A 70,701-nucleotide genomic window follows, 5' to 3' on the forward strand; every position below is an offset into this window, starting at 1 on the left:
ACAAGAAGAGACTAGCAAGTTCTTTATCTCTTCACAGAACGAGAAAGTCAAACAGTATATCTCTTTAGTGTATGAAGTAAATAACAAAATATGTTTCAGATATTATGTTTAATTCTTTTGGGCACATTTCAGTTTTAGAATTAAAAAACCCAAAACAACAAAAACCTCTCTCTCTTTCTGTCTCTCTCAACACAGAAAAAATCCTGAAGTTTTAACACAGAAGACACCCATTTTTCTGGCATTAGTACTGTAGAATCCAGCTTCAGAGTTATAAACCCAGAAGATGTCTCCAATGACTCATTACTGGAATAAATGTTTCTAATGTTAAAGGTATGCAAATAGAGCTTAATCGGCGAAGGAGGACTCTGCAATTCAATAAATACGGTTGAGAATGTTACTGTGGTTACTGTGGACTCTATTTGCATACAGGCTTATCTTGTTTTTAAAGCAGTAAGAAAAAAAAAAAAAGAGGAGGGAGAGGAAAAATCCTGACTTTCACCACATGTTCTCAAAGCATAAGCTTATAATAAGGCGCCACAGCTCAGGCCCCATTAACCAGCAAAAAAAAAAAAAGAGAGAGAAAGGAAAAAGTACTTAATGAGGAAGAATGCTACACATTAGAAACATTTTCTAGAATGTAGAAGGCAAAAAAGGCACTAGCCTCAGGACACCTTACAGAGAAGATTCCACCATCAAACTTGCTTTTGTCACTCATGTCTGGTGGGTTCGACTGGGGCTGATTCTGTGGCTACTGTGGTCACAGGTGCCCTGCTCAGCCTGTGGACTCATCATTGCGTGGGTCCCTGGCTAGTTCCCCAGGCCAGAGAGAGAGGCTCCATTCCAGCAGAAGGGCAAAGAGGACAAAACAGGAGAGGGGCCCCGTGGCAGAGTCCCAGGCTGTACAGTAAATCACAAATCTTGCCACGTTTGATGCTGGGCATTCAAGCCAGAATCACTCGTCCTCATTCTGCAAGAAAAGCTCAACCTGTCCATCTTTGTCCATCTGTGTGAGCACATGTGAGCCACTTCGTGCTCCGGAAGAAACGCGCTCGCATGCAATTCCTCTTCCATGTGCCGGTGGAAATACTGCAAGGAAGCAGACTGGGCAAAGTTCATACTGACTCAGGAAGAGAATGGATTTCAAGCAGCAGAACGTGGCTGAGTGACTCACACCCACGGTGGAGCAGGGTGGGCCGGGAAGAGCGCATCACAGGTGGCCTGGACGGGTGGCGCCCGAGACAGACCGCCCCGGGTCTTGCGCATCTTCACCTCCAGGGGCGGGTTTACCGCCTTCGACCACGGAGTGCTGGAGAGACGGGTGAAAAACGCCCCAGACTGGAAACAAACACAAACGCTGTGAAGATTCACTTCACAATCGCCCTTAGGGATTTCTGTTTTATACAATTAGACAATCTGGCTTTGGGGGCGTTGTCGAGGCTGTTCTGAGGGTTTACTCGTGGACAGGATGAAGCCGGTGTCGTAGTTTTAGCTGCTGTGCCCCTCCCACCCCAAAGTGTGATTCTGAAGTGGAAAGCGAGAAACAGGAGCAGTGGTAAGAATCTTAGGTCCTGAGACGCAGAGGTGGTGTGCCTGTTTGCGGAGCTTGGTGCCCGCAGATTGTAATGCAGACACATGTATTCCTGGACTTAAAAAATCCACAGTTTGCATTTTGTCCCATTCTAATACCTGCCTCTGATGTCAAATTCAGGACGCACAGGGAGGCACAGGAAAAAGCCTGTCCCCACCCCCACCCCACCCCGCCCCCTTTTACTATGTCCCCTCCTTGGAGGTCACCACTGTGACCAGAGTGAAGATTTTTCGAAGGAGATAATTACCCTGCCGATTTGGTTTTCCTTTACAGTGTAAATACCTCTTTTGTGGCATTTATTCCTGGATAATTTGCTCTGGAATATCTTAACATACGAAGGGAAATAAAAGAGTTTCCGTGGTATGATAGGCTTTACCTATTAGGGTTTTAATTCAACTATCAGTGAGGCCCTTTATTCCGTTTCCCCTGATGTTCTGCCCCATTCTACAGACCAAAAGGCATTGGAGGTGGGGTGCGGGGAGGGGGTGTTCTGTACAGCATTTGCATTTTTAAAATCTTTTTAAGAGAAAGCAAGGCGTGAGATAAGAAGTTAACATTTTGGACATATGAGAAAAATCATCATGGTAAAGGATCAGGGGAAGAAAAGCAGAAGAAAACCAAGTACCGTGCCGTTTTTCAGAAGCTGCCAGGAAACCCTCCAATTTAGGAACCATGGTTGTTTCTGAGGGTCATGTGTTGGGTTTATGGGTGTTTTCTTCCACTTTCAAATTTCCTATCATGAACAGTAAGTCTTTCCAATCATAAACATTCAAAAGTATCTTTTATGTATTCCATGTTGTGTCTAGAATGTATCCTCTAGTATTTTCTCAGTGATACTGTAAAATTTGAGAACTCCTATATTTAAAGTATGGCAGGTGCATGACTTAGTAACAGCATTCTTCTAGCGTCTTGTGGGGTTATCCTGAATAATTCTGATTCATCTCCTGTGGGCTCCGTCTCCTAGTCACATTTGTTCAACGTACATTACAGAGACTTTCACCAGAGATAGCATTTCAGCAGTTATCCCTGCAGTTTGGAAGTTGGTATTTTTAACACTATTCAAGATAGTCTGTATCAGGTCAACAAAGAGAAATTAAACTTGAATACTGAAGATCTGGTCAGCCTTTCTTAAAGAGTTGGTCTTTACACCTGAGAATGGATTACAGACACTCCAGCTCATGTTTCTAGATGCAGGTATAGCATCTCGGCTTGATCAGCTTCATGTTTCATTTATATTGTAATGTTATTTTTCAGTTGTATGCCTGTGTGGGTTTAAAGTAAAAAGGACAAAAATAAGCTTGGGGGGGGGATAATTTTAATTGGTTTCAAATGTTCCAATAAACTCAAACCCATATACTCTTGCTCAAGAATTCCTTTGCCAGGTTATTACAGACTTGCTTGCCACATCTCTTTAGTTTTCTCTTATTTTCTTCATCTTAGGAACCATAGAAGATATCATGCAGGCTGGGTCAAAAAATGTAAATATTTAAAAAAAACTCAAACACTCAAGAGTTAAAAAAAAAAAAAATTAGATCTCTACTCCTAAAAACAACTAACAGTTTAAGAATCAGAAAATAGCAAAACCAATCGTACACCCCCGAGAAAAAAAGAATATCTATTTTTTCACATTATGTTTAATTTTGTTATCTTCAACTGTAGTTCCCACTGCAAACATCCCAATAAACGGCAGTCTGTATGACTAAGGGAATACTCTTGACTTATGATCCGCTGATAGGCAGAGAAATATCAACAGGCCAGGAGGCCTCCTAAGTCACTGTCTGACGGTGGCACTGCAGACGGCCCAGCGGGCTGATGAGGGGCAGTGGTTGTACCGAAAGCATCGCAAGTTTGCGAAGATTATCTCGGCCCATTGAACAACTTCAGGGAGAGACCATTCACACTGGATTCTCCGCGACCAGAACACAGTAGCATATGGGTGAATGGTGGGTGCCCTGTTTCCGAGTAGCAGCTTTGAACCATTACAGGTTGAAATTCCAGGGTTTCTCTGATGAATTTTCAGTGTTGAGCTGCATACTTGAAAACTTAGAAAGACATAACATCTGTGGTAACTTGGAAAAGTGCAGAGAAGGGCAGAAATTGCTTTTTAACACACAGAGATGGAGGGAGACAAAACTTGAGTGTGAATTCGGACGTCATCTTTTTTCACAAGCAGAACTCTCAGATAAAAATAAAATTCCTAAAATGTTTATAAGAACAGTTTTATATCAATTTTGATTTCCTTAAAGGTGAGACAGCTTCTTGGGTTTGGGATTCTCTTACAAAGTACTGTGTTTACAAACATTATTTTCAAGACAAAAAAAAATAATCTATGACACCTTGATGTCTCCAAAAAGACAATATGGGAATTCCCGGGCAGTCCAGTGGTTAAGATTCCATAATGCCACTGCAGGGGGCAGGGGTTCAATCCCTGGTCAGGAAACTAAGATCAAAACCATGCGAGCCATGTGGTGTGGTCAAAAAAAAAGAAGATAGTGTGACAGTCTTGGGCATTTTTCATGCACCCCTCCAGTGTCTTGTGATATAAGGAGGAGAACTAGGTCAGGGATGGAGTCAAAACTGCAGCTCTTACATGATCCAAGAACCAAAAGCCCAAAGTCTTATTTAATTGAAGCCCGTGTCCTTGACTCTCTCAACTCAACTTGATGTCATGGTTATTTGAAGCACATGAATTTTAAAAAATAGTTTTCATCCAGTTTATCATATAGTGTTAGAAGTAATTCATTGCTCTTCGAGGCCAGAAACAAAGGCTTTCATTCTTAAGAGACCCAATCAAAGGTTAGTTTACCCACTAAATAGCCTCAGACATTCTCAAATGCCGAGAGATGCCTTCAGAAGAAATAAAACTCCTAAGTAGGCCTTCTTTGCTCCCTTTTAGACCCCTGAGAAGGCAGATTTGCCATGAAGGCAATCACCTGCTTTATTTTGGATTCTAAGACTGTGAGCTTTTCTTATGTGTCTTCTTATTTACAGCTAAGGTACTTAATTAAAAATGAAATATGAATCTATCAAACTGGTGGGCAAGGAGAAATCTTTGAAAAGATACAGTTTAGGAAAGAGAGGTCTGAAAGAGAAAAATGGAATACGATGTCATAGAGCAGATTTAGGATCCTTCAAAGTGCAAAATAATGTTTTCCAAATAGTTTTTTAAGTGTCTGTCCAATCTGTCAATTACCTGCTTAAGGTTACTTCCCACTTCTTCAAGATCTCTGAAGTTCAGAGTAAATAATTGTTACAACAGTTAAATCCAGTATTTACAAGGAGACCATTTCCTGAGGTTTTGACACTTCAGTTAAGCTTGCAATAGTGTTACCCCTGCCTTTTCAAAGATGATCAAATATATCACATTGGAAAACCCAGTAATCTTGTTTGGAACCCTCTCTCATGCTCTTGCCCCCAGTAAGAGATCTGCCAGAGAACTTTAATACAAATCAGAAACTTAATTTAAGTAAACGGTACTAAAAGAGAAACTTCTGGCTCAGTACTTTGAATCTTTGGACTATTAATAACCAAGAGAACTGTATTTTCAAGCTGGTGTGTTGCTCATCTATTCTGCTCCCAGCTTTGATCTCAGTATTTACAGAGTGTAAAGTCTAGAAACAGAAGGAAACGCATAATACCATCTTGAACCCTCTTCAATCTGCAAAAAAAATTAAGAATACAACAGAATAGACTGATAGAATGGTACAATCAAGTAACAAAACAAAAAAGAGTAAGTACATTAAAGTAAAAGAAATAACACTGTGTTTCCAGACTTTATGGAAATCCTGCCTGTGAACTGGTGGGGTGTGTTGAGCCGTGAGTAGCTTGGTGAAACGGGAAACTCCACTGCAGGAAGTGGTGCTTTTCTGATGCTGCTAATTAAGGAATGTGGAACCCTTCCTTCTGAGTCAGCTTGGCGGCATGTGGAACTCTGGGCTGCTTGCTGCTTACATGACTCTTGCATGAAACTTTGGAAATAAAACCAGAATGTCTTGCCACTTAACGCTTAAGAGGCAGGAGGTGGTGTGTGTGTGTGTAAATGGTTCCTAATCTTAAAAATGGTTCTCTGCAGCTGGCCTTGTTATCAGCTGATCATATTTACAGCATCGTCTCAGATGGTGCAACCCACAGAGAGGAATTGGACGATTTATGAGGTCGCATTTTAAGGTGCCTAGGCTTATCGGAGTATTCTGACGATTCACGACTACTGCGCAGCAATAAAAACATCTCTGTGGGACTGTCAACTCTTTGTAATTTCTTTTTGGTAAAATAAATGTTAATTTGTTTTTTTCCAAAGGTTATACAGGCATATAAGAGAAAAATAATTTGAGAAAAAGAGGAGGTAGGAAAAGTTCATCCACAGCCCGTGATCAAAAATAACCGTTAAAAAAATGTGTAATAGAAAAATTTTCCAAGAAATTTTTTGATGTGGGCCATTTTAAAAGTCTTTAATTTATTGCAATAGTGCTTCGGTGTTCTGTTTTGTTTTTTTGGCCACAAGGCATGTGGGATCTTAGTTCCCCGACTAGGGATTGAACGCGTACCCCCCGCACTGAAAGGCAAAGTCTCAACCTCTGGACTGCCAGGGAAATACCAAGAAATTTTGAAATAAACATAGCAATAGAGAGAATCAGTTCTGCAGTTTCAAGATGTGAACCACATTTGCTTCAGTTCTCTCCTATTTGAAATTTGCTAAAGCATTATAAATTCCAATATATCATGCCATTCTCCTCCTATACTCAATATATGTCTCTAAAAAAGTGTACATTTTTTCCTAGTAACTCAAGATGCCATTATCACAGCGAATCAATGAACAATAAGTCCTCGCTATCACATAATGTACAGTCCATGCTCAAATTTCCCTGATAAGAAAACCAATTTTAACAGTTTTATGTATTCTTATGTGCTATTTGCTTACTAAGAAAAAGACACAGTTTATGAAAAATATGATTTTGCATCTTGATTTTTTCCATTTGGTATTTTAACTATTTCCCAATGGCATTATTTTTCAAAACTTTCTGGTTTCAAAATGGCTATGTGCAAAAGTGGGGCACAATTTGGATGATTAGCTATTCCTGTGTGTTTCCACATGGGCATGGAGAGAGAGTGTGTGTGTATTGCTCCTCTCCTTATAGTAAATCTTGTTGCCATGCATGTCTTTGTTCGTGACACCTTTTCCTTGATGGGGCTGTTGCCTCTGGGTTGATTTCGGGAGTGTTGTTGCTGCATCCACGTGTATGAACGTTTGTAAGACCCTTGACTTGTGCCACCGAGTTGTTCACAAAAGGACTGTACCAAGTTACACTTCCACTTACAAAGGATGAGGGAGCCTCTATTAAAATGTTTAAAGGCAATGCTTTTCAGAGCTCTTATAAATCATAGGCTGGGGCTGACTCCTGTGTCATATGGTCAGAGCCATCTCAAAATAAATAAATACACATTTTCTATAGCCATAAAAAGCTGGCATGCGCAGACTGCCAAACAAGCGCAAACTAACTTTGATTAAACGAGGAAACCGGGCTGCTTGTTGAAAATGTGGTAATGAGATAGTCTCTACCGGCCGGGAAGCCAGCCGTGGAGGGGGAGGGGCGCCCGGCGTTTCTTCCTGCCTGTACCCATCCTGGAGAAGGCAGAAAGGAACAGGTCAGCGATCTTTACGGTTTTTTTTTTTTTTTAAGCTCAGTGTTTTTGTTTCCATATGGCTGAGGGGATGATGCAAAAATACGGTTGAAATCGGGTTGGAAACTAGCAGAAAACTTCTGGTGGCAGGCGCTTCCTGTAAACGCAGCCCCGTGGTACCGGGTAACAGAGGATTAAGGCAGAGCCATTTTAGCCTGGAGTCCAAATTCTACTTTGTTTCCTTGGGGACACGTTGTTCTTATTCCTTGACTTCAGGCACAAGTGCTTGAGAAACTTGTTTATTTCTGTTTGTAGCATTATTTAAAGGACATAGCATAGTAGTTACAAATCGTTATAGAAAATTCAATTGTATTAGTTTGGAGAAATTTATGTGTCAGATTTTTAAATTTAAACAGGGAAGAAAGAAAGGCTATGTCATTACTGTTGTGTTTATGGGGGAGGAAAAAAAAAGAGAAAAGGAACTTGATAAGAAAATAGCAAGATAGTCTTTAAGAGCATCTGAATCTTTCATTCTTTTCTTTTCTTTTCTTTCTTTTTGTAAAAATTCAGAAAAGATGGTCCTTTTTTCCTCATTTACTTTTACACTGTTTTCATCCCACTTGCTGAAGCCACAAGTGGGAACAAAACATAATCTCCTAAAATATTTTTAAGAGGACATGCAGGCTTGGTATTTGTAAAAATATGTCAACAAAATGTGCTAACCACATTTGAAAAAAAAAAGTTGTCAAAGAGGCCAAGGGGATTAGTTCAGTTGAAGGGCTGATTAGGACAGGGAGAAGGATGACTCCTGTCATTCTGGCTGACGTTTACTGAGTTACTTTTAAGGTTTTTAAGGTCCCATTGCCATCAGCTCCTTTAAGCCTTAAAGGTATCCGGAGCACTGGGGACTCATTATTCCCATTTTACAGATGAGACAGGGAGGCTAAGCCATCAGGCTGAGGTCTCTGGGCAGTGCAGTCAGGATGTGGGTCCAGGAAGGCTCTGGGACGGCATTTGATTCAGTTCCGGTTTCTGGGGGAAACTTGCAGTGTTGGTGCTGGGAGCTGCTGAAAGTGAAGTGGTGAAGGCTTTGGGGCGGGATTAACCAGCTCCAGAGGTTTAGGGCAGCTGTGTGATCCCTCGTCTAGACTCAGGGATTTTTTGGCTACTCTGTGCCTCTCTAGGGTGTGGCCCTGGCCCTAATCTCCTCTCCAGCATTTCCCACTGCCCTGCTGGCGGCGTGGCCTGAGAGAGCGCACCTACAGTCTGGAGGCTGCTGTTTGCATCCCTCCCCACTGCCCCTCACCTCCCAGCTTGTCCTTCAGGGGGCCTCCTTGACCTTCCGCTGGGAGAAGATGCCCAGGGGATACTGAGAGACTGTCTCTGAACCCCGGAGAGATCGCCCAGATTAAGGTATCCTTCTGATTTTTCACAGGATTTCACTTGCTTAGTCCATGTTGGGTGGACTAAAGATGATTGAAAGCGACTCAGTTCTGGAGAGAGCAGTCCGGGTCCAAAGCCTTTTCTCTCCCTCACCTGCTATGAATACGCTTGCTTCTCTAACCCGTGGAGAAGCGCCTTAGCAGGGTTCTGCAGTGGCTGAGCTTCTGTGGCCATAGGCCACAGATATCTTTATAATATTCAGTTCAGTCCAGTTCAGTGGCTCAGTCGTGTCCGACTCTTGGAGACCGCATGGACTGTAGCCTGCCAGGATGCTCTGTCCATGGGATTCCCCAGGCAAGGATACTGGAGTGGGTAGCCAGTACCTCCTCCTGGGGGTCTTCCTCACCCAGGGATCCAACCCGTGCCTCCTGCATTGGCCAGCGGGTTCGTTACTGCTGAGCCACCTGGGAAGCCCGCTGTGTGACACATTGTCTCCAAAGCTTTTTACAGGGGAGGATTTGTTCATTTCTCTTAAATACGCTTGTCACTGGGTATTCTCACCTCCATCTGTAAAATGGGGAGAAGAGGCAAAGAAAGTTCAAATGAGGTGACAGGATGCACAGCTGGGTCGTGCAGAGTCTCGGTGTGAACCCAGCTTCATGAGCTCAGCCCTTTAACCACCGTCCACGTGACGGCTCAGTGGCAGGTCTCTACTGTGTGTGAAGGGGGCACTAAGTCGGCCTGGGTGTCCAAATGTGGTGCACACAGTGCACTGGCACCGTAGTAAGTGCTCCGTCAGTGAGCCTTGTTATTATCCTCTGTTCTCCCAAGGCCAAGGTCAACAATTTAGGATAAGAAAGAATGGCATGTGGCAGCGTGGGCTTTGGAATCAAATCGGGCTATAATTTCATTTTATTCTTTTTGAACCTCAAGGAAGTTAAGCTAGTAAGTCAGAAAGCAAACCTCTGCTGGCTCCAGTTTCCTCATCTGGCAAATGAATTTAAATATACTTAATTTATATGTAAACTCATGTATAATTGCATAAATATAGATAGGTTATCAGGAGAACTCAGTAACAGCCTGAATGGGCACATTAGGTGTGGTGTTAAGACTGGCACGTAGCAGGGGCTCAATAAATTGTTTGATTTTTCCTGTCTTCTTATCCTTCTTAAGTCTTCTATTACTATCGTTGTTATCAAAGTCGCCTGAAAATATGAACACACAAATATCTGAGTGCTTTTGGCAAAGGAGACTATCTGCTTGACTATTTTAGGAGTGTTCTTCATTTTTACCATCTCTAATAAGCTTCTTAGTACCCGGTCATCATTCCTCTGCTCAAACCATTCAATGGCTCTCAGGCACATTCAGATAAAATCCTATCTTCTTAAAACCCCAAAGGCCCCAGGCAACTGATATCATCGCCACCAGCGCTCTCATTTTCTGATTTGTCTCTTTCTACTCCTTGAATCACATACCCTTTAAGGTCATTGCAGGGCCGGCCTTTTAGACTCTTTCCTCAGGGGTGCGCATGGCTCCTACTGCCACCCTGTTCAGATCCTTACCCAGAGGCCTGCCCCCATGAAGTCATTCCAGACGCTTTATTTCACACCCCCTCCCCCTCATCTCCTGGCCGCTTCTTCCCTTATTGTTCTCCATGCCACAAGGCACAGGGGGCTGAATTCCCTGCCCAGGAATCAAATCTGCATCCCTGCATTGGGAGTGAAGAGCCTTAACCACCGGCCCGCCAGGGGAGTCCCGGCACTTAATGGAACACGGTAGAACTTCAAATGCTAACTCTGTGACGGTAGGCGTTTTGACTGGTTTGCTTTCCAGCTGCATTCCGAGCACCTGGAACAGTGCCTGGTACACAGTAGGTGCTTAATAAACGTTTGTTGAGCAGGAGAGAAAATGCACGCGTGAATGAAGGAGCCTAGGGAGCATGTTTATTTAGTTAAATAGTACAGCTAAGAGCACGTTCTTTTAATTAAATGTGCAATGTGCTAAGTCGCTTCAGTCATGTCTGACTCTTTGCCACCCTATGGAATCAGGCTCCTCTCTCCATGGGGTTTTCCAGGCAAGAATACTGGGGTGGGTTGCCATTTCCTTTTCCAGGGTTTAATTAAATAGAACAGCTAAATACTGAGCCACTTCCTGTGTGCCAGCAACTGCGACATGGAGGAAACTGGCCTTCCCTTCAAGGGGCCTGCAGTTTACACAGGCGGGCTCAGCCTGGTCCAGCCGGTGTCACAAAGGAGGGGCTGAAGGTGACTGAACAAAGAGGGTGGAGGCCTCTGGAGCGGCCCTGGGGGTGGGCAGGGGCTGTGGGGGCCTTGTGCACACGGGTGGCGCGTGCGTTTGGAGACATTCAGGCTGACAGGCAGGCGGCCGGAGTAGGGAGGCGGGTAAGCAGAGAGCGCTGCCTCTCCTGTTCATGAAACGGCTGTAGGTGGGGGTACTAAACATTTTATCTCCTGGTGTTTTTTTTTTAATTTCTGAGGTTATTCCACACAATTTGGAATTTTTTGTTAGTAGGCATATGTGTATGCTTTACATGAAAAGAGATGAAAATTTTAGCTCTCACCCAAGTGCCCTGGATCCTTGCCCATTTTTGAGAATTAACCAAATTTGGTGTATTTGCATATATATATATTTGTTTTTTTATATATTTGTTTATTGAGATATAAGGATGTGTAACATTGTATTAGTTTCAGGTTGTACAAGATAATGATTTGGTTATTTATGTATATTGAGAAATGATCAGCATGGATATGTCTTATGATGTGTGTGTTCATAAATATATTTACATCACACACACACAAATATGCGTGTGTATATGTATACACATGTGTACATATACATAACGTAATACATATAAATGTACATTGTTAAATAATACTGTATATGTGGATGTGTGTATGTATATGTAAATATATATATAAATATAAACATACGTATTTATATAATACACATAAATATACAATATACATGTATTTCCTTTGGAAAATACATTACTGTGTATATGTTTTTAAAAAAAGTATGGCATTACTTTTTGCAACTTTAAAAAAAAATTTTAATTTTTAATTGAAGAATAGTTGCTGTACAGAATGTTGTTGTTTTCTGTCAAACATCAACATAACTCAGCCACAGGTAGCAGCTTTGTCCTTTGATTCCACCACGTCTTGGCGACCTGGCCGTACTCCTTCATTCTTCCCAGCTGCTATCCGCATTCTTCAGTTCGGATAGGACACAGCGCACGCAGCTGTTTTCCTTTTGATGGACACGGGTTGTTTCCAGTGTTTCACTCTTATAAACAATACTGCAGTGAACATCCTTGGGCATGCTTCTTTATGTAACTGAGGGGTTATTTCTCTAGAGCGGGTATTCTAATTACATGCTTTTCTGCTTATGTATTAATCTGTTTACGATTTCTCCTGTTAAAATGTAAGATCCACAAGGGTAGGAATCCAGTCCGTTTTGTATCTCACTGCTTAAGTACTATCTAGCTAAGTGCCTGGGACCGAGGAGTGCTCCCAAATAAATACTTATGGAATGCATCTGGCCGAAAGGTCGGCTGGGGCCGCGTGTAGTTTTGTTCCCTGAGAGAGGGAACTATGGTTTATTTTGGTAAAACTGGAGATTTTACCGCATCTCCACTGCACAGGGCAGTGGCAGGGGTTATTGGTGGGGCTCAGGAACAGGTAATCTGGGTTAAGAAGACAGGGACAAGAGGATCGGTTATGAGACTGCTACACAGATCAGAATGAGACAAGAACCAAGGACTGTGGAAATAAAAAAGGAAAAGGGTGCATTTGAGAGATTCTGAGATGGTAGGAGTTGTAAGACTTCCGAACTGATCAGCTCTGACAGGCAGTGTAAAAGGGAGGCATGGAAGTTTGAGACTTCATCTTACAAACATATACTGCCTCCCAGCTCTGCGAAAAGCACTCTGCTAATTGCTGCTGGGACGTGATTTGCATGACCTTTCCTCCTTACCTTCAGTACCTTCACAGGAGACTTGCAGACTGTTAGGGGAGCTACGCTGGGGACAAGGGAAGGCCAGGGAGTGACGGCGGTGGGAGGGGAGCAGCCCGGGGCAGCCGGCGAAAGGAGGCCGGTCCAGGACGGGGGCGGGGAAGCTGGCTGGGCGAGGAGGCTTCAACCTTGCCCCAGAGCTGCTCAGGGCTGAACGTTCAGGAGATAAGTGTCAACAGTGTGCATCAGGGTTCATTTTTAGGAGCTTTAGGTTGGTGACAGAGCTGAGGTTTGACATTGGGTTTAAATGGTCCACTGACCTTCATCTGGAAGATGGGGAATCAGGCTGTTAGCTGTGTGACCTCAGACAGCCTGCTCAAGGCTCCTGAGCCTCAGTTTCCTCTTTTTTAAAAGAAAGGCATAAGATAGTTAAGTAATAAGGATTTACTGTATCATACAGGAACTCTGCTCAGTGTTATGTAAAAATAAAATTGTATTTTTATAAATAGAGCATCTATCTGATAATTTAAAAAAAAAGGCAATGGAGAAGAAAAAAGGAAAGGCAGTAATAACTCAAGGGGTGAAGATTGATCAGATTACAGCCGGTGCCAGGTGTGGTGATCAGGGCGGCAGGGCTGAGCCTGAGCTCCTACCCTCAAGGGGAGGAGAATGTGGTCTTGAAGTAAGAGGACTGTAACTTCTTTGCTTTTTGCCATGCTTCTTTTTTTAAGTGGGATGAGATCCTTTGGGAGATAATCTCTCGAGGAAGAAACACTTGAAGTTTGATAGTTCTTTCAGTCTCACTTTTTTTTTTCGGTGGCAGACTAGTGCTCTCAGAACAAAGTCCAAAGTCTTCAGAGGGCCCACTAGGCCTTACCAGAAATTCTGTCTGTCTTCGAGACACTGGGATTTCGGGGCAGGGCCCGGATATGATCAGATCTGACTTTAAAGAAAATATATTTATTTATTTTTTTGGCTGTGCTGGGTCTCGTTACGGTGTGCCAACTCTTTGTTGCACTTTGCGGGATTTAGTTCCCAGACCAGGGATTGAACCTGGGCCCCCTGCCCTGGGAGCCTGGCATCTTGGCCACTGGACCGCCAGGGAAGTCCCCAGATTGGACTTCTGAGTCGTAAGGAGCTTGGGGTTTGGCAGAGATGTGCTTGTCGGCGTCCACTTCCCTGACAGTTGTTCCCCAGCACGCGGGGAGAACGCGCGGCTCACAGCAGGTGTGTGTGCCGTTGGCTGAATACGTGTTACACGTCTGTACTGAAATCAGTGAAGTCAACGTTTCATTGTGTTCCTGGGAGAGCGTAGTGAGACAGTAGGTGGCAAGTGCCTGGCACACAGCACTCGTCCTCAGTTGGCATCTGGCGTTTAGTGAACATCTACTCTGTGCTCGTAGTACATCCGCAGGGTCCCGGGGGGATACCATGAGGTGCTGGGTGAGGCCTCGCTGGTGTCTGCACAGGAAAAGGAGGCCATTGTGATGAAGGACACTGGGGTGAGGGGCAGGGGAGAGAGGCGCTGAGGGGGAGGCCCAGGCGGGGGACCCCACGATGAGGGAGGCCCGGTGTCTGTGGATGAGGACAGAGGCCCTAGGGGTTGTGGGTGCTGAATGTAGGCACCTGGCTCTGCTGCTTATTACCAGCTATTTAATCGCTGGGTGCCCAGGTTCTTTGTCTATACAAATGGGAAAGCACAGGCCCTGCCTTGCAGAATTGTTAGGTGGATTAAATGAGTTACAAAGTGAGAAGCACATGTGAACCCTGTTAACGCTAGCACTTCTCGGCAGGTTGGCCCGTTTCTGGCACGAAGCTTTTTAAGGCTTGGTGGTTTAGTCCACACAGCCCATCCCATGGCAGAGACGTGCAGGAGGCTGTGCTGGCAGTGAGTTTGGACAAGTCCCCATTTTGATGGAGTTAACAGTCTGATTCAGACCAAAAACATAAAAGAAAATAAAATTCATAACCAACCAACTATATAAACCATTTACTACACCAATCATCTCATCCAAACCAGAGAAAAGTGAGTTCAGAGCCTCCGAATGCTCTTCTAGCAAAGTACAGGACCTGTCAGGTTTCAGGTCAAATGGACATGAGTTTAAGCAAACTCCGGGAGATAGTGGAGGCCAGAGGAGCCTGGTGCCACAGTCCATGGGGTCGCAAAGAGTAGGACAGGACTTAGCGACTGAACAACAAAAGGTCATCAAGGGGGCTGAGTTCCAAGAATATTCAGAGTCGAGTCCACACAAAAGCGGAGCCCCCTGCCGAGCTGATACTGAGCAGTCAAGATAAGAGTTATGGTAGCAATCCTTTGCTGTTATAGATTCCCTCTGGTATGATGGAGGGCAACCCAACCATCGAGCTAGGCAGGATGAATAGAGATTAGAAGCCCCCTTGTACATATGAGGAAACAGCCCAGACCCCTGTGAGTGGCCTAAACACTCAAATTTCAGGTCCCTTTTGGCTGGATTTTACTGCAGCTGAGTTCTGCTGTTCGGTTGCTGCGTCCTGTCTCACTCTTTGTGACCCCATGCACTGCAGCATGCCAGGCTCTCCTGTTTTTCACTGTCTCCTGGAGTTTGTTCAAACTCATGTCCATTGAGTAGGTGATGCCATCCAACCATTTCATCTTCTGTCGTCCCCTTCTCCTCCTGCCCTGAATCTTTCCTATCATCAGGGTCTTTTCCAGTGAGTCATCTCTTTGAATCATGTGAGTTCTGTACATTAATTTTATTTCTATATTCATTTGTCTGGAATGCATTTATTGATTGCTGCTGTAGACAGACATCATACTGAGACTTAGATGTCAGCAGAGAACAAATCACAGTGTCATGTATTTTTATGGAGTTTAGGCTCTAGTAGGAAGGGGCGAGGAAGGAATAATTGCTATAATGGTGAGTATGAGGGCATCGATTTGAGCTGGGGGGCACCTGACAGGGATTTGTGATCCAGTGTCAGTGTCAGCGGCTGACCCATCTCACTACGGGACCTTTCTTCTCCATCTGCATTCCCTTCCCGGAGAGCCTCATACGATTCTATGGTCTTATGGATACGTTAGTGGTGGGGGATTGTGGGAGAAGGTCTGAGAGTTGAAATCCAGAAATAATTCCTGGACATCTAAATGGAGCTGGAGTAGACAGCTGGAAATATATTTTGGGGTTTGAGGGGAGAAGTCTGGGTGGGAAATATACAAATTTAGGCGCCTTGTAGATGGTATTTTGAGCCATTGGACAGGATGAAATACTTGGAGAATGACTAGGAAAAAGACCAGGCTCCTGTGTTGGATCCTGGAACACTTCAGAATCTGGAGTCAGGGGAACAGAGCTAGCGAGGGCATGGAGAAGGAGCCGCCAGTGAGGACTGGTGGAAATCAGGAGGACAGGCTGTGTCCTGAATCAGAGGAGAAGGTATTTGGAGGAAGGGGTTGACTCTGTCAGGGACTGCAGATGAGATAAAGTAAAGCAAGCCCAGAGAATTGACCATCTTTGATCTCTTGCTACCAGGTCCAAAAACCAGGCCTTGCAGCTTCCCTGGTGGTCCAGTGGTTAGGGCTCTGCATCTCCACTGCAGGGGGCACGAGTTCGATCCCTGGTCCAGGAACTAAGGTCCTCCATGCTACCCAGTGCCACCAAAAAACCCCACAGAAGCCAGTCCTTGCCTCTGTCTCATTATTTCCTTGCTTCCCTGTTCTCACTCGCTGGGCCCCTTGCAGTGGCCTCCCCAGGGAGCCCGTCCTCCGCCCTGAGCCTTTTCACCTTCTGCGCCTCATCTTAGAAAGCTTTCCTGGCGGGGTCTGCTCCTCAAGGAGCCCCAGTCCAAAAAACAGCAAGCTCTTTCCGTCTCCACGGAGCCTGTGTTGTCTGCCTCCCTCTAGAAAGCAAGCTCCAAAGGGGCAAGAGCTCCGTCTGCTTTGCTTACTGTGAGCTCGGGCTCCGGTGCCCGCGATAGTGCCAGGCCGCCAGACTTTGGGCTTACAAGCTTCATGCAGAGTCTCAACTCTCTCAAGTCTCATATGAACAGAAATATTTGTATAAATGATGATATTATTATATAGTTCTTCTGGTTTTATTTTGTGCTCAGGCACACAGCTGTGTCTGACGCTTTGCGACCCCATGGACCTTAGCTCTCCAGGCTCCTCTGTCCATGGAATTCTCCAGGCAAGAATACTGGAGTGGGACGCCTTTCCTTCTCCAGAGGATCCTCCTGACCCAGGGGTCAAACCTGCGCCTCTTGTATTGGCAGGAAGGTTTTTTTTTTAACCACTGAACCACCCAGGAAGCCCAAATGATTACCATTATAGCATTGTATAAGCCTAAATTGTACAATATAGTAATTTGATATATGTACATATTTTAGAAATGATGACCACAGTAAGTTTAATTAACACGTACCATTTCACATAGTTACAAATATTTTTTCCTTGTGATGAGAAGGGTCTACTTCTACAAGAATCTAGCCAAAATCACAAAACTTTAAATGGAGTGGACGTGACTGAGTGACTGAACAGACACATACAGACACACATAACCTATAAAAATGTTGCATCACTGTGCTCTATACGCCTGAAACTAACATAGCATTGTAAATTAATTATACTTTTTTGGGGGAGGGTCTTAGTTCCCCAACCAGGGATTGAACCCTGGGCCACTGTAGTGAAAGCTCTGGCTCCTAAGCACTGGACTGCCAGGGAATTCCTTAACTATACTTCAATTTAAAAAAAAATTTTTTTTTTAAGATTTACTTCCCCCTCTCTCCCTCCGTCACACCATTTTATGGATCAGGAATGGAAACCCATGGCGATGAAATAGTATTCTAGGATTAATCCAACTGTCTAGAGGTTGAAACAGGAATATTTTGAGCCCAAGATTGGATTACTGGAGAGAAGACATTCCAACATCTTGCCACAGCTCCCTGCCCAGAGAGAGTTTAAACCTCTCAGGAGGAACAGAAGCTGATTTTTTGAAAAGCTCGTTAGAGAGAACTAGGCGAAGGGAACCACAGGGCTGGAGACTCTGGGTCAGAGAGAAGGCTGAAGCTTAGAGCTCTGAGTGACGGGCTTGCCAAGACTTGAGGCTGGAGAGTCAGGCAGGGCCCAGATCGGCGGGGCTGGCAGGCAGGCCCTGGAACTTGTTCTTTTTTCCTGAGGCAGTAGGAAGCTGTTAAGCAGGGTGGTGACACCATCTGATTTACACTGTAAAAAGACCTCTTGGGCTATGGGTGGAGAACATATTAAGGCAAACCTAGAAAGGAAGAAGTTTGCAGACACCATGGTGTACTGGCAGGAGTGAGCGCTCTCGGTGCTGTGGGGCAGCCTTGTGTTGGAGATGAAGGTCCGTGGGCAGGTTTGAGATATATTAAGGTGGAAGCTACAGGCCCTGCTGATGGATAAAGGCGGGGTGTGTGTGTAGGGGGGATGGAGATGAAATACCACAGTTTGATTTCTAGATTTTGGCATAAGTGGGCAGATAGAAGATGGTTCCCTGTTTTGAGATGATGATGAAAACTGGATTTCAGGACATGCCAGTTACCTTCCTCTCCTATTGGCACCCCCTCCTCACCCCATGGGTCCCCATCTAGAATATTCGATGAGGACAAGCTTTAAAGAGGTGCTCCAAATGTTATGTGACCCATGTAATTTATTTTTCTTCTAGTTTTATTGTGATATATTCAACGCACAGCATTGTGTAAGGTTAAGGTGTATAGTGTAATGGTTGACTTAGAAAACGATCATGAAGTGATCATAGTAAGTTTAGTGAACACCCATCGTCTCATACGGACACACACACACAGGCAGATTTTCTCTTGTGACCAGTACTCAGGATTTACTGTTTTGCTTTCATAGATAACATTAACTACATCAGTCATGTTAATTGTATCAGTCGTGTTAATTAGATCAATCGTGGTGCATACTACATCCCTCGTACCTGTTTATATATATATGTCAATACCTATATTTGAGGTATGGCTGATGTACCGTATTGTATGTTTCAGGCATACAAAGTGACTCAAAGCTTTTAAGCCCGTTTATGGTGGGTGGAGAATGCCGGCCCTGTCCTCTGGCTTGTACACTACATGCTTGTACCTTGTTTACTTCCCGGTGGAGTACTTTGCAGCCCTCATCTTCCTCCCCCGTCTTGCCCCTCCCCCTCTCCCCTGCCCCTCCCCGTCCCGCACTGATAACCACCAGCTCCTTGTCTGTATCTGAGTGTTTCTTTTTTTTTGCTATATCCTCTAGTTTGTTTTATTTGTGACCCGTGTAATTTGTCAAGAAAGTTTAATTGACACTTTGAGTGGAGACCTCCATGGACCAATCGTGCAGGATAGTGGAGGGGGCTGTGGATAAGTTGTGCTTGTAGGGTGGGGGAGGGTCCTCAGTCAAGTTACCAGTCATGATTGGTTAGTCAAGTCGGGATTGCATCTAACCTCTATTTATATTGAGCCTTATTCGTGGCTCCTCCCTTTTTTGGTTTGCTTATAAAAACCAGCAATCACATCTCTTCCAGCATTGTTCCGAGTCAGGTGGACGGGGCCAACTCAGGGAGAACGAGGCCCCCCCTGGTTCCAGACCCTGTCTACCCTTCTCAAAGGTAATGTCTGCTATTTGTTTTCTATCATGTACTGCTGTGAGGTTTTACACAGCATTTAGAATTGTGAGATGACTTCAGGGGATCAAGAAACTTCATAGAAAAGAGAAGTTTCGTGTTCCCTGGAGTGGTTGGTGATCCCTGCTTCCTTTAGGGCTTCAGTCTTGTTAAAAGAGCTGCCCCGGCTTCCTTCTCAAATGTCGCTTGTAGTTTGCAGAGCTGGCAAGGGTTTGCCTAACTTTTTCATTTTCTTTTCCTGCTAACTCCTCATTGCAGTTTTTCAGGTTTTCCTGCTCTGAACACTGAATTCTTTTAAGTCTGTCTTGGCACCGTTTCAGCCCCTGGATTTACATACAGTTTCCAAATCGCTTCTCTATAATAGTTCCACAGTAAAACAAATACTTGCGAAAGTAAGATAGTACTGGCATTCTCTTCTTCTCATTAAGGCTAACTCAAATGGTGATTCCAATGGATGTTAAACATAGCAAATCAGAAGGGGTTTGGTTTTGTTTTGTTAGAAAGCTGAGAATGCGGTGGCAGGCAGGAGGAGCTGGAGAGAAAATCAGAAGTTAGCTAAAGGCAGAGGGCTCCTATCACGAGGATTAGATCAGAGATAATGGTGCGATTTTATAAGCATACATTGGGAAATAGATCTTAAGGAGGGCTGGTCTGCTTGGATAATTGTGAAAAATGAGGTGTAGCTGATGTGTGTGGCATTAAGAAGGGGTGAAGTGGGGTCTTCCCTCTCTCCCCGAATAACGCGTGAGCAGGAGCATCAGCTCACATTGGAAGGGACATTTCTGGCTCCATTGTTTGTGTCGCCTGCGTCTCTGCAGCACCTGACTCGTTTAGAGAGAGTCTAGCTGGGGGGTGGTGATGGCAAAACAGGATTACGCGTGGGCGGAGCTAAGTATATGGAGCCAACGCTCGATTTTCGATTTTCATTTCATAAGATAATAATGAGTTCTTAGCTTTACTACAAAACCGAGTGTTCCCAGTGTCCTCCTGTTGCTTCTGGAGTTTTCATTCTTAATTGTTTTAACCATACATGCTTTCCAAGGAAATCTGAAGTGTGGGTCTCCGCCTTCTATAAGGGACGAATGTGGCTCACGAGACGCCCTTACGGCGCATTCAGCTCACTCTGTTGTCCATTTAAAAACACAGTACGTGTTTGCAACCCAGCTCTCAGACACTGGCAGAATTTTGCAACGACTTCCCAGTTTTGTTGGCACGTCTCCAGGAACAAGGTTCTTTGTAATTCTTTGCTCAAACATAAGGATCGCCTATAAAACTCTTAGCGGACAGTTTAGTTAATACAATTATCTTTCAATTTAAAAGCCACAGCATAATAAGGTTTTTTGTTGTTGTTTTGGCCAGGCCGGAGTGTGGGGAGGGGAGAGTAACAACCATATGATGTAACTAACAAACCAGTAACTAACAAACCATATGATGCTATTAGGCTCACAAAGTAGCAGCTCTGTGAGGGAATAGGAAAAAGCACCATTTTTTTTTTTTTGCTCAGAAAATAATTCAGTAGCAACAAGGTCTGAGAGCCGAGAGCCTCATTGTTCTTAGTGAAACGATGATTTGTCCAACATTTTGATCGTTTCCCTATTCCTCCTGAAAAGTTTGGACTTTTCTTTTTGCTGCATTTGACACTAGGAGTTTTAACTCTCAGTGCTATTGTGTTTACAGCATTCAAGGTTTCGGAGTTCAAAGGTTATCCATTAACATGTAGAGTGAGGCTACACTTCGGTGAGGACTCAATTTGGTTTCACTTGCTCATTGTTTCTTTGTTTTGTAGTTCTGCCCAGAGTCATTTGTTTTGATAAGTTAAATGAAGGTTCTGGTTTAGGAAGAGTGTGTCTTTGGACTGTGTTTTGGGACGTGACTATCAAGACTTTAAAAAATTTTTTAAGAATGATATTCATCTTTCCTGAGAAAAGGAACTCTAGTACTGGAAGTGATGAAGTGATCAATATCAGTGTACTTGAGCGAAAAAAAGTTCTGGCTTAAGACTACTTCTGGCACTGCTAATTAACGAAGAATGAGAAAGTAATTGGTTCACTTCCTTTTAAAAAAAGACTAACCAGACCATATGTGGGGTTAGTAGTTATATATAAAATGACAGCAAAACATCACACTTGGGCAAATTTGTCCCCTTTGCTAAGAAACTGTCTCTCAAATTCCATTTCCTATTTTATTAAGGATTGCACTGCTCACCAGCGGAGCATTTAGGTAGGGCTTTTTGGGGTACTGACTTATTAAATATATACTTGAAGGGCCTTTCTTGATACGTTTTAAGTTTTTCCATTTTGGATACATTGAAGGCCAATAAAAAAACACACTTAGCTATTCGTTTGTGGGGACTTGCATAGCTTTTACTTTTGCATTCGTTTGCATCTTGAGGCAGAGAACTTGGTGAATGTGATTACTGCTTCTGTGGTTCCTCCTTGGGATTTACGTAAACTGGGGGGGAATATCCCTGGCCTTCGGAATCATAACCTTTGTGCGTGTGTGTGAACAAATAAAAAGAATAGTTGGGAAACGCTTTCAGTTAAGGGGAGGGAGAAGGCTTATTTTGCTTTTGGTCGCCAGCTTTAAGTCTGATTTCACCCATGTGGATTTCTATCAAAGCCAAGATGATTCTTGGAACCTAGGCCAAGTTTAGAAATTTCAAGTTGGACCAGCGCAAGCTCAGCCCTTTCAGAAAAACAGTGACAGTTAAAAGAAAGTTGTGTGCAGATGCACATTTGAGAGACATTTAATCATCTCATCTCATGGACCTTTCTCATGCCTGAGGAAGACCTGAACAAAACGTGCACAGCTGCCTCCTGACCCCCCCGATGGGCGTCAAGGCCCGTCCTGGCCGGGGGCAGCGCCGCTGACCCGGCGTCCGGGCACACCTTGCGGGGGCGGGGCGGCGGCACTGCGCCTGCGCGCGGCCCTAGCGGCCCCCGCCCCGCGTACCTGTCACTGAACCGCCGGCGCGCGGGCCGCGTGAGGCCGGATGGCGGGAGCGGAGGGGGGCGGGGCGGGCAAGGGCGCGCGCGTGCGCCGGCGGCGCGGGGTCCGCGGGCGCGCGCCCGCGCCCACGTCCGGGGGGCGGGGCGGGGGCGCGCCGCGCGCGTCACGTGGCCCGGGGGCGGGCTTGTGGGCGGGACCGGCGGCCGGCGGGGCGGGGCGGGGCGTAGCGGAGCCGCGGGGCCGAGGGCGGGCGCAACAGCTGCTCCGCGAGCACTTTCTGACCCAACAGTCCCCGTGCGCCGGACGCGCCGCGGCCCTGCGGCCCTGGGGACCCCCGCGCCTGCACTGTCCCCGCGCGGACGAGTAGGGGGCGCCCGTGCCTCGGCCCCCCGTGAGCACCCCCGCCCCGCTCACCTTAGCCCCGCGCCCGAGGTGAGCCCGGCCCCCAAATTCTCCGGGCGGGGGTGGGCTGGGGTGGGGGCCGCCGCCTTCGGTGGGGGGGGCTCCCCGGTGCGGGGTCCCCAGGCGGTCTCGCCCGCGGGCTCTGGCCCGGCGAGGGGCCCCGTGCGGGCGCGGGGCCCGGAGGTACCGGCACAAAAGGCCGAGGGGGGGCTCGCCGTGGCCCCCGCCCCGGCCTCCCCGCCCCTGCTCCCGCGGACCCCGGCCGCCGCAGGTAGAGGGGCGCCGCGCCCCCGAGCCCGCCCCCTACCCCTGCCTTCCACCCCGCCCCTCTCGGGCGCCCCCTCCCCGCCCGGCTGCGCGCGATCCCACCGGCGCGGTGCCGGGGAGCCCCGGGTGTGCACCGGCGGTGTGGACGTCGCGCTCACTCCGGGGGACCTCAGCACGGCCGGGGTCGCGGGCGAGCCCGGGGCCCTGCGGGGGGCTGGGCGGGGGCTCCTCTGAAAAGTTGGGTGGCTCCGCCCGGCGGGTCCCCACGGTGGCTGGCCTGGCCGTGGGGGGCGGGCGCGCGGGCGGGCGGGGGGAGGCGGGCCGGCGCGGGGTCCCCGGCGATGGCCCGGGAGGGGCCGGCGCAAGTTGGAAACGGGCAAAACAGTGCGTCCTAACAGGCGTCCCCCGCAGACAATGGCCGGGACCGAGCGCACGGGCCGGCGGAGGGCGCGTCTACCGGGCCGAGGGAGGGGCTTGGCCGCGCCGCAGACCCGGGCGCGCACCCCGGCCAGCCCCCGGGGGCCCCCAGACCCGTCTCCGGGAGTCCCGGCTTTTGCCCATCCCAGAGCAGGCGGTGCACCGGGCCGCGTTTCCTGGATGTGTGTGATATGGTTTTTTTTTTTTTTCCCTTTTTAATTTTAAGAGATTAAAAAAAAAGCAGCTTAAAAAAAGTAACCCTTAAACGTTTTAAGATTGTATCACTCAATTCTAGTGGGACGCGAAAAGCCAGCTGGAAGCAGAAGTAGGAACTCTAAAGGGCAGGAGGGATTGAAATGTTAGCCTAAAAGTGTTTCTTTCTTTTTTTTAAAAGGGAAGTTTCTGCCAGGAGGCGCTGAGTGGCGAAACCGCTCAGTTTCAGATGTAGAGCCCTCTTCACTCTTGATTTGGCCCCAAAAGGCGAGCCCCAGGGGGTGGGCAGGGGGCCAGAGAGGAGGGCGCTGCTGGGGTCTCCGGGAGGCTGCTGGATTTGGGGCGGCCCGGGCGGTCTTGCTCGGAGGGGGCCAGACCTGGCCTGCGGGGTGCACAGGCCGGGACCGGCGCCCCGGGGTCGGGATAGATGTCCAGGTCCGGGGTTGAAACCCACGTTTTAGGATTCAGGGTAGGGCCACCGAGGACGGGAAGCCGCATTCTTGGGCGGGTGGGTGGGGGTGGGGTGGGCCGGGGCTGGGGAGGGGAAGTTTTCGAGCAAGGCTTATTAACAGGAGCAGGAAAAGGCCATCACTGGCCACTTCTGGGCCCCCAAGTCTGTTCACACTTGGAGCAGTGTAAACTTTTCTTCTCTTTTTGTTGTGTTTTCCAAGAAAAGAATCGTCACTTCAGAGTGTGAGGCTTTGGTGCGCTGGTTCTCCTTTGAAATTCCTTGAGCCTCAATTTATCTTTCTGGATCAGCCTATAGGCCTTGGAGTGTTGAGCTTGAACATTCCTTAACGTGTATTGAAGACATGGCGGGTCCAGTGATCCTTTGGCAGGTCTGGGGGCCTGTGTTACTGAGCCCCGTGCAAGCTAGCTGGTTTCCTAGTTTTCTAGATCGTTTGGAAACATTAAGCTGTATGTTTTAAGAACCCTAGGTCTGATTTAGTTCAGGTTGATTCAATTAATGTCTTCATCGCTTTTGAGTTGGTTGAATGAGTTGACATGAGATTAAGCTCAACAAAAGAAAAGGCAGGGGGACAGCAGCTGCCCGCCGGGCCTGGCCACTAGGTAGGGGTCTGGAAGGAAGCCTTTCACCTTCTCTTTTGTATGTGTCAAGAAGTACGTTTAAAATGTTCTGTACTGTACTTTTTCCCCCTCCTGGGACTGATGGACTGCCTTGATTGATTGAAATCAAATAAGATTTAAAATAATGAATTTGGTAATACTTTGAGAATGAGTAATAGACCTAGGTTTTCCATAAAGCCTTTAGAGCCCTAGTGACATGAGCAGAGTGGTAACCTAATTGCTTTTTGTCTGAAAAATATAACAGTCAAACCCCTAGTTTGTGCCTGCTTAGTTAATGTGTGCTAAGGACTTCTTAAGGTGTGTCCTTAATGGTAGATGACTTTTTCTGAGAAGTCCTATTTATTTTAAATAGTGTTTTGTTTCATATTCTAAAGACTGTAGTGATGTGTGTGTGTGTGTTTGTGTTTAATCCTGGTGTTTTAGTGGAAGTCGACCCCCACCCCAAATTGCTGCCATTTTGAATCAGTTATGTAAGTATTGAAATCAAGAGGCAGTGACTTATTTAAAAATGCAGTGGTTGTTAGTTACAAGCCAGATTGACCATTTTTTGGCTTGTTTGGTAGAAGAGGGTTTATAATTTCATTGTCTGGAATTTTAATTATTTGGTGAGAAGGGGGAGGCTGCTCCTTTAGAACTGCACGTTCATTTGCGTGCTGCAGGAGGAAGTGGGGGAGAGCACGGCTTTTCTAGGTAAAGGACACATACTTTTTTCTTTCATGTCCAACCTCAGTGCTTTTCTCTTCACAACACCATCAAACACTGCTGTTTGACCTTTGCTGGTTTTTTTTTTTAATTTGTGAGACCTAGGTTTAGTACTTGGGTTCATATTATTCCCTTTCACTTCTTAATCAAAAAAAGGAACTGATAACACCATTCAGATAAAGCTTGCAGAAAATATTGCCCCGGTCACCCTGAAGAATTGATTTAGATAACAGCTTGATCCCCCGCCTCCCAGGTAAGGGAGGAAGACGGAGGGTTAGGGTTAGCTTTTGCCAGTAAAGGTTTAAGCAGAGGCTGGTCAGAGTTCTCTTCCTAATCCTCCGTTTTTGGCCTGTTTTAATAAAAGCCCAGTGGTCCTTTTCAGAGGGAATCTGAAAATAGAACTCAGTCATCAAGTCACTTACAAAGTGATGAAATAATTAAGGAATATAATGGCCTGGCAAGGCCAGGGTCCCTCTGTCTCCTCATTCCAGATAAATGCTAATCACTTCTCTGTCTTTTAACAACATTTATGATGAAATGGCCTGTTTTTGCCACAGCAGGGTTGCCTGCCCAACCCTGGAGCACTCTTAATTCTGCTGTGCTTGATTAGAGCCTCGGGGGTCCCAAAAGATGTGCTGTTTTCCCACTTTGTAAAATTATATTCTCTTCTCACAGTTGTTCCAGACATGATATTGGTTGGAAAGAACTTTCGAGTAGTTTTAATGACTCTTGACTGCTTAAAATCTACTACTTAAAAAAAAAAGGCCTTTTCTTAGGACTGTAAACGATTGGACCTTTTTTTTTTTTTTTTTATGTTCTACATGAAGCTTTGTTTCCATTTGGTTAAAAAAAAAACTCAGATTGTTCCAGCTCACAGATGCCACTACTGCCTGTGTTTTAAATTGTTCGTTTCTAATTTCTTATTTTAGCTTAATTGTGTAGTGGTGTGTTTAATAGATGAATTGGAAAGGTGCTGTCAAAGAACTGAACAATGGCTGTGTATTTTCAGGCTAAGAATTACACAGCAAGAGTGAAACACAGGAGACAGTGTTATCAACTGATGAGTATTTGTTCCACTAGAATAAAATAAATGTAAGGAGACTTTAAGTTAAATGACTTCATGTGGAATACACTGAGTAGTTTTCAAATTACTGAGATGTGTTACAAAATGAAAAAAAACAGCCTGGAAGATATTTACAGAACAGCCACTGAAGTGGAATTGAAGGAATCCCAATCATATTAAATATTCTAACTAGTGAAGGGTTTGGTTACAGCATGTAAATGGAAGTGGTGGCCGTGGAAGGGTCCTGATTCGCCGCCTCCTCTCCAGGTCTTTGGGGGAGGGGTGCTGACTGGCTTAAATGCACGTGGAAGAAAGGATGAGTTGCACAAAGACTGCAGGAAATTTCTTAAATTTGGGGGAGGGAAGCTTGAGCCTTACAGCTGAAGAGCCTGACTTTGAGGGGGCAGTGTTAACCCTTCCGACATGCTGGTGGAATGGTGACTTTGGGGAGGAAGGTGATGTGGATTCTTTGCTCCAGCTTTTTCCTATAGTTAGGCAAATTTGCAGTGGTATGTAGGGCGGAGGATTTGGAATGGAGGCCGTGAGGGCAGATAGAAATCTGACTTTGAGGAAGTGGGAGGGCTGTGGGGGGGTGGGTAGAGAACCATCCTTTCCTAAAATCTGCAGCTCATGGTGAGTAAGCTCAATTCTTACAGAAATCTTCCCAACACACGGAGGGGCACCCCTGCCGGCCAGGTGCCACAACGCACCCCTCCTTTACACCGGAACGCCCATCAGAACCCCTTAGAAAGTTAGAGCGTTGTTGGCGGGCTGTTCTGAACAGCCTCATTACTTCCTGCCCAGGGTCACAGCATAACTGAGTTACTGGAAATCTGGGGCCAGTTTGGTAATTTTATGATAAAGTTGAGAAATAAAATTACCAAACCCGAAAAGACAGCTGAATAAGTTGTGTACGAGAGAAGGAGTTTAATCCTGTGGCCTTTGGCCTGCAGGGTCCCCTGCTTCTGCAGGAGAGCAGGCCTGCAGTCAGCTGCCAGGGTCTCGGGGGCTCCCAGAGAGCCGGCCGTGCTCTCTCTCGCTGCCAGGGTCAGGGAGCCTCAGTTTAGCATACGGGTCTATGGGCTGGAGAGGGAGAGTCCAGGTATGTTTTGTTCCCCAGTCAGCATTTAGGAGAAACGCTTGTTTCTTGCTGTATTTCCTGCCTGTAACAAATCAGGATAACCTCAGAACTGTTCAGTTACACCAGAAGAAGTATTTTTGTGTTTTTTAGGTCGGCGGATAAGTTCAGTTCAGTGTGTAAGTCTACTGAGCAGTGATTATATTAACTGAATGAAGGTAGACTTTTTTCCTTCTTCTTTTTGAAAGCAAATAGGTGATTTGAAAGAGCCAGACGTACAGCTTTAGTATTTACTCAACAGATAGGGAGGGGAATATTTAAATGTGGCTAAAGAAAGGTCTTGTGCCTTAAAAGGCATTGCCCTTGTTTATATATAATCTGAAGTTGGGTTAAATTGGGTGTAATTAAGAACACTCATCACTTGGCTCTGTGGAAAAAGAGGTGTGTGTAGGGGGTAATGGGTAATGGTTATGGTGATTTGTTTATGTGTGTATACATGTACATACAGAAATACAAATATATATATATTTATATACACAGTTATCTGTGTGTGCAGCATTTTCTCTGTATAGTTAAAAATACACTTTTTTTTGTTGTTGTTGTTGAAATTATCTTTAGTCCTCTTCAAAATCTTTTCTAAATACTTAAGGTAATACTGGTTAAGTGGTAATAATAGAAACTCACTGATAGCAATGCTTCTTGCTTAATTAAAAATAAAAAAATTAATTTCCCTTACAGTTCTCTTTCACATCAAGATGGAATTTTTAAAAGCCAGTTTACAGGCCACAGTATCTGTTAATGTTGATATTACTGAAACTAAAGCTAATACGTGGTGCTTTTAAGTTTATAGTAAGATCCTTTATTGATCTTAATTGATTTAGGAGGAATCAGGCTGAGTTCGTCATCATAACCTGCAAATGTGCTAGCAGGATTATATTTCTATCCTATCTTGGTCTCCCATGTAGAACTGAGCACCTACACTGAATTTCAACAGTGAGACTGTCTTGTCACAGCTTCTCAGGCTCTGCCTTTAAATAATCATTCACTTTCGAATAGGTTGTGGTGTTGAATATAAGCTGAATATTTTAATCTTTCTCTTTAACTTTTAAACATCCTTCCACAGCTATATTAGGAAAGTCAGGTTGACCATCTGCTCAGTGGGTGTGACCTTGGTGATTTCCTTGAAATAGTGTTGAAGGATTTAGTCGGTGGGTTTTATCACCACTGTAGGTTGCTATGAAGAGTTCTCTTCACTTGTCAGACTAAGGAAAAAATAGTGTGTGTCAAATAGACAAGGAAAACCCTGGAAAAATTGTCAGTTTCCTAACCAGATCTTGGAGATAATTTTGAAGTTTAAAGGATACAAATGAATCGGCCAGAGACTAGCAGTTTGTTTAGACTGAATGTTTCAACATCTATTTAGATACCTTAGTAGCTTGGATGACTTGCTGTAATACTGCAAATTACTTGGCTATAAATAGAATTTTTATGTGTTTTTAACAGGTTTTGAGGACTTTGAATACTTGATTGCTGCACACCATGCTAGATTTTCCATGTCAGATAACCTGTTCAGTTGGGGTGTGCTGTCTTTGAGGTCACTGGTTTGAGAACAACTGTACATAAAGAACGGTATTTCCAAGTCACTTGGTCAGCAGGGTGGCATTCACCTGTAATTTCTATGAGTATGTGCGTAAGCACAAAGTATGTGCTTCTCATTGAGCGTTACAGAGTGGGTAGTAGTTGCTAATTTCCAGGTCTGTAGGCATTGGCAGAATTCATAGTAACTTTACTCACAGATGAGTATCTGCTTTTTAAAAAAATAAATGGCTTAAAGAACACCAGACTTGCATTTTATTTTAGGTGGTTACAGCAGTATGGTTCTTTCTTTTCAAAGCTTGTGTTGTGGTAAATTTTAAAAAAAAGTATCTACTGAAGTGATCACAATATAACTTGGTTAGTTTTCTCTCCAAGTAGAAAGTTATACTGAATAACCTGTTGCTTCAGGTGCCTGAGGAGTAAATGGCTGACAGTTGAGTGCTGTCGTTTAACCTGAGGAAAAGTTAAAAAAAATTTAGATACTGGAAAACTTTTTTGCTGAGCACCTTTCGCTCAGCTTAGCGTGTTCAGAAGGCTACCTCTTCTGCAAACTAGCGTTTAGAGTGAGCCTGTTGGTTCATGACGTCTCCCCCTGCACCATCTCCCGTTCTTTGTTGAGACAGACAGGTCTCTTCAGCCCCATCGGTTACTGTTGGATTCTGGGAGTCTGTGCGCTCACACTTCCCTCAGGTGGGCTGGGGCTCTGTCACCATGAGCAGGAGGGAGGTTAGAATGTCTGTTTTTCATAAGTTGTTATTCAGGTCTTTGGGAGTACGGGCACTCTATATAAAGATTTTTGATTTTTGGTGAGCAGTCTAGTCTTGGAAGTTACTGGTTTATAGTTTAAGGAAGTGTTTTGTCTGCATCGAGTGTCTGTCAAGAGTTGAGGGCAGGGACTTCCTGGGGGTCCAGGGCTTAAGACCCCGCACTCCTGAGGCGGGGGCCCAGGTTCCGTCCCTGGTCAGGGAGCTGAGGTCCCACGTGCTGCCGCCGCACGACTTAGGCAAAAGTAAATAAGTAAGTAAAATGGAAAGGAGTTGACAGCGTTTGCTGTGAGAGATGGCCCCGGGAGGCCTTGCATTTTAGGCTTGGCAGGTCAGTGAGAAAAGTGGTTATAAGTCCAAGTGATGCAGTTTTGCTTCTACTCGTCAACTTTATGGTACGATTATATACGATTCGCTTTTTATTATCCTCTTAACAATGTAGAAAATGGTCATTAGGTGGCAGCCACAGACAGCCATGTAGAAGGCTTGATGAACATTCAAGTTAATCTTAGTGTCAAGTCCGTTACGGTTGGTGAGTGGCCAGAGACCGGCACAGTCCTTCTGCACACCTGTCCTGCTGAGCCGGTTTCCTGAGAGGCTGACCCTGTGGCCCTTTCTGGGCACTGGGGGGCAGCAGTGAGCCAGCAGGCAGGAGGTCTGCCCCTGGGGGCTGGAGGCACGGTGCCTTCTGAGAGGACAGAAAGGACTGCTGTGACCCTGGGCCGCGGGCAGTTGGGTGCAGCTAGTGACTGTCAGGCTCTGTCCCTTGGCTGGAAGTTTTGCCACCAGAAGACCCCCGGCCTGGGACGTCCATCCCCCAGCTTCCCGCCCCATCCTGTTCACCCTCTCGGGCAAAACCGAAGCCCTTCTTTCTCTGAAGACTTTTTTCCAGCGTCCTCCTGTACCACTCCTTTGGGACTTGTGTTGGAAGCTGATGACGACTTACTTAACCCAGATATTTGAACATTTCAAAGATAAAAGTTGAAACTAAATTGTCAGAAGACAGGAATTTCCAGTATATGCCGTTACCCCGTGAGGGAAGTGCACCCACATCGCTGTCTTCCATCCAGAGTTGTTGGGAGTTTAGGATTGGTGTCTTTGGGGAGAGATTATTTACAGAAAAGTGGAGTTCCCCAAAGCTGACAAATGTCAGATTATTGTCAGATTTAAAAAAAAAGTTGAGGTCTGACATGCAGGACTTTGATTTTTGTCAAATTGGGACATTAAAAAAAAAAACCCCAAAACCCTTTCCTATTGCCACTCTTTTCATTTTATAAGAGGGGTACTTTGGCACCCAAAAAGTAGAAAGGGTCTTAAATAAAGGGCAGGCTTTATTCAAATGGAGATGAATTCCTGTAGCTGTGCGTACTGCTCATGGAGTCACCTCTCTCACTTCTCACTCAGCTGTCGGCCAGTGAAAAGTGTCGTCAGGGTTTGAGAGCTGCTTTTCCAGAGTGTGTGCTATGACTTTCTTCAGTTACAGTATTACCTGGGACACTCACGTTCAGTAAATATTTGCTGAATGAGTAAATGACTACACGGAAACCTGAAGAATCACTCAACAAATCCAAGTATCATCTCACATCTTGATCAGCGTGATCACAGAGTTACGTCTACCCATGAAGTGTGTCTAACCCCAGGACATGGATATTTTGAACTCTGCAAGTGGTCCTGTAATTTAACCACCTGCATTGAGTAGACGGAGGAAGATGGGGTATGTGGTGGTGACAGCTTCAAGGCTGTAACTCAGCCAGGACTGGAACTCGGGCCTCTGGAGTGCTCTGTGCTGCCCAGCAGCTGGCAGCCCAGTCTGCATGTTTCTCCTCCATTGTGACTGCAACAAAAGGCTAAGAAACTAAAGATAAAACACTTCAGTCCATTCTTTCTTTACCCTAAACTTTGATCTGCAGGCTTGGGTAGAAAAGCTTAACGTTAAAGATCTAGTTTACTCCTAACTAAAAGATAACAGGGAGTAGGAGGATTTTCTTTTTCTGGGTGTGAAGAAGGGGAAGAAATGTTTCCTCCTGTTCTGAGCCCACTGCTCCTGCTCTTTGAGGAAGTGGAGAGAAGGAAAGGAGAGGTGTGTGTGTGTGTGTGTCTGTGTGTGTGTTAACTGTTGACTCTGGTGGGAGCGGCTTGCATGTCTTTGTGTTTTCTTGGGTGGACTTGACTGACTTCAGTTAAAGTAGCTGGGACTGTGTAAAAACAGTTCCTGTGCTCACCTTGAAGGTGGAGGGTGTTGGCTTCACAGGTTAATCCTTCTGCAAGTGTGAAAATTCGCTTCCAGCTCAGAGCCTGCAGTTCAATCAGGTCATCCATTTTGCACCTGGCCAATGCATACGTGAATTAGAAATGAGAAAGTCTGTTTTCTGATGGAAGCCTAGGCCATGTTGAACCAGCCGTGTTGAGGATCTTACTTAAAATGTGTGCATTCACAGAGTAGCTTTGTGTCTGTATTTCCTTATTTGTAGTCTGGGCAAGGAAGTCCTACCCTGGTGCCCACTGAAGGCAGAAGGTTGTTAAAAGCAAACGGGTTTGGGCAGTGGAATGAGGGGCACAGTGTCCAGTGGTTCAAAATATATTAAGGTTCTGCGTGGCTAGGATGAGAAACTGTTCCAAAATGGGTTTCTTGAGTGGGGATTTTAGGAGAGGTTCCTGTTTTTCAGTGATGTTGGTGATTAGGGTATGTGTAATCGCAGTGTGCTTTTAAGCATTTGCGTTTCTTGTGTATTTGTCTATAAGAAAATGTGAAGCTCTGGCTTTTAAAGTTTTGCCTCAGATGCTTTCATGGTTGTTCTTTTTTTTACAAGTCTGTAGACTCGTAGAGATTGTAAGGATACACATCATGCACTTTAGTGGCAGTTAAAACATACTAAGCTGAATTTGATCATTTCTGTTCTGAAACTTGACATTTTTGATTTAAATCATCGAAGCACCAGGTTTTCAGTTTAACTGTGCACTTCTTGTGGTTTGATAAGGTTTATTGGATAAAACGCTAATGGTCTAATTAATGAGCATGCGTAGCAGGATGCTCTGTACACAGTAATACTAGCTAAAAGGAAAGCCACTGAATCGGGGACCTTCTCTGCTTCGTGGGGAAGACCAGTGAGTCATCGGCCCGCCTTCTCTCCTTTCTGACGGAGCTCACCTTTTTTTTTCTCCTCTAGGTTTTGGAAGTCCCTTGTCTCCAGGTTGCTGGAAGTGACTTCTTGCTCAGCTGGATCAGCCACTCGGTGAAGACAACTCATGCTTTGTGCTGGCTCGGCTCTGCATCCACCGCCGGGCAGTCTCTGTGCCTGGTCCTAGAGAGACCCAGCGATCGGCGTTGTGACTGAGCTTCCTGGACTTGTGAAGAGACGACGGTAGAGGAATACACACTTTCTTTTGAATTTTTACAACAAATATTTGCTCTAGTTTTGAAGCCTCGGGCTGCTGGGTGTGTAAGTGACAAGTCTTTTATAAGTGGCCTTATTCCAACTCCAGAGATTCCTCAAGCAGATTCTAATTTTATATACAATCCTCAGGAGACAGGAAACATGCCAACCCAATCCCTCTTGGTGTATATGGATGGACCGGAAGTGATCGGCAATTCCCTTGGCACCCAAATGGAGCTTGATGACGCCATGACGATCAAAGGGGCCGCCGCGGTCCCCTTCCGAGCGGCGCAGGAGAAGAGCATCACCCAGATGGAGGGGTGCATGCCCCTGGACTGCATGTTCTGCAGTCAGAGCTTCACGCGCTCCGAGGACCTCAGCAAGCACGTCCTCCTGCAGCACCGGCCCACCCTCTGTGAGCCTGCCGTCCTGCGCGTCGAGGCGGAGTATCTCAGCCCTCTGGATAAAGTCCAGGTGCGCAGTGAGCCTCCCAAGGACAAGAGCTGCAAGGAGAACGAAGAGCTGAGCTGTGAAGTGTGCGGGCAGACGTTCCGCGTGGCTTTCGACGTCGAGATCCACATGAAGAAACACAAGGACTCGTTCACGTACGGGTGTCACATGTGCGGCCGGCGGTTCAAGGAGCCCTGGTTTCTGAAGAATCACATGCGGACGCACACGGGCAAGTCGGGGGCGAAGAGCAGGCTGCAGCCCAGCCTGGAGAGCCCGGCGACCATCAACGAGGTGGTGCAGGAGCCCGCGGCCGAGGGCGTCTCCTCGCCGTATAAGATATGCATGGTCTGCGGCTTTCTGTTTCCAAATAAAGAAAGTCTCATCGATCACCGGAAGATGCACACCAAAGAAGCTGCTTCCGGGCCCCGTGGCCCGCAGATCGAAGCCCCACAGGAAGGCATGCTGTCGCCGGGGGCGGAGCTGCTGCAGTTCCTGAATCTGAGACCCACGTCCCCCGCCGAGATCGCCAAGAAGCCGGCCAAGTGGATACCTCAGCTGGACCCGTTCACCACCTACCAGGCCTGGCAGCTGGCCACCAAGGGCAAGGTGGCTGTGTGCCGAGAGGTGAAGGAGCAGCAGCCGGGCCAGGAGGGCAGCACCGACAATGATGAGTCATGCTCCGACAAGGAGGAGCCGGGGGAGATCTGGAGCGGTAGCAAGAGCCAGCCCGAAGGTTCTGGAAAGCCCAGGACAAGTAAAAGCGGTTGCCCCGGCCTCTCCCAAGACAAGGAGAAGTCCAGACACCCCCATGGTGAAGTGCCTTCTGTGGACGCGGACCCCAAGTTGGCCAGTAGTAAGGACAAGCCGACGCACTGTGCCGAGTGTGGCAAAGCCTTCCGGACCTACCACCAGCTGGTGCTGCACTCGCGCGTGCACAAGAAGGAGCGCAGGCCCGACGCCGGCTCGCCCCCCGCCGCCGCGGACGGCAGGCAGCCCAGGACGTGCTCCCCGGAGCTGCCGCCCGCCCTGGAGGACAGCGGGGCCCTGGACCGGGAAGCTGGCTCCGAAGACGGTTCCGAGGACGGGCTCCCGGACGGGCTGCACCTGGGTGAGCTGCCCCCCGACCCCCAACCCCCGCCTGGTCCCGCAGGGAGGACATGGCCCACTGAGGGCGGGTCTGGGTGCTGGCTCCTGGTCTCACCCTGTTGTAAAAGTCCCTAAGCTCTCAGGGCCTTCGTCTCCTTTCTGTAACAGTAGGGTGGCCTTAAAAGGCCTGTCGCGGTTTCTTCCTGCTCTGAGAGTGACGTGATGTCATATTTTGCTAACAGAAGCCCCACGTTAGCTCACCTGGCTCATGTGCTGTGTCACAGCGGGGCAGAGGCCTGGGGTGCTGCTGCATGCCCCCGGGCCCAGGGCGGCCCCCAATGTCTGCAAGGGGAGAGACGGGGCCTCCATTTACATCCCAGCATCCCAGTCCTAGTCTGTAAAAGCAGGGTTCCCTGAAAGGCAGTACACTTGCCTTTCTGTCAAGAGCCAGCTCGCACACACGTACTCCACGTGTGTATCTGCGGGCAGAGATCAGGATGGGAGTGACCGTCCATGAGAAAGGGTGTGACCGGGAGGCCCCTGGGTGCTGCCTGGCCCCCGATCTGTGCGTCTGGGGGCAGGTACTTGTTAACTCAGTCACTCCAGCACCTGGTAAAGTATAGAGAATGAACACATCAAAGCTAATTGAAAGATCCAATCTGCTCAGTCACAATTCTAGTGTTTTGATGGCACTTAGAGGAAACGGCGGGGAAGGCGATGGCACCCCACTCCAGTACTCTTGCCTGGAAAATCCCATGGACAGAGGGGGCTGGTGGGCTGCAGTCCATGGGGTCGCTAGGAGTCGGACGTGACTGAGCGACTTCACTTTCACTTTTCACTTTCATGCATTGGAGAAGGAAATGGCAACCCACTCCAGTGTTTTTGCCTGGAGAATTCCAGGGATGGGGGAGCCTGGTGGGCTGCTGTCTATGGGGTTGCACAGAGTCGGACACGACTGAAGTGACTTAGCAGCAGCAGCAGAGGAAACGGAGGCCGTTGCGGAGGGCCTGTTGGTGGGTCTCTCCAGTCCAGGGGGCACCGTCCACGGCAGAGCGTCCCACCTGTGCTTCAGGTCGTGCCCCTCTTCACACAGCTTTTCTCTCCGTTTAGTAATCTTATTGACTAGAGGATTCTGCTGTTGGAGCTCAGCTGATAAACCCCTGCCAAATCAGCCGGGGAATGATGAGAACATGACTTAGTCTTAGAAAAACAGTATCCTTTACAGAGATGGTCTTGGTTTAAACATACACTGGCGTCTTGTGTTGTGAGTTGGCCGTGTTGATGTCTCTTAAGAGCCCCCTGTATGACACCCAGGGGGAATGTGACCGGATAATACGTCTTCTCTCAAGCTGGTGCCCAGTTTCTGTCCTGATCACATGATGGGGGTGAGGGTGGTAGTTTTCATAGCAAATATTTAGTGTGTTTTGAGTTTCCTTGGAGACAGGAAACGTAGCACTTGGCATGCTTATAATCTTCAGGTTTTAGAAATCTAGAAAATGCATTAGATGTCTTAATGACATCATAAAAATGACTTTAAACATAGCCTTCTAGTCTTCTAAGTGATTCCTTCGAAACAGTGGCAGTGCTGTGCTGTTTGTGGTGAGAGAGCTGCCCCGATGCCCAAGAGCTGTGAGCGGACAGTCGCATTTGCTCGTAGGTGGCGTGGGCAGGACCGAGTGGAAAACCTGGGCCCCGTTGGCAGACGGCTAGGATGGCCCGTAATAGCTGGGAGCACCAAGATTTGCGATGGGTCTGGTTATATCTTGCTTAACCTTTCTTTGCCCTGATTTCCTTGTTTACACAATTGGTTCATCGACCCTTATCTTCCACCTCCCAAGGATGATTTTAGCTGCCTATTTATTAAAAAAAAAATCCTTTATAAAGGACAGCACAACAGAACCATGGGTGAAGCTGGAGGAGCAGGAACCTGGTAGACTGGACATTTCACGTCCTTTGTGTTGGAGGAAAGGCATTTCGTAACTCTGGATGTGACGCAACACACCCTAAATCCCGACACAGCTGGAAGTAGTAAACTGCCGTAACACGCAAGCTCAGCTGAAGTCTTGGCGAGCTGGGTGTGAGTGTCAGAGGAAGAGCGGGGCGCTCTGTGAGAGGTTGGATCCCCTGAACCCACACTGTGATGGGCCTTCTGGTCTAGACTTAGCTTACTGTCATCTACTGCCAGCCTGGCTTTCCTTTTTTTTTTCCAGCCTGGCTTTCTTTAGATTTACTTTCACGATCAAAAAGCGAAGTAAATGATTTATTGTTTTCAACTTTTATAAACTGGATTAATAATAGTGATTCATGTAAGTTGATTTTTTAAGTCCTCTTGACACCTTTTTAGACCAAAGGTTGTCTCTCCTGTCTTCCAGTATTTGGAGGTGGCTATACTGTCTTCTGGAGAAGGCAATGGCAACCCACTCCAGTACTCTTGCTTGGAAAATCCCATGGATGGAGGCGCCTGGTGGGCTGTGGTCCATGGGGTCGCACAGAGTCGGACATGACTAAAGTGACTTAGCAGCAGCAGCAGCATCATGCTGTCTTCATGGAAGTTCAGGGGTGACAGAAATTATATGGTCCTGTCTCTTTTGTTTTTAAGTCATGCCCCAAGGCTTGTGGGATTTTAGTTCCCCCATCAGGGATTGAACCTGGTCCCTGGGCCATGATAGTGTGGGGTCCTGACCACTGGACCATTGGGGAATTCTCTTTACTCCCGTCTTTATGGTACCTGGGAGCTCACCAAGGTTTCTTATAAGCTGCTTTTTAAAATCAGTGAAGTCTATAAATCTAGACTTAGGAATGTGGACAGAGCCAGGCAGAGGCCCTTCCGTTGGAAATTCCAGTTTCCAGGCAAAAGGATGAGTTATGCTGAATTTACAAATGCCCCGTCTTCTGCTTCAGCCACACTGGTGGGTGTGACGTGACCAGCGGTGACAGGAGGTTCACCCTGAGCTCGGGGTCCTGCTGGACAAGCCGGGGCGTGACCAGGGCCTGTGCCCGCCTCAGGGGGCCTGTGTCTGCTCCATTGTCCTGATTGTGGACAGAGGGGCTTAAAGTCTAACCCGCTGTTCCTTGGGGACAGATTGTGATTCGTCAAGGTTGCCCATGTGAGCACAAATAATATGATCTGCTTTCCAAAATCTGCTTTGCTAAATTTTGACGAACTTTCCTAGGTGTTTGCCCAGGGCCAAACTTTTAAAGATTAAGTTGTGCCTGCTGCCCTCTAGTGGTAACGGGCTTAATCTTAAGCCAGTTAATCTTCCCTCTGCTGGTTGGGAAGCCGGCATTTGTGTTGGCTGGGTTTTCTAAATTACTTATTCTGAAGAAGCTGGTTATTCCAGCCCGTGTGCAGGTCCAGCTCAAGTTTGCCAGATTCTGTGTGTCTCAGGCCTGGGAGCGCAGAAAGCGCTCTGTTCATTTCAGTCTATTAAATGGTCTTGTGACCGAAACCATGAAGAAGGCAGTCATCAACAGTGAGCTCTGCTGTGCTCAGAAAACAAAACTGTTGCACACCGGCTTTGATGCTGCACACAGCCTCAAAGCAGCAGTTGGCTGTTTTTAGCCAATACCTAATATAAAAAGTATTTTAGATTCTCCAAAAATGTTCTACCAAGAATCTTTAAGTCAGCTTGCCCTGTTCACATCCTTGAACTGTCTTCTTAAGTGAATATTTTTGTTTCTGTTTTAAGATAAAAATGATGATGGAGGGAAAATGAAGCATCTTACATCCTCAAGAGAATGTAGTTATTGTGGAAAGTTTTTCCGTTCAAATTATTACCTCAATATTCATCTCAGAACGCATACAGGTAAGGAACTCCTTACATTTGTTTACTGCATGTATTAGCTCTGAGGATTGTGATGTAGTTGTGTGTCTGATTTTTGTTGTTGTCCAGATACTCTTCTAGATCCATGGGACATCTTAAGAATATACGTGTAGCCTGTTGATTTGTAGCTGTTGTTTTGCTTCCTTTAGTGTTATTGTAACTTCAACTGTTTTCTTGTGAAGTTGGTCTCTTGTTTAATGTCTGATTCCTTTATCCTTACTCTCATTTTATTAAAATCTCTAATATTTTTAAATGTCACAGCTTTATTAATTTTTATGATTTAGAATGAAATTAATATTTAATCATCTTTGTTTATTACTATTATTACACCTATGTTTATTACTATTACTTTTTGGCCACTCTGCCTGGCTTGGGGGATCTTAGTTCCCGCGGCAGGTGATTAAAAGCATGATCTTGGCACTGAGAGCTTGAAGCCCTAACCACTGGACCCCCGGAGAATTCTGTCACCTTTTCTTGAGGTTGTGGAGCAGCGGTAACAGTGGTTTGGGAGGCCCTGTGCACTTGGACTTGCTTTTCTTCCACTCACTGGCTGTGTGACCATAGGCAGATTAACTTTTCTGCGCTCTCATTTTCTTAGCTGTAAAGGTGGGATAATATTGACTGGTGTAGGGCTGTAATGAAGATTAAATTAGATCATTTTAAGGTGTGCTTTTAAATTTTTAAATGGAAGACACATGTTCACATTTTCAAATATTTGGGGTAGAAAGAGTGATAAAGCCACAACTCCTGAGAGCTTCTGGATGAGAAGATTCACAGACCAGAAGGGAAGAGGGAAGAACTGTTCTCTGCGTGTGTTGACGCTTTCCGTGAGCGTGTGTAGTAAAGTGACCCTTCTCGTTGTAGGTGAAAAGCCATACAAATGTGAATTCTGTGATTATGCTGCAGCGCAGAAGACCTCCTTGCGGTATCACCTGGAGAGACACCACAGGGACAAGCAGATGGACGCTGCCGCAGACGCCAAGAGCGACGGGAGGCCCCCGGAGGCCGAAGATGCACTGCTAACCGCCGACGGTGCGCAAACCAAAAATTTGAAAAGATGTTTCGACGGTGCCAAAGATGTTAAAGGCAGCCCACCCGCAAAGCAACTGAAGGGGATGGCCCCCGCCTCTCAGAGCGTCCTGGGCGGCGCCGTGCTCGCGCCAGTGCACAGGGAAACTCAGGATTTCAGCAAGGATGCAGTGGACGACGGTGCCGAGAAGCTGAGCAAGGCCCCCGGCCCCGCTTACTTGGACGCCTTGAAGAAGAGGCCGCCCGCGGACCCTCAGGCCAGCCCCCTGGTGTGCAGGACAGAGGCGGCCACGGCAGCCCGCCACGCGCAGCTCGGGCCCCGGGAGAAGCGGGCGGCGGACGCAGGCTGCCAGGAGAAGCCCCTGAACCTGTCCCTCGCCCCGCACGGGGGCGCGGGGGCGCCTCTGGGCAGGAGCGTGACCGCCAGCAGCACCTGCCCGTTCTGCACCTTCAAGACCTTCTACCCGGAGGTGCTGACCATGCACCAGCGGCTGGAGCACAAGTACCACCCTGACGCGCACAAGAGCTGCCGGGGCAGGGCTGCGCTGCGCAGCCGGCGGACGGGCTGCCCGCCGGCCCTGCTGGGCAAGGACGTGCCCCCGCTGCCCGGCGCCTTCAGGCCCAAACCGCGGCCGGCCGCCCCGGCGCAGCCCAAGCCCGCGCCGGCCGAGCGGCCCGCGCCCGGCGCCCCGGGGCCCAGCAGAGCCCCGCCGCCCCCGCCGCCCGCGGGCGCCGACAGCACTTTAGCCCCCAGCAACCTCAAGGCGCTGCGCCCGCTGCCACCGCCCGGCCTCGGGGTTTCGGGGCCCGGTCCCGCCCGCACGCCGCCCGAAGCACCGCCCTGCAAGGCGGGCCCGGAGAAGGTGCGGCGGCCCGAGCCGCAGCCCCCCGCCGATGCCGCCAGGAGCGACGGCCCCTGGGTGCCCACCAGGGACTACGCGTGCGGCCGCGGCGGCGCTGAGCCGGGGGAGCCGCTGCCCAAGCGGCCGCGGGTCCCGCCTGAGCCGCCCTGTGCGCCGTGCCGCCGGCCGCCCGAGCTGCCGCAGTACCGCGTGGTGCGCGGGCTGGCGTCCCTGCTGCCGCCTGAGTGCGCCTGCGCGCCCCCCGCGCCCCCCGCGCGCCCGCGCCCCGCGCCCGGGCCCGCCTTCGCCGCGCTGCTACCCTGCGCGCCCGCCGCTGCGCTGGAAGGTGGGCGTCCTCGGGGGGCCCTAGAGGGGCGGGGGGGCCCTGGAGCAGCGGCCCCTTTTCCAGCTTCTCCCGGGCTGGGCTGAAGGCAGCGGGGCCCAGGGGCTGCACCCCCTCGCAGTGCTGAGTCAGGTGTCCTTGACGGCTAGCCCACGTGCATTGCGGGGCGCTCAGCCTGCCCGACCCGTGCGCGCCGGGCCCCTCCCAGGCTGCTGGGTCCCTTCGGTCTCCAGACCTAGGGAACTGCGCTGCCACCTTCGGCCGGGGCTCAGCCTTCAGTGAATCTTAATGCACAGTCTCCCCCGTGTTGCCCCCCTCGATGCCCACAGGTACCCTGAAGGTCCTTGTCCCCGTGGAGGTGGCTTTAAAGCCCCTGCTGCCTCGGACGTGTCTAGCACACACCCGAGCCTGTGAGAGTAGGTGAGACAGGCGTGGGTGGGGACCTGTCCCACTTGGTGAAACCTCAGTGCCTTCCCTGGTTATAAGCTCTGCAGGTTTCTGTGCCCAAAGGGACACATCCATTTTAAACATCCCTGTTTGTATTAATTTGAAATGAAAGGTTCTGGGTGGTGATAGTTCTGTATCAAAGACGGCTTGATGCCAGTTGATCGGGGGATAGCTAATTAAAAAACAGTCGCTTTCACACAGTCCAGTGACTTTTATAAAAATTTTGATGAAAAAATAATTTCTGCACCCTTACGATTGGAAGTACCCCCCTCCCCCCCCCGCACTTAAAATGGACCATGAGTCATAACTGTCTTTTACTTGAAGAGAAAAGACTTTGTGTTGCGAGTAAATTGGTCTTTTTTTTCCCCTCCTCCACACAGTTTTGGTTCATGATACACAAAGGCTTAAAATCTTTATGTTGCTATTTTGGCTTTTAATTTTTATTAGCACTTAGATATGGAGAAGGCGATGGCACCCCACTCCCAATACTTTTGCCTGGAAAATCCCATGGACGGAGGAGCCTGGTGGGCTGTAGTCCATGGGGTCGGGAAGAGTCAGACAGGACCGAGCGACTTTCCTTTCCCTTCTCACTTTCATGCATTGGAGAAGGAAATGGCAAGCCACTCCAATGTTTTTGCCTGGAGAATCCCAGAGACGGGAGCCTGGTGGGCTGCCATCTATGGGGTCGCACAGAGTCAGACACGACTGAAGTGGCTTAGCAGCAGCAGCACTTAGATAATTTTACCATTTAGTGACTTAAAATTCTAGGCTAAGAAATGTCTTCCTGGCAATTAAAGGTATTTTACCTTGTACCTGTAATACATATGCGTCTTATGTGTTGTGGTCACATTATCAGGGATTTTGGAAATTGACTTCTGACAACCACACACATCTTAGCTAATTGTTGAGCTTAATTCTAAATGCTCATTTATTTTTTTTTCCCCAATCAGGAAAAAGGCCTGTATCCTATCAACACTTATCTAGCAGCATGCTGCAAAAGAGGAACTATGAGAATTTTATTGGGAACGCACATTATCGACCAAATGACAAAAAAACTTGATTTCCTATTTTGGGAATGAAAGGTGAGCACATACACTGTATTGATTTTACCTAATTGAAAACAAACCATCTAATGTATCCAGTATAATATTACAAAGTAAAATTGCTTTTAACTTGAATTTTGAAGTGTGTTTAAAACAGCCCTCAGGGTCTCTGGATATCAGTGGTGATGATCATGGTAAAGTAGCAAAAGCAACTCAAAGTTAACTGTGGGTTTATTTCATGCTAGGGGTTGAATGAATTGTTTATCATCATGAGCTAGTTTAATCCTTCTTAGAGCCTTAGGCCAACTGCCTGCCATCAGTTTTTGTTAATAAAGTTTTATTGGCACACAGCCACTTTGTTTCCTTTACAGATGGTCTGTGGCTGCCTGGGGCCACAAAAGCAGAAGTGGGTAGTTGTGACAGGGACTTCATGGTCTGCAAAGCCGAGAGCTGTCTAGCCAGTTATAGGAAAAGTTTGCCGATCCCTGAGTTAGGAGACTCTGTGCCCACTTTACAGATGTGGAGACTGAGATTTGGCTTATGTAATTTGACTAGCACCTTCCTCTGCCTGCTTTTTGGTCCTCGGTCTGCAAAATCCAAGGCCTGTGCTGCAACCCTCCAGTTTAAGTGCTTGTTCAAAGCCTTTATAAATCCTTATCAGAGTAGGAGCAGGAGCGGGACAGAGCAGGGAGGTTTATTTTGACTTTCTGGTTCACACGGCAGATGTATCTAGTGGTGGGTACCCAAAAGCTTCAGGTGGTGCTCTTGGAGTCGTGCACATGTTGATTTAGTTACTTCCAAGTTTGGGCTGAGGGCATGGCATCTATGTGAGAGTTAACAATAAAGTGACTGGAAAGTCCCGGGCTCATGGGCAGATTTCATCCCCTCCCAGACAGCTCTTGTTCTGCTAAACACTACCGTATCCTCGAGGAGCAGACTCTTGACTCAGTGCCTGCTAGATCTGGATTCAGAGATAGAGACCCATGGACCAGAGCAGAGTCTCTCCTTCTGGTTTTCCCTGGGGCACACGGGCCTGTCCGTCTGCATCCTTCTCTCCCGCTCAGGTGATGCCAGTGGTATGAGGCTGGCATCATCGCAGAAATGGGATTAGATGCACTCTGCCTTGAGACACAAACACGGTTCATGGGTGTGTGTGCACTGTGGAGCGGCAGGTGGGGACTGCGTGTGTGTCCCGCTGCCGCCTCTGCCTGCAGCCTCTGGGCTTCTCTGCTTGCCTTTCTCTCTACTCTGGAACGTCCTTTCCACACCCTCCCGTTCTGGTGCTTAAGCTCATGTATTCTGCAGCACGTTTGCGGGGAGCTGGGCCTTCGCTGTCTGTGTTCCCGCTGCCCTGTGGCTCATGCCTTTATGCCCACCTGAGCTCTGCCCCCGACTTCCACCCTGAGCGGTGCTGACGTGGTGCCTGGCCCAGGGCTGGGAATTTCAGCTGTAAAACTCCATAGACGTTGGCCAAACAGTGTTAGCCGTGTTTTATGCCCTGTCCTTTCTCGTGGAGGAGGGTATTCTATTCTGAGTCTTATCTTAAATACCCATGGTCTTGTGCCATATATTTTCCTTTCATTAGGTATAAATTTCCAGAGTTTCCTATAGGTGGCAGTTGACTTGACACCTGTATCTGATGTAAATTCTGGTTGTTGGTTAAATCATCTTCATTAAATCACTGTTCATTGTACATGAGCATCTCCTAAATGGTGCAGCTTATTTATTCAGACTCCCGAGACTTGGTTAAAAATTTAAGCTTAAGTGGAATCCATTGCATTTCTAGACCCTTTTAGTTCTGTGTATTTATTACACTTTTAAAAAATTTTGTAAACTGTATTTAGTTTTATTCTAATCATGTTTTAAACCTTTTTTTCCCCCCTTAGGTCTTGATGGATATAAATGTGTACTCTCCATGAAATTAAATTAGTTCATCCTTTGAAAAAGCAAATGTTGAAAGCTACTGAAATAAGCTGTGATTGTACTGTGTATATAACAGAGGAACACTACGGTTTTGTAAAGTTGTTAACTTTTGTACCAAATAGCAATAAAAACTACAGTTGCAAGATTTGGGTTGTGCACAAATGGAGACTGGACATCATCTCTATTTTGCCCCGAATAATACGATTTTTAGAATTGACCAAATAACAAATGGAGGGTTTTTTTTTTTTTTTTTGCATACTTGAGCGCTGCTGAAAAGAAATCATTTGGGTTGGGGGGTGGGGTGGGGAGAAAGTCTATAACGCTTGCACCTCAGGTAAAAAATTTGTAAATACATGTTGTAAACCTGCTTGTTTAAATACTGTGTGTATTCTTTTCCTCTCATGTTGCTCATCACTTTGAGCTCTTTTCTGCTATTTGTCCTCTTTCATCTAAAATGTACGGTTTTTTTTTTTAATTTCAATGATTTGTATTATGTTAAATCTTCCGCAGTCTATTGTCTTAATGGAATTGTTAACGGAAACATTGACCCTTTATGAATATGTGCTGCGTGTACCAAGATCAGCCTTTCTGTAGTTGGTACCCTTTTATTGCAAATTTTGGTAGGTCGTCTGAGGAAGACCCAGACCCATATAATCCTCTTCTCAGGGGATTGGTGGGGGGATTTTTAAGTGTGTTTATCTATAGAGAAGCATTTCCTCTAGGCCAGCCACACACTCAGTAAACATACCAAATTGTGGAGTTACTTAGTTTTCTATCCAGTGAATCATTTTTGTTGGAAAATTCTGGCGTTTGCCTGAATTATTTATATAAAAATACAAAGACTAAATTATACATGTGAATTACATATATTGGAAGCAGTTTTTAAAAGAAATGAAAGTTGAGGGGTAAATTTCAGGTTTGCCTCTGGTAGTCTTGGTGTGTCTGGCGCTTCGCTTGGGTTAACTGTGGACACACTCAGGTTAATTACAGACACACGAATTGTGCAGGAGTGCCGACTGAGGCTCCTGGTGCTCCGGGGACGTCACTGGTCTTGAGACCTTGGTTGTCTTCCCGTTTTTGGTGGTTTGGAGGCAGCACCATTTTCTCAGTGTACATGACAAGTTGGGTTTTAAAAAGAGACTAGCCACCAGCTGGCTTACTAAATGTTTTATTACACTTGTGTTCCCTTAATCCACTGTCCATGGCTGATTGTTTTCAGCAGTACCTAGGTTTAGTGACCACAACACACTTTATTAAGAAAACTGTTTCAGAAATAAATTTGCACTGTTAATTTTTTTTGCCTTGCCCTTCTCCATTAGAACAAGGGTAGTGTCCTCAAAGAATCCTGATTTTTTTGTTTGTTCTCATTATGCAACACGACGCTGACTTGATAGAAAAGTCTTAACTCCCAGGTGAAAAGGGAGACCTCTCTGAGCTGACTCTGCTGGCATCGTGATGAAGTGCTTTGTATCAGGAAAGTGTACACTATTGACCTTTCTTTCTGTTCACAAGCTGAGCCATATGTACATAATCTAGAGTTTTGTTTTCCTAGTTTTGCACTTTTATAGCCTATTTTTGAAGATTAACACATTGACAAAGATGATTGACCTGATCCTTACCTAATCCAATGAGTGTTACAGAAGGCTTGCTGTGACGATAAATATAAATCTTAAAAGGGGATATACACGATGATAGAGGGCTGAAATTTAAATCTGTATTTAAAAAAAAATCACCAAATCTATTTGAAAACAAGTCAATTCATGTTATGCTGAAATCTGGGGGCCTTTCAGATTTCTCCTTTTTAACCACATTTCTGAACCCTTAAAAGTACAGTTTTGTTTTCCTTTCCACAGCCCTTGTACTCCAAAATGTTGTGTTTTTTTCCTTTTTTTGTCCATCAGTATTAATTATTGGGATACTACTGGTTTTGTATGTTTTTTCCCTTTGAGACAACAGTACATATACTAGAGGTACAATCTGTTGGATTTTTGTTTATGTATTTATTTCATTCCAGTTTGATTTATTTTAATTGTTGATACTTAAGTTGTCAAACAGTAGACATTACTTGTTTTATTTATGATGTATTTCAGCTTGAAGTTATGTTATTATATGTGGATGTAAATATAGATTTGGTGTTTTGCAGTCTCGGCTCTGGTCTTCATTGTGTCCCTGGTTTCTGACGTTAACTGTTTGTAAACATACGCAGTGACAGAGAGATGCACGTACTGGATCCCCGTGGGCTCGCCAGCAGCACTTTGTCAGGCTCTCTGTGACTCCCCAGCCCTCCTTCCTTTTTAAAGCAAATCTTCAACATGTTTTAATTTCGTTCCTCAAATGCTTCAGCGAGTATCTGTAACGGATAAGGGCTTTTTCCGATCACATCTAACTAAACGGACAAGGATTTCTCATAACTGGTCTCCATTGCTGCATTTCCGGTGTCAGAAACGCCTTCTAAAGACTGTGAAGTTGCAGTCAGGATCCAAACAAGACCCACTCACTCAGATCCACTTCAGTCCTAACCTCCTCCCCCTAGACACCCACATGCACACTTGCTGCTGCTGCTAAGTCGCTTCAGTCATGTCTGACTCTGTGCGACCCCATAGACGGCAGCCCACCAGGCTCGCCCGTCCCTGGGATTCTCCAGGCAAGAACACTGGAGTGGGTTGCCATTTCCTTCTCCAGTGCATGAAAGTGAAAAGTGAAAGTGAAGTCGCTCAGTCATGTCTGATTCTCAGTGACCCCATGGACTGCAGCCCACCAGGCTCCCCCGTCCCTGGGATTCTCCAGGCAAGAATACTGGAGTGGGGTGCCATGCGTTTTATTTATTGAAGAAACTGGGTCATTTGTCCTGTAGAAATTCTCACTTCGTGTTTGGGTTTATTGGATCTTGCGGTTTCATCTAACCTGTTTTTCCATCCTCTGTATGTGGTCCTATAAGCGGGTAAATAGTCGGAGGTCTGGTTTTGAGCTCAGTTTTGGGGAGATGGGGGCTTCCTCCTCCCCCATCTCCCCTGGACACGTACAGTGTGTGACTGTAGCTACTTCCGTGTAGTCAAGCCTTTTTTTCTGTACAGTTTCTCAGTGGGCTAGAGTTCAGAATTTTTTGTGTGGGTAGAGTGACCATATTTTACCCCAGCTCAGACAAGTGCTGAAAAAGAAATAAGGCAAGGGCCCTCCCCACCCCATGGCTGTGAAATGTCAAGAGGGTGAGAGAGCCGAACTTGGCAGCGACTGCACCCTCTCCTTGGACAGAAGAGGAGCCCAAGGTCCCCAGAAGGCCATGTGCGTCCCCAAGGCCAGACAGCTCTGCCGGGCGTTAGAGGGAGCAGCTGGGTCTCCTGTCCCAGTCTGCGCTCCTTCTCAGGGTCAGAGAGAAGCACAGCATCTTGGGTGCGTTTTCAGACTTGGCAAGACCTGAGTCTGCTCCTTGCTCAGCACTGGGCAGACTGGTGCCCGGGGGGTTGACGTCTGTGCCAGTGTCTGGGATTGGGGCCCCTGGTGGCGATCCAGTTATATGGCCATTCAGTGAGACTCTGCTTATCACTTATATGCATATATATATATATATATGCTTAGATTTCTGTTTTTAATTGGATGTGGGCTTGTTGATTTTGTTGAATTTGTTTTTTGAATTTGTTGCAATACTGTTTTCAGTTTTATGTTTTGGTTTTTTGGCCTTGAGGCATGTGGGATCTTGGCTCCCTGACCAGGGTTTGAATCCACACTCCCTGCATTGAAGTTCAGTTCAGTCACTCAGTCGTGTCTGACTTCGACTCGGTGGACTGCAGCACACCAGGCCTCCCTGTCCTTCACCAACTCCTGGAGTTTACTCAAACTTAATGTCCATTGAGCATCAGTGATGCCATCCAACCATCTCATCCTCTGTCGTCCCCTTCTCCTCCTGCCCTCAATCTTTCCCAGCATCAGGGTCTTCTCCAGTGAGTCAGTTCTTCGCATCAGGTGGCCAAAGGATTGGAGTTTCAGCCTCAGCATCAGTCCTTCCAATGAATATTCAGGACTGATTTCCTTTTGGATGGACTGGTTGGATCTCCTTGCAGTCCAAGGGACTCTCAAGAGTCTTCTCCAACACCACACTTCAAAAGCATCAATTCTTTGGCACTCAGCTTTCTTCACAGTCCAACTCTTACATCCACACATGACTACTGGAAAAACCATGGCTTTGACTAGACAGACCTTTGTTGGCAAAGTAATGTCTCTGCTTTTTAATACGCTGTGTAGGTTGGTCATAGCTTTTCTTCCAAGGAGCAAGAGTCTTTTAATTTCATGGCTGCAGTCACCACCTGCAGTGATTCTGGAGCCCCCCAAAATAAAGTCAGCCACTGTTTCCACTGTTTCCCCATCTATTTGCCATGAAGTGATGGCATTGAAAGGCAAAGTCTTAACCACTGGACCTCCAGGGAAGGTCCCTACTTCTCAGTATGAATGGGACATACTCATGTGACAAAAGATTTCCAACCTCTTGAGTTTGTGAAAAGTCATACCAAAGAAGGAAAAAAAAATCACATCTCTTTTCTGCCGTTTAGCCTTATTTGTCACCGAAATTTCATCGTGACCTTTGTACACACATCAAACTCCCGCACGACTGTGGCCCCCACAGGCAGAATCGTCTGACACGGCCCCAGCCCCCTGTCCTGCAGGCTCGGTGGGCAGTCTGGAGAAGAAGGGAGAAAGGTGAGTGCCTCCTGAGTACACCAGGTGGCTCTTGAAAGAGCGAGAAGTCAGCTAAGGCTCCTAGACACTCTGTTTGGAATTCTGAGGGACCAAAAAGAGCCTCAAAAGGGCAGCAGGGATCCCATCACAGGCTCCTCAGTCGTGTCCGAATCTGTGACCCCGTGGACCACAGCCCACCAGGCTCCTCTGTCCGTGGAATTTTCCAGGCAGGAACACTGGAGTGGGTTGCCGTTTTCTACTCCAGGGGATCTTAGGACCCGGGGATGGAACCCACGGCTCCTGCATTGGCAGGCGGATTCTTAACTGCAGAGCTACCTGGGAAGCCCTAAAACAGTGGGCAGCCTCCTTGCATAGGTGACCAAAGAGTGGCCCACATGGGGATCGAACGCTTGACCTTGTCGCTAACTGAGACAACGCCATGATCCCATCATGACGATTGTTAGAAAGCTCTGAGCTTCCTGCTTCACAGGCGGCATGCCCAGTGGACTGATTACATTCTCAGCATCCCAGGGCTTTTTACTTGGACCCCCAGCAAGAGCAGGTGGATCTTCTAGTTCCATGCCTCCGACCCGGTAGGAGGCAGCAGGATCCCCGGGTTCAGGCCTCGGTCCACGCTGGCCCCGCCCCGGCCCCGCCCCGGCCCCGCCCCGGCCCCGCCCCGGCCCCGCCCCGGCCCCGCCCCGGCCCCGCCCCGGCCCCGCCCCGGCCCCGCCCCGGCCCCGCCCCGGCCCCGGTGTGTCCGTCCCCACCGCCTCTGCACGTCTGCACCGGAGCCCCCAGCTGGCATCTGAGCGCAGCACGCACCCCATGATGGCGGCCCGTCGCGGCCTGTGTCCCCCCCGCCCCCCGCCCCCCAGGGATGTCCCCCCAGTCCCCCTGTGCCCCTCTTTCATTCCCCGTCCAATCGAAGAGCAAACCTGCTCCTTCTGTTCCCTTCAGAACACACCGGACGCGGGGCCGGCTCCAGGCACCCCCATCACCGCCGCACCCGGACGAAGCCATCCTTCCAGCCGCCCCCTCCCCGCTCTAACTTCTCCCCTTCAGCCTCGCCTCCATGTGCCGCCACACCCGTCTTTTCCCAAGAGAGACAGTGCTGCCTCTGTCCTTGCTCGAACCACCAGTGACCTCACATGACTCAGAATGAAACCCAAGCCTGCCCGCCGCTCTGCTCTCTTCCTGAGCGGCTTTCCCAGCCCTTCCCGTTGGTTACGGCAGCCACAGGGGACTCGGGTTCCCTTCTGGAGCCTCCCAGACTCCGCAGTGGTCCGGGTAGTCCACACTCACCTGCTCATACGTCCCTGACCCCCAGGTCTCCAGCCCCTCCGTCTCTGGATCTGGTGCTGGTTTTCTTCGCAGCACTCAGCACTGCCTCCCATCTCACTGTGCATGTTTGATAGGTCTTCCCCATCTGAAGGTGAACCCCGGGAGGGCACTGGGCTTCTGCAGAGCTTGGGATATTTGTTGGTAGGATGGATGGATGGATGGATGGATGAATAATATATGTGGTTTATTCTAACCCAGCAAGTCATGAAAGACAGGTGGGTGTTTGGAATTATCTCAATAACCTTATGCCTTTAAAATTATTTGGAGTTTCTCAACGTAAGCATTTCCATGGCGACAAATGTGCTGCGCACTCACTGCTGGCTAGTTTTCTTTTCCTTATGTGTGTGCTTAGTTGCTCAGTCGTGTCCCACTCTCTGTGACCCCATGGACTGTAGCCCATGAGCCTCCTCTGTCCATGGGATTCTCCAGGCCAGAATCCTGGAGGGGGTTGCCTTTTCTTTTTCCAGGGGATTTTCCTGACCCAGGATTTGAACCCGGGTCTCCCGTATTGCAGGGGGATTCTTTACTGCTGAGCACCAGGGAAGCTCCCCGCCCCCCTTATTTTCCTTATATAGCAATATATTGAGTGAGAGGAGTTTTACATAGAGGATAATTGTGGGTGGTACAGGTACTTTTGGAGAAGGAAATGGCAACCCACTCCAGTATTCTTGCCTGGAAAATCCCACGGACGGAGGAACCTGGTTAGGCTACAGTCCATGGGGTCGCAAAGAGTCAGACACGACTGAGTGACTTGACTTCACTCACTCACTTCATTCACAGGTACTTTAGAGGAATAAAAGGTAGTCAGGATTGAGAGAGGTTTGGTATGGACTACTTAAATGATGAAAGTGAAAGAGGAGAGGGAAAAAGTGGGCTTAAAGCTCAACATTCAGAAAACGAAGATCATGGCATCTGGTCCCATCACTTCATGGGAAATAGATGGGGAAACAGTGGAAACAGTGTCAGACTTTATTTTTGGGGGCTCCAAAATCACTGCAGGTGGTGACTGCAGCCATGAAATTAAAAGAGGCTTACTCCTTGGAAGAAAAGTTATGACCAACCTAGACAGCATATTGAAAAGCAGAGACATTACTTTGCCAACAAAGGTCTGTCTAGTCAAGGCTATGGTTTTTCCAGTGGTCATGTGTGGATGTGAGAGTTGGAGTGTGAAGAAAGCTGAGCGCCAAAGAATTGATGCTTTTGAAGTGTGGTGTTGGAGAAGACTCTTGAGAGTCCCTTGGACTGCAAGGAGATCCAACCAGTCCATTCTGAAGGAGATCAGCCCTGGGATTTCTTTGGAAGGAATGATGCTAAAGCTGAAACTCCAGTACTTTGGCCACCTGATGCAAAGAGTTGACTCATTGGAAAAGACTCTGAAGCTGGGAGGGATTGGGGGCAGAAGGAAGAGGGGACGACAGAGGATGATATGGCTGGATGGCATCACTGATGCTCAATGGACATTAAGTTTGAGTAAACTCCAGGAGTTGGTGATGGACAGGGAGGCCTGGTGTGCTGGGATTCATGGGGTCGCAAAGAGTCGGACACAACTGAGCGACTGAACTGAACTTAAATGATTGTTTCTTTTACTGGGTGTGCATGTGGGTGGGGGTGGAGGGCGTGAAGATAGCCGGAGGGCAAGAATTTGATAAACAGATTATAGGAGATTATAGAGAAAAGAATATGCTTGGAAAAGGATATTCACATAGAGAGGCTTAGCGATTCACAAGTCACTGAGAACATGTGCAGAAAAAGCTGCCAATCCAAGCATCCTTTGTTGTAGGAAAGGTTGACATCATATGGTCATTTCTGTGGTAAGGAATCCACCTGCAATGCGAGAGACCTGGCTTCTATCCCTGGGTTGGGAAGATCCCCCGCAGAAGGGAGAAAGGCAACCCACTCCAGTATTCTGGCCTGGAGAATTCCATGGACAGTCCTTGGGGTCCCAAAGACTTGGACATGACTGATCGGCTTTCACTTTCACATCGTAAAGAACCCACCTGCCAATGCAAGAGACGGGGGCTCGATCCCTGGGTCAGGAAGATTCCCTGGAGTAGGGAATGGCCACCCACTCCAGTATTCTTGCCTGGGAAATTCTAGGAACAGAGGAGCCTGGCGGGCTGCAGTCCATGGGGCCACAGAGTCAGACATGATGGGGTGACTGAGCGCGGCACAGCTCCATCTACATACAGTGTAGAAAGTGAAAGCCATGTGCCGCAAGGAAGATCCCGCATGCCGAAAGCTAAGACCCCAAACAATCAAATAAATATTAAAAAATACATATATTAATACATAAGAGGATTCCTTGAGTGTATATCTAGGAGTGGGATTGCTGAGTCAAAAACCATTTGAAAAGAAAACAAATTAAGGGACTTTACATGCATTGTCTTAACAGTGGTGTGGATGGGGAGGCTGAAGTGCAGAGAAGTCAGTAAGTTGCTCTTGGCTGGTAAAGGGACTGAGCCAGGTCTGTGCTTTTAACAGAAAACTAGGTAGCTGGCTACAGTTTATACAGAGTTTTGTGAAATGTCAATGTTTCTGTGAATTAAGCTAATGCCATTCCTGGAATTTGAGTATATTTGCAGCCAAACCAGCCTCTAGTCATGAGGAAGGTGATGAGCACATTTTGTCAAATTGTATGTGACAGGTGCATTCTTAAAGACAGTCAATGACTGAACACTTTGAATAATTACAGATTGTTCTCCCAGTGGAACTGGCCAAACCCCAGATATATTAACACTGAAGTGAAGGGAAAGTCGCTCAGTCGTGTCCGACTCTTTGTGACCCCATACCAGGCTTCTCCGTGCATGGGATTTTCCAGGCAAGCCTACTGGAGTGGGTTGACCATTTCCTTCTCCAGGGGAATCTTCCTGACCCAGGGATCGAACCCGGGACTCCCGCATTGTAGGCAGACGCTTTACCCACTGAACCACCAGGGAAGCCCACCAGACGACACTGGAAAGTGTTAAATAAGCTACGCCATCAGGTGGCGCTGTTTGTAAACAAACTTCATTTACTCGTCTAACCAGCTTTGCTATTCAACTATTTGGAACAAAATTTCTAAGAACAATAATGATCTGTGTTATTGCAAATGCTGTAGCAACTCTGAGACTCTATTAATGGGATTTAATTGAAATACTTAACATTTCTGTAGTCCAACACCCCATGAGCTGGGCTTTACGTTCATTAGTTACTGACTGTAACCCGGAGCAGAATAACAACGCTTCTGTTTTAATGTTTGTTTTTTCCAGGAATGCCAAACTCAGTTTAATTTTTAAAAAAGTAAGAAAGAGACGGGTCCGCATCGTCTCCTCACTTTGCCTCAGAGCTGGCTTCTGAGAACCGGCACAGGAGCGCCTCTGCCTCCCGGGTTACGCGAGGGTGTGGGCAGGAGGGTCCAGGGTCGTCGGTCATCTCGGCAAGGGGGTGGGGGGTCAGTCCTCCACGCAGGGAGCCTCCGTCTCCTGTCCTCCCGCCTCCCCACTCCTCCTCCCCGAACCCCGCCTTCTCAGGTGACTCCGCCAGCAACCTCCGGAGGTAGATCTGGCCTAGTGTGGCCTGTGCAAAGGCCCTGGGTTCCTCCAGAACAGGGAGGAGGCGCGGGCGGCGGGCGGGCCCGGCAGCTGGGCTCTGGAAGGATCCGGCTTCCGCTCTGAGCGCGATGGGGAGTCACCGGGGGCTCTGAGCAGAGGATTGGCCTGCTTGGACTGATGTTCACGCCACACCCTCAGCTCCGAACTCGACGTCTGGCCATCCCGGTGCTTGGTCACTGAGTCACTGATGCGACCTCCTAGTGTGTCTTTCCGGGTGGCTCAGTGGTAAAGAATCCGCCTGCCCATGCAAAGACTCGGGTTCAATCCCAGGGTGGGGAAGATCTTCTGGAGGAGGAAATGACCCACTCCAGGATTCTTGCCTGGAAACTCCCATGGACAGAGGAGCCTGGCGGGCTACAGTCCTGAAGAGGGTCACAAAGGGTCAGATACGACTGAGCACGCACCTATGTGCCTCCGCGTGAGTTAAGACTCTGTGGGGCGGTTCATGCCGCTGTGTTGAACTTGAGTCCCAATTCCTGGAAGACCTCACTTATTGGCGCATCTGAGCCCCGTGAGGAGGGGGCGGGGCGGGGGGGGGGCTTCCTGGAAGAAGGGTCATCCAATCTGAGACTCGTACATGGAGCTCAGAGGGTTTGCATCTGGTGTTACCTTCCAGCTACCTTCTGGAGGTTGAAGGCAGCAGGACCCATTTCAGGCACCATCAGTAGGTGGGATCCGCTTGACTAGGAGAATTTTCTGCCAGGGCAGGGACTGAAGAGGCTGCAGAGGTGCTGCTTAGCTAGTTAAGGAGTTTCCATCATCATGTGACCGACAGACGCGGGGCACAAAGCTGCAACACGACAAGATCCATGGTTTTATCAACCGGAAGCTGAAAGGCGATGTCAGGAATCGACAGCAAGACTTGAACTTTTGGCTGAACTTGTGTTAACTCTCTCTTACTATCATCGGTTAGATTTTGAAGGTGAGCAGGCGAGTGTAGCGATTTGGAAAATGGAATCCTTTAATGACTCTTTTTATTGCTTTTTGCTGATCCTTAATATAAAACAAATAATCATAAATCACAGCCAGCTCATTGGCCTCCTTCCATCTGCAATATAAACCACGCCAGGGCTTGAGAAGTTTACAGATTTTCTGAAGTAGCATCCTCCTAGCTGGACCCCAGCAGACACGGCTAGGTCTTATTTTATGCAAATTTGAATCATGCAAATCCAACATTGTGATTTGGATACATGTTAAGAGTTCCCTTGTACACACCAAGTTTCCAATAGTGTGAACCCTGCAAAAGCAGAAATTCTACAATCTCACTTAGGGCGGCACGGATGGACAGTCAGGGAAACATTGCCACAAGGTGGCGCCCGTCCTCAGGTAAGCGGAAACGTGGGTGCTCCTTTGTTGGGATGAGACGTGAATTATGTGGCTTCAGATGATGCGTTTTCTTCCCATGAGAAGCAGGCAGCTGCTCTGTCGTTCCAAGCTGAATTTGCCTTTGAAACTGAAGGCCATGTGGCATTAGAAAATGGTAAAAATTCAAGTGAAAGATAGTAGCTGATAGCATGCCCTATGTCATAGCCGGTTCCCCACTTCGGACATGGCCATGTGGCCATGCGCGGGGGCGGCACCTGCTTCCGTTGAGAAGAGCGGCTCTCCTTGGACCTTCAGAACCCCGAGTAGTGATGATGTCTCGTTTTTATTTCCCCACACGTGGTTTTTCTTGCCTCCCTTCTTTGTAACATGACGATAATGAGATGCTGTTCCCCCGTCTGTCTCATCCCATCTCTCACTTCCGCTTCTCAGTTTATGCCATTTGTATGGTTTCTGTTCCATGTTCAAAACTGGCGACACTTAATCTTGGCTTTGGAACCGTAAGAACACTGTCCATCCTTATTTGTTGTTTACTCACTAAGTCGTGTCTCTTTGTGACCCCATGGACTGTAGCCCACCAGGCTCCTCTGTCCATGGGATTCTTCAGGCAAGAATACTGGAGTGGGTTGCCATTTCCTACTTCAGGGAATTTTTCTGACCCAGGGGTCGAACCTGTGTCTTCTGTGTTGGCAGGCAGAGTTTCACCACTGAGCCACCTGGAAGCCCCCCATCCTTATTTAGCTTGATCCCAAATGCTGAAAATCAGTAGTAATAACTCTACATATGTGTCTATGCATTTTCCTCTTCTGGATACTTCATACAAGTGGAATCATACGATATGAGACCTTCTTGTCTGGCTTCTTTCACTCACCATTACCTTTTTTTAAAAGAAGTTTTATTATAAAAAAGTAATTATTTTATTTATTTGACTGCACAGGGTCTTAGTGGCAGCACGTGGGATCAAGTGCCCTGATCAGGGATTGAACCCGGGCCCCCTGCATCGGGAGCCCTGGACCACCAGGGGAGTCTCAGCATCACGTTTTGAAGGTTTATCCATGTGGCAGCAGGAATCAGTGCTTCCTTCCTGTTTACAGCTGAATAATATCCCATTGAAAGGATAGAGCACACCTGCTTATCTTCCATCCTTTGATAGGTGTCTGGGGTGTTTCCGCCTTTCGGCTGCTGTGAATGGTGTTGCCAGGAACTTCTGTGTACATGTTTCTGTTTGAATATCTGTTTCCAGTTCTTTTGAGTGTGTATGTAATAGCAAGTGGAATTGTTGTGAGTCACTAGCTCTCACACTTATTTTTTCTTTTATTTTTCAGAAGGGAAACCCATTTTTACTGTGCTACTTTCCCCCAGACTTTAGGTCTAAATTATAGTAATTGAACTTTATGATTCAGTCACAAATGCTTGGAACAGTGATAAATAGGAGGCGATAAATATATTTTGATGGGAATTCCCTGGTGGACCAGTGGTTAGGACTTGACACTTTCATTGCGATGGCCCAGGGGTTCAACCCCTCCAGGGGGAACTAAGATCCCGCGAGTCAACATTTTTTTTTTTTAACTTTTTGGCTGCACCTCATGGCATGCGGGATCTTAGTTTATATATTTATATATATATATATTTATATATATATATATATATATAGAGAGAGAGAGAGAGAGAGAGAGAATGAATAATAGTCCCTGAAGCAACTCTTCATGGCGCAGTGCACGAAGACTTCTGTCGTGCTAGTTGTGAACTAGTACTTTATTAGTTATAAGATTTGAAAAATTGTTTATATGTAATATATATTCTGGGTACATCATTCTCTACAAGAACTGACTGCAGTGAATGTTTGTTGACCTCTTTTTTTTTTTTTTAATTCTGAGCTCAGATCAAGTGTAGAAACCTTCATAGTTATATAAAGTTCCGCAGTAAAATCTTTTCATCATTGCTCAGAACTGATCAGCCTTTCATACAAGCACACCCACCACCAACTGTCACCTACCCACCAATAAGCCCCATAATTATCGTCACCTATACACACACACACACATACACACACTCCTTCACACCCCTTATTTTGAATTATTCTTTTGCTTCTCAGAACTACAGAGATCATGCATCAGCTACACTGGGTGGTCTTCTGATGCTCAGATTTGGCTGCTTTCCTCACTGACTGTTGACCTCTTATTCACACCAAGGAGCGCAGGCTGTGTTTGGTTTTGTATCTCAGTCTCCCAGGTGTGGGGCCTGCGGGTCCATTGCATTGAAAACACTGAGCCTGGGAGGGTGTGTCCTCTCAGCAGTGGAGCCTACGTACCCACACCGTAGAGCAGGCTCTGCGCATTGGACTGCTTTCTCTGCAGCGCTCTGGGGCCCTCGGAACACGGATCCCGTAGAAAGAACTTGAGTTTCGTTCAGGAAAGCCCGTTGTTCCTTAAGCGGTGGCTCCAGGAAATTGCTTCCAGGCGAGGGTAATGCAGCTTCCGTCCACAGGGCGGCAGGCTTCTCCCAGAATAACAACTGGCCGGGAACAAAGGCCGCAGTCTCCCGCCGCGGCGCTGGCGGCCGGGTCTCTGGGCCAACTTTAGGGAATTAATCAGCAACTGGAGAGCGCTGGGGCATCAAGGACGGCAGGCCAGCCAGCCGCTCGGAAAAGCACAGCGAGGACCCTCACCTCGGCCACGGAAGGGGAAGGGCGCACAGCACACGCTCCCAAACGTCCGCCCAAATGCGGCCCCGCGCTGATGGCCGCAGACGGACAGACGGGGCCCAAAAACAGGCCGCCGTTGCGGAGAAGAACCTTCTACCAGGAGGCAGCCGGGTGCGGGACTAGCAGCTCAAAAGCAGCTGACGGCAGCCATCCCAGGAGACCCGTCGGGTGGGGCAGGGTGCTCGGATTTTTGGAATCTCAGTAATCAATAAGATTGAAAAAAGCTGGTGTCATCATGGGGGTGGATATCAAATTTTGATCTTGCCAGTTACGAAAATTAAAAAAAAATACAGTTGGCCTTTACTATCACCGTCATAAAAGACAGGGAAAGATAGAAAAATATAATTGAAAACTAAAGGGTAATTGCTTAAACTGACAAAAAAAAAGCTTTCCTAAAAAACAAATTTATGAAAACTTCATTGGCTTCCTCAGTAGCTCCGCGGTAAAGACCCGGCCTGCAATGCAGGCGCCACAGGAGACCTGGGTTCCATCCCTGGGTGGGGAAGACCCCCTGGAGGAGGGCATGGCACCCCACTCCAGCATTCCTGCCTGGAGAACCCCATGGCCAGAGGAGCCTGGGGGGCTATAGTCCATGGTGTCGCAAGAGTCTGACACGACTGAGGCGACTGAGCACGCAGCAGGAGCAAACTTCATTAAGATTCCAGGAGGCATTATTCTAAAGGTGTGATTCTTTTAGTTTGGAAGGAACTTGTTAAGGAAATCAAGACTCGCAGAGCGAGTAACTCACCTGTATTTCCCGAAGTGCGCTTCCGTTTCCACCAGACAGGAGAGTTCGCCTTTCCTGAGCACTTGTAATAGCATGTTAATTTTCCTTCTTCTTTTTTTTTTAATTGCAGTATGGCTGACTTACAGTATGGTATCAGTTTCAGGTGTACAACACGGTCATTCCATATTTTCGTTTTTTTCTACGCCCTGATTAATGTAATTCTCAGGCCTCCCCTTTGAGAGAGGAACTTGATATCATTCCTGTTTTACGGGAAAGGAAACCAGACCTTGATGAGGTCTCAGCAGACAGCGGCTGAGGCCAGTGTCCCCTCCCCCCACCCCACCCAACCACTGGGCCACACGGCTTTGCTGTTCTCTGGTTGTTCCAGGTGGCTCTGCAAAGAAAAGATGAGGGTTTCCTAATTAAATTAAAAACAACTACCACCCCCGTAGACCATCAGAAAGGAAGATCATCCATATGTTCCCATTTTCGAGGCAGCTAACGTGTGAGCATGGCTGTCTTCATTATTTTTTTAAGGGCTATGTTTTTTTAAATTTATTTTTAATTGGAGCATAATTGCTTTACAGTGTTGTGTTGCTTTCTGCTGTACAACAACGAGAATCAGCCGTACGTGTGCATATGTCCCCTGCCTCTTGAACCTCCTCCCCACTCCCACAACGCAGCCCTCTAGGTCGTCACGGAGCACCGAGCTGAGCTCCCTGTGTTACAGAGCAGCTTCCCACCAGTTACCTGTTTTACGGCTCCCAAGGTGGTATAGAATCCGCCTGCCAGGCTGGAGATTCGGGTTTGATCCCTGGGCTGGGAAGATCGCCTGGTGGAGGAAATGGCCACCCACTCCAGTGTTCTTGCCTGGAGAATCCCATGGACGGAGGAGCCTGGCGGGCTCCAGTCCATGGGGTTGAAAAGAGTTGGACACGACTTAGCGACCGAGCAGCAACAGCAGCCTGGTTTCCTCACGGCGGTGTGCGTATGTCAGCGCTAGTCTCTCGGTTTGTCCCGCCCTCTCCTGTGTGCTGATGTAATAAAACACTGCAGCCTGGGTTAAACAACAGAACTTTATTTCCCGAGGTTCTGGAGTCGGAGGCCTGGGATCTAGAATCAGCGTGGCGGGGTGAGGGCACTCTCCTGGGTGGCAAACTTCTCACTGTGTTCCCATACGGTGGAAGGGCCTAGGATTTCCTTGATAATGTACCCTCCCACTCAGGAAGGCTCTACCCACGGGACAGACCACCTCCCAAGGACCCCACCTTCTCAGATCATCGCTGGGCGTCAGGATTGCCACACATGAGTTCTGGGAGAACACAGACAGCACTCTCAGTTGCTCTGAGTGTTCATCGTTTCCAGAAAAGATTGCTCTGGATGTCTTTGTCCGTTAAACTTTTTTTTTCATATTTCAGATTTACTTCTGGTTAGATTTTTCAGAATGAGATTATTGGCTCAAAGGTTAGACTTTTTATTAAAATTTTCCCCTAGTTTTGTTGAGAAATAATTGACATACGTCACTGTGTAAGTTTAAGGGCTAGAGTGTGATGGTTTGATTTGCATATATTGTAAGATGATTACACAGTAGGTTCTACTAACATCCATCTTGTCATGTAGATGCAATAGTTTCCTGAGAACACAGTATTCTCCTTTGTTTCCATGCTGTCTGTGGCTTTTGTGTTACAACAGCAGAGCTGAGCAGTGGCAACACGGACGTGCATTAACCCCATCAACTCCACCCCCAGCCCCCCTCCCCTGCCCCCAGCAAAACATTTACTATCTGGCTGTCACAGAAAGGTTTATTAATCCTGATCTCAGCTCTTTAATTAGTATTAATTAATTTTTACTGATGTACAGTTTGTTTATAATATTATATTAGTTCAGGTGTACAGCATAGTGATTTGACATTTTTATAAATTATACTCTATAGTTATTATAAAATACCAGCCATATTCCCTGTGGTGTACAATATATTCTCATAGCTTATTATACGTACTGTTCGCCTCTCTTAGTCCCTGACCTCTGCCTCGCCTCTCCCCGTCCCCGTCTCTCTTCCCACTGGCCTCTGCCTCGCCTCTCCCCGTCCCCGTCTCTCTTCCCACTGGTGCCCACTAGTTGGTTCCCGTATCTGTGAGCCTGTGTCTGTTTTGTTATAGTCATGCGTTTGTTTTATTTTTTAGACTCCATATGTTTTGTACATGATAGCACACATAAAGTATTTGTCATTGGACTTGTTTTACTAAGTATAATACCCTCCAGGTGCATCTACATTGTTGCAAATGGCAAAAATCTCCTTCTTTTTTATGGCTGAGTAGTATTCCATTGTATGTACACATATATCTTTATCCATTCATCTGCTGATGGACATGTGGGTTGCTTCCCAATCTTGGCAATTGTAAATAACCCTGCTATGAACATTGGGGTGCGTGTAGATTTCCAAATTACTCTTTTGCTTTTCTTCAGATATATCTAGCATCTCTTTAGTAGCCTGTGAGTTCCCCTAAAAGTATAATTCTCATGGAAACTCTCTGACTGTTAACAAACCAGAGTCTGAGTTAAATAATTATTTCCATAAAATATGTCCAAGTTTCTGTCTTAACTCCTTTGTGAAATGAGGCAGAACAGAAATTTTTAAATGTCACAATAAAAGACCATATGATTTAATCTAATATACATAGAAATATCATCTATAAATTTTGTTATGAAGGAAGACAAAGAATCTCTATTTAGTCATTTCTGGAGTCTGTTTAAGGAGGAACATTTTTTAAAATTTTGTTTCATTTTTGGCAAGAAATTCTGAAGGTAGAGAGGAGGCTTATCTCTCCAGGATGCCAAGGCAGGGACTGTCTTAGCCTGTTCAGGCTGCTATAACAAAAACACCATAGATCAAGGGGCTTAGACAACAAACATTATTTTCCCACAGTCCTGGAGGCTGGAAGTCCCACATTTATAAATATATTAGTGACAACAAGCAAGCTGGAAGCCCAGAGGCCCGGGGTCTGGTCCCAGCTACATGCAACTCGCCGTGTAACTTGGGTGGGCCGCCCAGCCTCTCTGAACGTCCCTGGGGAAATGGAGGGGTGGGATTAGAGCAGCGTGACAAGCACTGAGGCCATCATATCCAGTCCAGTGACTCAGGTGTGAGTGGGCCTGGCACCTGTGAGTGGAAGTGTGGTTAGGGGCAGGGGCGGGCTGCCCTGGCTCGCCTGCAATTCAGGAGACCCCAGTTCGATTCCTGGGTCGGGAAGATCCCTTGGAGAAGGGATAGGCTACCCACTCCAGTCTTCTTGCCTGGAGAATCTCATGGACAGAGGAGCCTGGTGGGCTACAGTCCATGGGGCTGCAAAGGGTCAGACACGACTGAGCGACTAGACCACCAAAGTGAACTCTCAATTTCCCCACCAATTCTCACTCCATCTTTGACCTCTCTCTCTCATCCCAAACCTCAGGTGCCTCCATGAGGCATGTGGAAGGGTCTCGCAGGAATGCTGACCCTTCAAAGCAACCTTCCACCAGCATCTCCACCTGCTGGTTCCTACCTCCTCTGCCCCTTCAGTCCTAATCAGTGAACAACACCTGGACCAGTGGCGTCCCCATCACCTCCTGCAGGGTCTCCCTGCCCCTGGGGGCCCTGCAGCCTGTCCTTTCCCCCAGCGACATCCCCGTCACCTCCTGCAGGGTCTCCCTGCCCCTGGGGGCCTGCAGCCTGTCCTTTCCCCCAGCGGCCTCCCTGTCACCTCCTGCAGGGTCTCCCTGCCGCATCCCTGTCACCTCCTGCAGGGTCTCCCTGCCCCCGGGGGCCCGCAGCCTGGCCTTTCCCGAAGCGATGCTGGTTTGGAGTCAGGCAGCCTGGGTTCACTTCTGGACTCTGCAACTACTCATCACGTGATTTTGGACACGCCTCTTCATGTCTGTGTGTCTGTCTCCTCATGGGATGAATGGAAATAATAATGGGACCCAGAACCATCTTAGGGGATTAAATAGGTTCATCCGTGTAAAGCCAATTAATGCTAAGCAGGAGCACTGTGGTTACTATGGTTTTGAAATGTATTGTCACTATTTGCATGTTTATCCATTTCAGACTGAAATGGTCCCTTAAGAATGGGGATCTGATCTAAACCAAACTCTCCTTTCCCCAGAGTCTGGCTTTATGCTTATTTAGTAGGTGATCAGTTAATGTTTGGGAAGGAAACAGGAGGGGAAGAAGGAAGGAAAGAAGGGAGGGAGGGAGGGAGGGAGGATTTTTCTCAGTGGAAAGTTAGGACGTACCTTAAGATATCAGATCTGAAAGCGGCTCCCTTCCCGGGGTCCCTGGATAGATGGGGTCTCCACTTTCACCCCAGATCATAGCAGAGCATCCCCTTTCTGTTTTTTCCAAGTAACAAACACCCTCAAACGTAGTGGCTTAACGCCACAGGCAGTGTGATGTTTCTTGATTTTGAGGACCAGGATTTGGGCCAGGCTCACCGGCAGTCTTCCTCGTGGGGCTGAACGCGGTCCCTTGAAGGGTGGGTGGTCTGGAGGTGAAACGGCTTCCCTCCGCGTCTGGTGTCCTGCCCAAGCTGGCTGCAACGTGCACCCCCGACACTGTCTGCTCCACACAGCCTCTGCCTCCGGGCGACGTCGGAGCCGAAGGCCTTACTGGAGGCTGGATTCCCCCAAAACCAGTGTCCACGGGCCGAGCTGCAAGCTAGGCTTCATAAGAGCAGCCTCGGAAGTCCCAGGCACCACTTTCATTGCCTCCTATTGGTTACAGAAATCACTGAGGCTTCTCAGATTCCAGGCAGGTAGAATCAGACCCCACATCTCCAGGAAGATGCAGCAAGGACCTATTGGCAGGTTCATCCACCATAAACTGTCCCTCCATCACAGGCCTGTTAAACCAGGTGTCACCTGGCCTCATGGACACTGTCCACTGAAACCCCCTGAATGCAGTTTTTTACGGGTGTGCAAAATGTACATTTTTTTTTTCCAGTGAGATGAGCTGTCAGGCAGATTATGAATCACTACATGGTGGTCTTCCTTTTTACTGAGGTTTATCTAATCCCAGTGCTCTGCAAAAATTTCTCAAGCAAACATGCATAGTCTTGTAAGCTATTCGAATAATGAAAAATCCTAGTCACTGCTAAGTTCTCTGCCCTCCCCACCTCACTCCCCTCCTCGGAGATAATCCCCACCAGCACTTTGATGAGCATTCTTCATGGGGTTTCCCGTGCGTAACGTGGACGTGGAAGGTTTTTAAAAATGCAGACAGCCTCGTTCTCCTTGTATGTTTTCAATAATTTGCTTATTTTTCACTCTTAAGATTATGGAGAGGAGGTTGCTCATGTCAGCAGCCTGGACTTAGTCTGTTGTTTGCCGCATGTGAATGGTTTTGCCTGATGGTGAAGGTGTGTGATTCGTGCTCCCTGGCGCGCAGTAGGTGCTCCCTCCATTGGACAGAATCCACTCCACCTCTGATCTGGGCAGGAGTCTGGGACTCAGGGTTTGGCGATCGGAAACTTGTGTCCCGCTGGCCACCGTCGCTGGTTGGGGACAAGCGTGTGACATCATGGGAACAACGGTCCAGGAGTGCTGTGCCCTGAACACCTGGGGTTGATCTCAGATTCCCCCAAGTCACCTGCACCCATGGGAGTGAATGACCCCTGCGCCAGGATCAGGGTTCTGTGGCTGAAAAAGAAAGGGCGACGGTTGGTGGGCTGATCACGAGTGGTGTCCAGCACAACGCTCTGCTCGCTTTCGGAGCTTGAGGTCTGAGGAGCAGGGAGAGGTGAGACTCGCCCGAGAGCAGCCAGCTGATGCCAGAGCCCGTGTTTGTGATCAGAACGCAGTCATTTGCATTTTAGCTGGAACCAGTTTGTTGTTGTTCAGTCGCTCAGTCGTGTCCGACTCTGCAACCCCGTGGACTGCAGCATGCCAGGCCTCCCTGTCCTTCGCCAACTCTCTGAGCTTGCTCAAACCCACGTGCATTGAGTCGGTGATGCCATCCAACCGTCTCATCCTCTGTCGTCCCCTCCTCCTCCTGTTCGAGTTGGATTTTTCTATCATTTTCAACAAAGAGGAGTCTCCATGAAGGCATGAATCATGGGGGATCGCTCTTCAGTTCATCCTCATGACCCAGCCGGGGCTTGGCACAGAGCCTGACAAAACAAATGTTTGATGAGTGCGTGAGAGAATGAACCGAGAATGCCACGGAGATCCTAGTGACCTTTAGGTCCCTGAGGAATCCCAGAGTGGCTTCTCAGACTCTGGTGTGCACACAAACCACCTGCTAATCTTGTGGAAGTCTCTCAGTCATGTCCAACTTCTATGCAGAGTACATCATGAGAAATGCTCGGCCGGAGGAAGCACAAGCTGGAATCAAGATTGCCGGGAGAAATATCAACAACCTCAGATATGCAGATGACACCACCCTTATGGCAGAAAGCAAAGAAGAACTAAAGAGGCTCTTGATGCAAGTGAAAGAGGAGAGTGAAAAAGTGGCTTAAAGCTCAACATTCAGGAAACTAAGATCATGGCAGCTGGTCCCATCACTTCATGGCAAATAGATGGGGAAACAGTGGAAACAGTGGCTGACTTTATTTTTCTGGGCTCCAAAATCACTGCAGATGGTGACTGCAGCCATGAAATTAAAAGACACTTACTCCTTGGAAGGAAAGTTATGATCAACTTAGACAGCATATTAAAAAGCAGAGACATTACTTTGTCAACAAAAGTCCATCTAGTCAAGGCTATGGTTTTTCCAGTAGTCACGTATGGATGTGAGAGTTGGACTATAAATAAAGCTGAGCATCGAAGAATTGATGCTTTTGAACTGTGGTGTTGGAGAAGACTCTTGAGAGTCCCTTGGACTGCAAAGAGATCCAACCAGTCCATCCTAAATGAGATCAGTCCTGGGTGTTCATTGGAAGGACTGATGTTGAAGCTGAAACTCCAATACTTTTGGCCACCTGATGCGAAGAGCTGACTCATTTGAAAAGACCCTGATGCTGGGAAAGATTGCGGGCAGGGGGAGAAGGGGACGACAGAGGATGAGATGGCTGGATGGCATCACTGACTCAATGGACGTGAGTCTGAGTGAACTCCGGGAGTTGGTGATGGACAGGGAGGCCTGGTGTGCTGCGGTTTATGGGGTTGCAAAGAGTCAGACATGACTGAGCGACTGAGCTGAACTGAACTGAATCTTGTGAAAACACAGATAAAACTTCAGCAGCTCCAGGGGGTGGCCTGAGAGTCAGACTTTCCTACAGGATTCCATGGAGAAGGAAATGGCAACCCACTCCAGTATTCTTGCCTAGACACTCCAATGTACAGAAGAGCCTGGTGGGCTGCTGTCCATAGGGTCGCACAGAGTCGGACACGACTGACTCGACTCAGCAGCAGCAGCAGCAGCAGCACAGGATCCCAGGCCGCACTTTGAGAGACAGAGTCTGGGTGGCTCTGTGTCCTCCTGTGGTCACCAGTCACGTGTGGCCACTGAGCATCTGAAATGTGACTCCGCTCAACTGGGACATGCTGGAAGTGTAAAATGCGCGCCAGATTTTGAAGATTTATTTTTAAAAAATCTGAAAAACATATTTGACATTTTTAAAATTTATTATGGGTTGAAATGACAATAATTATTATTGTTATATTATTATTATAATATAATTATTTTTATATTATTACTTTAATAATAAAGTTACATGTACTCTATGGGGTTTCCTAGTTGGAGCTCATGGTAAGGAATCTGCCGGCCAATGTAGGAGATTTAAGAGACGTAGGTTCGATCCCTGGGTTGGGAAGATCCCCTGGAGGAGGGCATGGCAACCCACTCCAGTATTGTTGCCTGGAGAATCTCATAGACAGAGGAGCCTGGCGGGCTGTAGTCCATGGAGTCACAAAGAATTGGACATGACTGAAGTGATTTAGCATGCACGCATTTACGCTGTATTATTAAGTAATAATCCTACAATAAATATGTTATTAAAACTCATTTTCACCTGGTTCTTCTTGTTTGAAATAGGGCTACTGGAAATTTTTTATTTTATTTTATTTAAAAAAAAAACCCGTTTATTTTTGGCCTCATAGCATGCAGGGTCTTAGTTCTCCCACCAGGGATCAAACCATCTCCCACGCACTGGAAGGCAGAGTCTTAACAACTGGACTGCCCGGAAAGTCCCAGGGCATCTAGAGATTTTAAAGTATGTGTGTCTTTCACACATTTTCTTGGACAAAACTGGTCTCAAGTGTGGGCTGCCCGTGGACAAGGAAATATGTCTTCAATTGCTGAGGTTTTTTCCCCACCAGACCGCAGGCCAAGAAGATCCAACAGGGCAGAGGAACCACGGAGGAGGAAGACTGAGCAGAGACGCGGGCGCTGGGGTTTTCTAGAAAGAGCCACGCGCTCACGACGCAGGAGAGGAGTGAGTGAGGCCGGGGCGGGCAGAGGCAAAGACTTCCTGCTAAGCAATTTGATGAGATTTTGGTTCCAGGTCTGAAAAAAAAACTGTCAAAAATTTTAATTTTTATTAGCAAGAATTAGTTGGGATGGGAACAAAGGGAATTTTCACGGACATGCTCAGTGATTCACTGAAATCACTCAGTGATTTCACTCCGGGGTGGATACCTAGGAAAGCACATGTGTGGATGAGGCGTTGACTGCAAAAACGTCTGTGTTTCCAAACATTGGAGACAGCATAAGGGTCAACACTGAGATGGAATGAATGGACTGTGCTCTGAGATGGGGAGCCACGCGTCCCTGGAAGGAAGGAGCGAGGGCTGCACGAACCAGAGGCTGCATGTCAGGCAGTGACAGAGCGTGGGGAAGCAAGGTACAGGATAAGTACAGATTGACACCCTCGGTATGAAGTTTAAAAAAGTGTGGAAAGCTGTATGTAATACAGGATGTTTATATGTAAAACATATAAAAAATATAAAACATCAAAGGAAGACATGAAACTCAGGATCATGGTTTTCTTAGGGGAGAAGGAGGGAAATATGATCAGAGAGACAAGACATTCACAGGGGTCTATTATAAAAAAATGGATGTAATTATTTATTCATTAAAGAAAAACAGCTACTTAAAGACACAGTCCATTGTCAGCACGTAGGATGCTGCCACTGTAATTTTATTCTTAAATTTTCTTCTATTACTCTGTCTACTGTTTGTTTCATTTTTTAAGAACTTGTTTTCATTTTTTATGTTTATCATGGCCAGAGTTTAAAGACTCCTGTCATGCTATATGGTTTGTTAGTTATAGAAAGCTTTTTTTTTTTTTTTTAAAGCTGGATGGTAGAAACAAAGGTGTTTGCATTATTACTTTCCAACACCTTTTTATAAATCTGAAACATGTCATTAAAATGTACCAAGGCATTCATAAAATCATTATAAAAATGATTCAGAATACCTCTGCATACAAATTTAGTGATCTTACTAAACTTTTCTAAAACTGGGATTCATGCTTCTCTTATCCCACTAGTTTCTTGGTTTTCTTTTTGGCCATGCCTAGAGGTATGCACCCAGAGAAGGCAATGGCACCCCACTCCAGTACTCTTGCCTGGAAAATCCCATGGACGGAGGAGCCTGGTGGGCTGCAGTCCATGGGGTCGCTAGGAGTCGGACATGACTGAGCGACTTCGCTTTCACTTTTCACTTTCATGCATTGGAGAAGGAAATGGCAACCCACTCCAGGGTTCTTGCCTGGAGAATCCCAGGGATGGGGGAGCCTGGTGGGCTGCCGTCTTCGGGGTCACACAGAGACGGACACGACTGAAGCGACTTAGCAGCAGCAGCAGCAGAGGTATGCAGGGTCTTACGTCCCCAACCAGGGATCGAAACTGCGCCCCTTGCATTGGAAGTAGAGTCCTAACCACTGGACCACCAAGGGAAGTCCCGGTTTCTTTGTTTTCTTGGAGTCAGTCATCATCCTGACTTTTCTTGCCCTGTTCCCACCCGCTGGATCTGAATACCATCGTGAATTTTCCTAATCTCTGTTAGGTGTGGTGGTGGAAACAGCGTGAAAATCATGATCAATACTAATATGGCAGCTTGGATGGCAGCTAGCTGGAGAACTCCTTGCCCCTTGATATCTGGGTAGAAACGCCTGGAAGCCCTCATTCTCTGAGCTCGCGCCATCCCGAAGCTTCCCCACAGACGTCTGCTGCTTCCTGTGGGGTGTAGGGGGCGTAGGGCAGCTCTCTCTCTGGATCCTGAGCACGCTGCCTTTCTCCTCCCTGCTTCCCTGAAACTCAGGCTTTCCTTGTTCAAAACTTTAAAAATCCACTCGGACCGATCACTTCAAAAGCTCTCTTGGCCGTTGCTTAGGACAAAGAAGGGTTTTACATCCCAACATGTAAGCGTCTTTTAAAGGGTTGGCATTGCTCTATTTGAGACGTCTGGAGGGGCATCTTTTGGTTTTGTCTAGATTCCTTCCTCTTTACCCTGTGGCCACAATTTGTATTTTCTTTGGGAAACCCCCTACCTCACTTTCATGTTTTTGAATGTGAATTTCATTATGGACCAAAATTCATTACGGACCAAAGCTCCCTGGGGAGAAGACGGGGTGGGTATTCTTATTCCCATTTTATAAAAAGGAGAGTGAGATGGCAAGAGGTTTGCATATGGCAGTCAAGGTCGAAAAGCCAGTGAGTGCGTGGTTTGGAATTTGAACTCAGATCTAACACCAAAGCTTGTGCTCACAACTGCTATAATATAAGAATATAATAATAATTATAATAACCCTGTACTATCAATTCCCAGACTATATCTCCATTTAAGACCCCTCTACTGAGCTCCAGATTTGTATAACCAGCTGCATGTACAATAGCTCCACTTGAATATCTAATAGGCATTTATGAAGGTTTAAGAAAAATGCTCATGAAATCTTTGATACAATGTCCTCCAGGAATGAAGTTTGATTTCTGTCTCCTTGAGTGTGAGTTGAATTGATAACTTCCTTCGAACAGTGTATGACAGTGTATGATTTTCAAGGCTAGGTCACAAAAGGCATTGTGACTTCTGCCTTAGTCTTTTGAGTTGTTCATTCTGGGGGCAGCCAGATGCCATGATGGGTGAACACTCGACAAGTCCCAAGAAAAGTTCTGTGTGGTGAGGAAGTGAGGACTCCTGGAACGGTCACTAAGAAATCGGAACCTCTTGCCAATAGCCATGTTGAGTGCGCCATCTTGAAACTGGCTCATTCAGCTCTCGTCAAGCCTTCAAACAACAGCAGCCCTGACTGACATCCCAACGGCCACCTCATGAGAGACCCTGAGCCAGAACTCCCCCACTGAGCCGCTCCTGAATTCCCGACTCACAGAAACTGTGACATAATAAATACTTGTCATTTTAAGATGCTAAGTTTGGGGAAAACTCATTATGCAACAATAGACAATCAATACGGCCTCCCAGACGCGGCGTGTGAGAAGCGGAACTCCTCCTCTTCATCCTGCAAACATAATTTTCCCTCTGTCTTCTTAGTTCAGAAAGTGGCCATGTCATGATCCTTGTTACTAAGGCTCTCCTCAGACACGTCCTCCTCAAAACATCCTCAGAACCCGTCTCCACATCACATCCCAAATCTAATCTGAGAGCAATTCCCATTGTTGTAACTGTGACCTGTAACCCAAACCCCACCAAGTCTTCTCAGAGCCTCGGTCCACCCCACCCTCTCTCACTAGCTTGGCTGCAGTTGGATCTGCCTAAATGCTCCTTATCCCTCACTTTCCTAGAGTCAGTTCGGTCTACAACAGCCAGAAGGATGCTTTAAAAAATGTAAGCTGGACAATTCCTCTGCTCCGGACCCATCATGATTACTCTCCCTCTAGACCTGTGAAGGAGAAGGAAATGGCAACCCACTCCAGTGTTCTTGCCTGGACAATCCCAGGGACGCGGGAGCCTGGTGGGCTGCCGTCTATGGGGTCGCACAGAGTCTGATACGACTGAAGCGACTTAGCAGACCTGTGAATAGCTCCCTCCCACCACTTTATTTAGATCTTTGCCAAAAAAGCACCTTCTTACTTAATGAGGAATTTTCTGACTTCTGAGCAGTCTCTATAGTGTTTGTATTTAAACGTCTATTTGCTTTCTCTCTCTGTTCTCAAAAGACAGCTCCTTAAAGAGTCCTTTTTTGTCTGGTTTGTTAACTGTTGTGTCCCCGGCATCTAGAATGATTCTTGCACACAGTAGGTGCCCTAAAATATTTCCACACATTGTAGTTTTCCTAAGAACTACTGACCTTGGTGTGTTTATCAGAACCACCTGGGAAGCCAGTGAAAAATAAAAATGCCC

At 47.3% G+C, this 70,701-nt stretch overlaps 1 protein-coding gene and 2 non-coding genes across 7 annotated transcripts; 1 reads left to right on the plus strand and 2 right to left on the minus strand.

The window, feature by feature from the left end:
• Positions 1–7,082: 7,082 nt before the first annotated feature.
• Positions 7,083–44,230, plus strand: ZNF217 (zinc finger protein 217). 5 transcript variants are annotated; one of them, XM_086330803.1, is made up of 6 exons: positions 7,083–7,231; positions 32,875–34,639; positions 38,307–38,423; positions 39,306–40,658; positions 42,053–42,184; positions 44,032–44,230. In XM_086330803.1, exons 2-5 carry the CDS (start codon positions 33,244–33,246, stop codon positions 42,160–42,162), a joined length of 2,976 nt encoding a protein of 991 aa, XP_086186929.1. In that variant the 5' UTR covers positions 7,083–7,231; positions 32,875–33,243; the 3' UTR covers positions 42,163–42,184; positions 44,032–44,230. The 5 variants fall into 5 exon arrangements, with proteins under 5 accessions (XP_086186929.1, XP_086186928.1, XP_086186927.1 ...); XM_086330802.1 differs by lacking the exon at positions 7,083–7,231 and adding an exon at positions 7,249–8,620; XM_086330801.1 differs by lacking the exon at positions 7,083–7,231 and adding an exon at positions 18,776–19,152.
• Positions 44,231–56,869: 12,639 nt separating this feature from the next.
• Positions 56,870–56,941, minus strand: LOC147359963 (small nucleolar RNA U2-30). The gene has a single exon (XR_015140081.1). It is a non-coding gene; the product is annotated as a small nucleolar RNA U2-30 (small nucleolar RNA).
• Positions 56,942–57,085: 144 nt separating this feature from the next.
• Positions 57,086–57,165, minus strand: LOC147359964 (small nucleolar RNA U2-19). Its single transcript, XR_015140075.1, has one exon. It is a non-coding gene; the product is annotated as a small nucleolar RNA U2-19 (small nucleolar RNA).
• Positions 57,166–70,701: the final 13,536 nt, after the last annotated feature.

This window comes from Bos grunniens, chromosome 13 (genome assembly GCF_055505025.1).
Source record: "Bos grunniens cultivar Pamir isolate PY7600 chromosome 13, Bosgru_T2T1.0, whole genome shotgun sequence".
In the NCBI taxonomy this organism is placed as follows: domain Eukaryota; kingdom Metazoa; phylum Chordata; class Mammalia; order Artiodactyla; family Bovidae; genus Bos; species Bos grunniens.

Coding starts and splice junctions, on each gene's coding strand:
- ZNF217 (XM_086330803.1), top strand. CDS start 33,244: ATGCCAACCCAATCCCTCTTGGTGTATATGGATGGACCGGAAGTGATC. Junction 38,424..39,305: donor TCATCTCAGAACGCATACAG/GTAAGGAACTCC, acceptor TTCTCGTTGTAG/GTGAAAAGCCATACAAATGT. Junction 40,659..42,052: donor GCCCGCCGCTGCGCTGGAAG/GTGGGCGTCCTC, acceptor TTCCCCAATCAG/GAAAAAGGCCTGTATCCTAT.